Source organism: Zosterops lateralis (assembly GCF_965231275.1).
Source record: "Zosterops lateralis genome assembly, chromosome: 26".
In the NCBI taxonomy this organism is placed as follows: domain Eukaryota; kingdom Metazoa; phylum Chordata; class Aves; order Passeriformes; family Zosteropidae; genus Zosterops; species Zosterops lateralis.
The window spans coordinates 1,063,803-1,114,847 of record NC_139786.1 but is presented as its reverse complement, the minus strand read 5'-3'; the positions used below and the strand labels follow the sequence as shown (position 1 = coordinate 1,114,847).

Genomic DNA, 51,045 nt, shown 5'->3' with positions numbered 1-51,045 from the left:
CACTTGGGCTTGTCTGGTGCATCCCTGGATGTCTCAAAAAGAACTTTTAGAAGTGCTGTCTGGGAATATCTTCTTTTCTTCCCCTTAGAGCCAGGATTAATGCATGGGACATGCAGTTTTATCGTGTTTGGACTCAGTTTATTAATTCTCATTTACAGTACAGTCTCCCAAGTTGTGAGTTCTAGCCAACAAAGTAGAAAATGGCTTTCTCTAACTCTTTCCAAGGTCTTTTAAGCATAATTTATCCAATAACGAGATGACATTTAAATTATTTTTACTTTTAACCCAATAACCAACCACCCATGGTCTTCAACGTGGATATTTTCACCCAATTACAAAACACCACCCAAAGCCATGAAGAAGAAAACGAAAGAAGAACTTACCCAACACCCCTAAATCACCCATATTGCTCTCTCTATATCACTATATACTAAAACCTTAAATCCTAAGCTGATATCACACACTTCTATCCAAACCACACAACCCACAGTGCCATCACTCATTTTTGGGAAGCTTTTTCCAAGGTCAAATGGAGTGTTTGCTTGAGGGTCAGTGTCTTTTAGCACAGAAAGGCTGAAATCCTCAGGGTTCCTGCTGAATTTTCCCTGCTGCCCCAGTCCTTGGGGGAAAACTGAGCCTGGTGATTTTTGCTGGGTGCAGGGGACAATTATCAGCAACAGGAAACGAGCTGGGCAGGAGGAGCAGGAGACAAGAAGAGCCAGAAAAGAAAGGAAGTGGTTAGAAAGTCGTCACTTCCATTTCTGCTGCAGCAAAACCTGCGCCCACGCGTTGCTGGGAGTGGGGGAACAGAATTGCCCTGACACAGGTTCGGTTGTTCTGGGATCACCAGGGAGTGTTTAGTGATAAAAGCACAAATTCTCTTCTAGCATTTGATAACAGCAATGGGAAAAATGAGGTTCAATTTTTTGGTAAATTTTTAAGAAATAATAAAAAAAATAAAATAAAAAATAAAAATAATTAATAAAAAATAAAAATTTTTAATTAAAAAATTAAGATTATTAGGAGATAAAAAAAAGTAAAGTATGGCCATTTGGGTGACTTGGCATTTAGTTAAGTTTATATTTTGATATATTAAATATATTTGTTAAATACTTTTTTTATTGCATCACTTTAGGAATATTTATATATTTTTAGGAATATTTATATTTTTTAGGAATATTTATAATTTTTAGGAATATTTATATTTTTAGGAATGTTTATATATTTTTAGGAATATTTATATTTTTTAGGAATATTTATATTTTTTAGGAATATTTATATTTTTTATAAATTAGTTTCTATATTTTAGGAACTGTTTTGTATGGATTTTTGTTTTCTTTTTTTGGGTTTGCTTTTTTAGAGCGAGCATGTTTTGTGGTTGTGTTTTTACTTATTTATAATATTTTTATTATTATTTACTTATTTATAATATTTACTTATTTTTATTACATCTAGCTTGGGCTTTGGTCTATACTTTCTTTAGATGGGAGATGCTGATATAGTTGGTATATCAGTAATAGAGTTTTTAAAATATGTTTATTGGATGTTATTTTGACCAAACAAACAGTTTAAGTAGACTTATTATTATTTATTATTATTTAAATATTTATTTATAATATTATTTATTATATATTATTTATATATTTACATATATATTTATATATTTATTATTATTTCTATATTATTAAGCAGACTTATTAATTACTACCACTATGCCTAATTTTCTTTTATTAATAGCAGAAATAAAAAACTTATATCCCATATCCTTACCACAACATTATTAATCACACAGCACACATTTTGCCAAAAGCCAATTTTATAATATACATTTATAACAGCCAGAAAGGTGGTTAAAATAGCCAATATCTGGTGCAGGAATAAGTTTGGTGAAAAGTGAGTCACTGATCACTTAGGGGGTTAAATTTCTGCTAAAAACAGACTAAAAGTGATGCTGCTGCATTTTACCCTGCACAGGATGGAGCTGTGGGGCCAAAGGGCCAGGGAGGATGTGCCAGCAGCTTATATTTTAGGAAAAAATAATATTTTAAAATATATTTTAGGAAAAATATCTTGACTAAAAGGGTGATCAGACACTGGAACAGGCTGGAGACAAAATATGTCAATGTGGCACTTGGGGATGTGGCTTAGTGATGAACACGGCAGTGATTGAACTTGATAATTTTAGAAGGTTTTTCTAACTTGAACAATTCTGTGATGGTTTTTGCATGGCAAGAGGCAGAGCCCTGACAGCCACATCTCTCCAGCTGGAGGAGAAGGGCTGTGGGTGAGCAGAGGCAGCCAGAGGGCAGCAGTGCAGAGATGATGGATCTGCCTGTGCTGCTCCTCCAGCTCCTGCCCAGAACAGAATGTGGGCCTGGCTGCTTTTTAAAGCTGTTTTGGATTGTGTTTTCTGGCCTCAGAAATTCAGGAAGCTGCCTTGTTGGGCCATTCATCCTCCTCCTCCTGGGATTCCTCTGACTCCTCTTGGTCCTCCTGCAGCTGTAGGTGTGAGCCACAGGAGCTTGCAGCACTGGGGTCTGCTTTGTCCCAGTTTCAGGCATCAGAAATATTCCTGTCTGCTCACCGTGGTGCTTGGAGACACAGATGCCCCAGATCTGGAAAAAAAAAAAAAAAAAAAAAAAAAAAAAAAAAAAAAAAAAAGAAACTACTGTGTGAGCTTTTTAATTTCTTTTCTTCTCTTGTTGGGGTAGAGAGGGGTTCCTAACTGCATGCCCTGGTGGACTCTCTCCCTTTATTCGAATAAAGTTGCAGGACTCCTCTGTCTCCTTTTTGGACATAAACCTCTGCGTTTGTGGATTTTCCTGACAAAGCAGTATTGGGGTTGACTGTGGTGGCAGTGAATTCTCCTCACAGGAGCAGCAACTCCACCATTCCCCTCGGATCCAAGAATAAGGACAAGTAATTGAGGTCAGCCCTTCACCCCCAGCCAAAATCTTGGGATATCAACCCCTCAGCTAAGAGAGTAGCCAGCTGCACCCTTTCCTCCACCTTGGCCACTTCTTTTGTCTCTGTGAAGTGCTGGTTGTTATCATCTCTTAGGCAAAGAGATGGGACAAAATTTAAAAAATAAAAATAAATAAATTTAAAAAAAAAAAGAAAAAAAAAAAGAAAAGAAAAAAAAAGGGAAAATCCTAACCTCCAGCACTCCTGCTCCAGGTCTCTGGCAAAGGTCACAGCTGATCTTTTGCAACCTCTTCCTCTGCCAGATGTCAAGGACTTGCCTCCCGGACAGGGATCTGCTCTGGGACCAGGCTCTGTGCAGGCAAGTCCTCTGCCCCAGAGGTGCTGGAAGAGCTCCTTAAAAAACAGGAAACCACTCAAGCAGAAGGAGCAGTGAAACATTCCCTTATTCTGCGATGTTTGTTGTTTTAGGCTCTCCCAGCCGAGTGGCTGAAGCTGAAGTGCAGCACAGTGATCCCTCTGAGCCTTGGGGCTGTTCCTGCAGCCTGACCCAGCCCAGCCACCACCCAGGAGAGATGCAGGACAGCGTGGCTTTGCAGCCCAGATGCCAAACCCGCTGCTAATGAGAGCCCAGGAGGGGATGAGGAGGCTCAGGAAGGCTCGATGCATCACTGTTACCACTCTGCTCTCCCTCCCCTGCAGCAGCAGGGCGTCTCTGCTTTCTGGTGTGTGGATGGAAAACTGAGGCAAGGCAGGTGTGTTCCAGCTCAGATGTGAAAACAGCTTTTGTCAGTGTTTGGGACAGGGATCAGCACTCCAAGTCTGGCATCTGGGCAAGTCTCCAAGCCTTATAGATACCCCATGCCCCCCAAACCCTCAAATCAGGGTGTCCAATTCACTGGACACTTCACTGGGGAGGTCTCAGGAGAAGTGGGGACACTTCTGGAGAGACAAAGCCGAGCTCTGTGTCACTCTGGAACACCCAGTGAATGGTCCCACTGACCCCAATCAAGCAGCAGAGGCTGTGGTGGCTGAAAGGACAGACAAAACTGTCAGCAGGCCAAGAGTGGAGAGTGCTGACCCTGCATCCCTGTGGGACGCCTCACCCCTGCTCCAGAACTGCTGCAGCCTCCAGGGGAGGCTGAGCTTGTGCCAGCAGAGCCTTTGGCAATCACTGGCTGTGGGATCTGTGCCTGTGGCCAGGATTTGTCCCAAGAAGCAGCTACCACTGGGGTGTGTGGCTGCCCACAGCAGCACCCTGGGGAGCAGCCAGGCTGTGCCAGCCCCAAATGTGCCCCAGCCTGAGGATGGTGGTGTCGGGACTCCCTGCAGCTGGGCTGGGGGAGTAAAACCCAAAAGGGATCCCCCCCAGCAGCTCCTGTGAAGAAGCAGAGCTGCTTGTGCTGGATGCAAAAAGCAGCAGGCACTGCTGGCAGTGTTGTGTTTGGCTTCAGGAGCTGCAGGAGATGCCAGGGGGAAGCTGAGAACTGCAAAAGCAGGCAGTGCCAAGGCTGCAGCCACAGTGCAGGGACAGGAGCACCCCTGGGTGCCACACTGCAGCTTTCCAGGCCTGTCTCCATGCCCTGGGACACCCAAAGGTGTCACAGCTACAGGAATGGGTGTGAAAAGCTTCATTCCAGGGCTTGCTGCAGGATACAGGGCACAGAGGAGAGGGACAGGAGTAAAAGGGGACAATTCCCTGCTTGTGATTTGAGCTGCCAGGCAGATCTCCTTCCCACCCTGCGACATGAAAGATGGGCAGGCTTTGTGTTTACTCCTCTGAAAAAGAAACCTTCCTCCTGAAAACAAAACCTTTTGTGTGCAAATGCAGCCGTCTGCAGGTTTGTTTTTATACAGGAAGCTTTGAACCAGAGGCTGGGGTTGGTTTCGTTTTGACTTTCAGCTCAGGGATTTTTCAGTTCATGGTGGTATTTGGAAACTGAGCTACTTTCCAAATTTGGAGGCTGGGTTTTCACATCGCTGCACAGTGTGGCAGCAGTGTCCAGGGCTTCCTGGTGCTGTCCCTCTCCCTGTCTGCAGAAAGCTTAGCCCAGGCGAGGTGGGGATGGAGGAAAGCTGAATACCTGGAGTGGAAGCTGAAATTTGTGGGACTGCAAGGGTTGGGTGCAGAACTCCCCCAGTGTGTGCTGCACAGGGTGCAGGATCCCACTGCTCCTGTACAAGGCTAAGCTGGGCTCATCCTGCAGCCTCTGGCAAAGAGATGGGACCTGTGGAGTCCAGACCTTGCCCACAGCTGGGCCTGGTGGAGACAGGAGTCCCCACACTCAGTGCCATGGCTATTGCACCTCCTCCTGCCCCATCCACCAAGAGCCTTGGGATCTGCTCCCAGCTCTCCTCCAAACCCACTGGTGAGAGTCTTCTCCTTGTCCCCAGGGAGGAGCTGGCCCTGTTCACCAGGGTGAGGGTAGGTGTGATTCTGGACAAACTCTGCACCTCCTGAGCCAATGCCCCAGCTCCTCTCCATCCCTCCTGGTGATGGACTGAGGGGTCAGGATGCCTTTACTCCGGGATGGTGCCTGGTCTGATGTGGCTCCAGGCAGCAAAGCCTTTGGCAATCACAACCCACACACACCTTCAGGGCTGGTGCCTGTGCTGATTTCATCACTGTCCTGAGTTCCTCTTTTTATCAGCAGCACGAGGGGATGCTCAGCACCACCACGGGTCCCCAGTGTGAGAAAAACACCAGCACCCAGCTGAAAACCACAGCACACGGGCCAAACTCTGGCAAGGTGCAGGAGGAGTGAGTTATGTCCAACCTGCGCTGCTGGCACACAGCTCCTGCCCCCAGAGTGCAGACCCTCAGGGGCCACAGGAGACATCCTTGTCCAGCTGATCCCTCCTCCCCAGCATCCTGCAGCTGAGATCTGGGCGAGCCCAGGCGGGCCTTGCTGCCGGTCCAGCCCAGACTTGAACGTCAGGGCCGTGCTGTAGCAGAGTAAACGGGTGAGTGTGAACGTGCCAAGTTGACACTGAACGCGCCAGGAGTGCAGGAACGGGCTGTGGACCACGCCAGGGACACCCACCAGCCCAGGTACGGGTCCCATCCCTTATCCCCCTCCTTTTTCCCTGCTCAAAGGTGGGATGTGTGCAGTGGGGAGAGGAGCACAGAGCCTCCTGCAGCCCGGCACGGTGCCAGGCAAACCTGGTGCCACAGCCCCGGGGGCCGGCAGGGGATGGGCAATCTCTGAGCACTGAGTGCCAGGAGCAGAGCCTGGCACACTCAATAGCTGTGCCTGTGCAGGGGGAGCCTGGTGCCTGGACCCCCGGGCCATGGTGTGGCACAAGCAGGCACTGGGAGCTGCTTTATGGCTAATTCTTGGCTCTGTGTGCATTGGCATCCTCTCAGCATCGGGCACCCAGGTGGGAGCAGCATCCCACAGCACTCCCCAGGCTGTTGGCAAAGGGGTGGGTGATTTTAGAGCTGCTCCTGCACCACTCTGGCCGTGGTGTGGCACAAATGGGCACTGGGAGCTGCTTTATGGCTAATTCTTGGCTCTGTGTGCATTGGCATCCTCTCAGCATTGGGCAGGTCTCCAAGCCTTACAGATGCCCCCATGCCCCCAAACCCTCAAATCAGGATGTCCAATTCAATGGACACTTCACTGGGGAAGTCTCAGGAGAAGTGGGGACCCTTCTCCTTGCTGCCAGCCTGTGCTGGCACTGCATCACATGGGAGCAGCATCCCACAGCACTCCCCAGGCTGTTGGCAATGGGGATGGGTGATTTTGGAGCTGCCCCTGCACTACTCTGGCCGTGGTGTGGCACAAGCGGGCACTGGGAGCTGCTTCATGGCTAATTTTTGGCTCTGTGTGCATTGGCATCCTCTCAGCATTGGGCTCTCTTGCTGCCAGCCTGTGCTGGCACTGCATCACAGGTGGGAGCAGCGTCCCACAGCACTCCCCAGGCTGTTGGCAAAGGGGTGGGTGATTTTGGAGCTGCCCCTGCACTACTCGCAGCAGGTCTGGGGCCGGCACTCTCCAGGCTGCTCTCAGTGAGTGCCTGGCCAGGGGAAGCGGAGCCTGCTCACCCCAGGGGCGGCACCCACGCCCAGGGGATGCAGAGCAGGTCTGCCCGGCTCTGCCGGCTTTGGGCGGGCTGTGAGTCACCGCAGAGCTGCTCTCCCAGCTCCCAAGGCGCCTGCCTGGAAGCCGCAGGCATCCCGGGCTCTGCTGCCAGCAGCGGGTGGGGGGAGCGAAGAGCATCACCCAGGTGATGGTGACAGAGTCATTCCTGCCACTCCTCACTGTCCCCCAGCCTGGACAGCGTGGCTGAGCCCTGCCCTGCCCTGCAAAGGGCTGACATTCCCCAGTGACTGCCTCTGCAAAATGGGAAGAGCTCCAAGGTATCCGAGTGTGGGTCAGGAGGCGGCAGCAGAGCTGGCAAAGCTCCATGTGGGAATGATTAAACACTTGCCAGGGGTTGGAGAAGGAGCATCACAGTGCTCTGGGGTTTAGGGTTGGGGAACTGTGGCGTGTGAACCTTGCAAAGAGAGAGGTCCCATTGGCACCTGCAGCCTGTGCAGGCTCTGCCCCCAGAGCAGCCTGTTCCTCTTGTTCTTTCCTCGCAGCCCTGGGCAGCGCTCAGCACCTCAGGGTGCTAACGGGGAGAAATTGTGGCCTGGGGCAGGTCACAGTGCTGGGAGGGACTGAGGGACAAGGTTGGTGTTGGCCTGAGGCAGGAGAGGAGCCCCAGAGCTGTCCCCAGCCCTGTCCCAGTGACATTAGTGCCCCATATCATGGGTTCTCTGGGTATATGTTGTTGTAGGGTGCCAGGTTGGATGCACAGAACCCTGCCCAGGGAGGGATGGCAGAGCTCCCACAGAGACATCAGGGCTGCATGTCCAGACAGCAGCAGAGGCTCCTCTGTGCAGCACCAGGTCATGGCTGTGCCCTCTGAAGGACATGTTGAGTCCCTGTGGGAGTGTCCTCAGCTGTCTCCTCTGCTGTCCTCCCTGCCCAGGGAGGCCTTGACTCCCACCAGGTGTGCAGGACCATGCTCGAGTCTAGGAGATGCCTTAGCAGGGAAAACCACAGCAGTGCTTTGGGCTGTTTCCACTGCTGCCAACTCCATGTCCAGGCACCTGGAGAGGAGGCCAGTGCATGGAGCACAAAGTGCATCACCCTGCTCTGCTTGGGACAACAGCCCAGAGCCTTTTCCAGGCAGGGCCTGGAGACCTCAGAGCTGACACCACAGTGACAGGAATGCTGTGGGGGGTCCTCATTCCCATCTCTGCTCCTGGGGGATCCCCTGGCAGCACAGGGCATGAGCAGTCCCACTCTGAGGCTTTTCCCCTTGCCAGAGGCAGTGATTTGGCTGCAGAGCCCCTGTCCCCTCCCAGCTCTGCAGCCACCCCTGGCTCCCCCATCCCCCTGTGCCTTGCGGTGGCGTTTCTCTGCTTCGCGGAAAATGTGATGACTCGGCAGCCCCTGAATTTCCAGGCCTGCTTCCAGCTGCTGGGTGGAGAAACTTCTGCAGTTGTCTTTAGGTTTGGCACAGCTGAGGGGAGACAGGAGGGGAGATGTGGTTTCTCCAGCTGAAGGGGAAATCTCTCTCTCTCTCTCTGTGTCCCTACCTGAGGTGACACGGGGAGGGCAGGGCTGGCACAGGATGAGCACCTTCTGTCCTCTGTGGAGGCTGCTGAGCCCTGAGGCACCAGAGATGGGGCCTGGCCTTGGCTCCCAGCAGTGCTTTGGGCTGTTTCCACCGCAGCCACAGCCCAAACTCCCTGAGCTGAGGGAGCACAGCCACTGGGAACTGAGGTTAAATAAGCTGGGCTGGTGCACACATGTCCCCAAGGCAGGGGGTGACAGCTCAGTGTGCCACCAGGACATGCACAGGCTGCAGGGATGTCTCCTGGTCCATGCTCAGAGGTCAATCCCATCCTGGTGGGCAGCAAGGCATCCCCCGAGCCCATCCTCATGCTGAGTGAGGTTATCTCTCCTCCTGGTTGGGGAAGTGTGGGACAGTGGCACAGCATGGCAGCAAGATCTGTGTTGCAGAAATCCCTTCTTGGCTGCCCAGCCCAGAGACCAGAGCAGGTAGAGCAGATCCTTTGCTCCTTGGGTGAGCCAGTGACCAGAGGAACAGCCTCAGTGGGGAATTGTGCAGGGCTGCAGCAGCAAAGGTTGTGGCTGGAGGTAGAGAAGGCTTTGCAGAGGCTGGTGCAGGGGTAGGTGTATTAATTATACACAGACTCAGGTTCTCTCCAGGCACAACCCAGCTGGAGTGTCCCAGGCCTCCAGGGGCTGGGTTTGTCCTCTTGCTGACCCAGAGCTGCTCTTTGATATGCTTTGAAGCTGCAGGAGCCCCACCTTGACTCTAGCCTGGGAAAACTTCCTGTCCATGCCACCACTGCCCTTGACCCTGGGCCATGCAACATCTTTTTCCAGGGTTTTCCTTCAAAAACAAAAGTCCCTCCTGTCCCATGTCTGTGGATCACAATTTTCAGCCCAGCAAGGCCCTCCATCTTTACCTCCAGCTTCTGTTTCATCAGCCAGGGGCTCCTCAAATTCAGCTTTTCCATCACCTGCCACACTCCAGGGACACCACAGTCCCCAGCACTGTCTCTGTCCCTCCAGCTGACCCTCCAGGCTGCTCATGGCAGCAAACAACCCCCTGCTCCCCATCCACAGTGGACCTGCATGGAGAAATCCACTGAAAACCCCTTTGCAAATGTGTTTTGGGGACCAGCCAGCCTTAATCCTGCCCTGGGCCCCAGGGTAAACCTGGCAAACCCTCACTGCAGCAAGGAGCTCCAGCCTCCTCCCAACCAGCTGCAGCTGCCCAGCTCTGGAAAGGGGCCTTTAAAAACAGTCCCCAGCCCACTGGAGACGGCAGAAATCAGGTCCAAATCTCCCCCTGTCTCATTTCTAGGGAGGTGCTCCATCTCAGGGGCTGGAGAACATCACCCCCAGTACCTGTGAGCACTCACCTTGCACTCAGGTCACTGGGGGGTGTCCAGCAGCAGGGATGGGTGTCCCCAGAGCTGCCTGTGGCACTGGTTGGTGGGTCAGCCTCATCACCCCAGGTGCTGGAGGATCTCAGTCCCAAATATTTATCAGGGGGATCTCTAAGAGATGTTACCCTGTTACCCTGGGCATCCATCACTGGAGCAGATGCACCCACGGCGTTTTTGGCATTCAGCCCTTGGAGCTGTGGGCATTAAAGGTTAAAACTCCTGCCTGTGCTGGAGCCAAGGCTTTGCCTCCTGCTCCCAGCCTGATCTCTGTGTTCAGGGTGCAGGGGAAGGGCAGGTCTGCTGGCAGAGCTGTACCTTTCTGCTGGGGGAACATCTGAGTCCCAGACAGAAGTGACAAACTTCACTGCTGGGCTGAGCTGCAGGGCCAGGGCTCCTTTATCCTCAGCCCACTCCAGGCTGGGACCTCCAGGCAGAGACGTGACTGAGACCACGGGCCCAGACTGCTGGCACCAGTCCCATTTGGCCAGGACCTGGGAAATTCACTGTTGCCCATGCAAAAAAAAAGGGGATTCATGTTCACTGTTCCCTTTCCCAGCTGGCTCCATCAGCCTGGGGGTTGTCAGAAGGGTTGGGGTGTGGACCTGGGGTTGGGGATGGGTCCTAAACCAGGCCCCCTGTGTCCTTCTCTATTAATTTCATGCAAGAGCTGCAGCTTCCCCCTGTCTTTGTGCAGATACTGGGGTTGTTCTGTCTCCCCCACCTGACAAAGTTCTGAGTCTTTTGTCAAGGGATTCTGGTGTTGTAGCAGACAGGTGGGGATGTGTCCTGCCCTGACAGCTCAGTGGCTCACAGCAATGAACAGTCCCCATGGGTGGCCGTGCTGGCCACTGGGACAGACTCCCACGGCCACAAAGGCTGTTCTGCCTTCCGGGCTGATGCATCACTGAACCCCATCCAGCACCGTCCCAGATCTCCAGCGCTGATGTGAAGGCAATGGCATCTCTGCTGTGAATGGGGCTGGCACTGTGCCCTGCATTGCAGCCACGGCCCTGCACACAGCCCTGGGCACAGCCCTGCACACAGCCCTGGGCACAGCCCTGGGCACAGCCCTGGGCACAGCCCTGCACACAGCCCTGGGCACAGCCCTGGGCACAGCCCTGGGCACAGCCCTGCACACAGCCCGGGGCACAGCCCGGGGCACAGCCCTGGGCACAGCCCTGCACACAGCCCTGGGCACAGCCCTGGGCACAGCCCGGGGCACAGCCCTGGGCACAGCCCTGGGCACAGCCCTGCACACAGCCCTGGGCACAGCCCTGGGCACAGCCCTGCACACAGCCCTGGGCACAGCCCGGGGCACAGCCCTGCACACAGCCCTGGGCACAGCCCTGGGCACAGCCCTGCACACAGCCCTGCACACACAGCCCTGCACACAGCCCTGGGCACAGCCCGGGGCACAGCCCTGCACACACAGCCCTGCACACAGCCCTGCACACAGCCCGGGGCACAGCCTCATCCCAAAAACCCCCTGCACACAGCCCAGGGCACAGCCTCATCCCAAAAAACCCCCCAAAGCCTTCCCAGCCGGGCACAGCCAGCTTCAGCCACCCCCTGAGATGGGTAAAGTGGCGTTTGGGCATCCTGTGGCACTCCTGCCACGCCCTGGAGCCTCTCAGAGTGTGAACTTCCCCTGCTGCAGCCTGTGGGAACATCCCAAACACAGGAACATCCTAAGCACAGAAACACCCCAAGCATAGAAACACCCCAAACACAGAAACACCCCAAACACAGAAACAAACACCTCAAGCACAGAAACACCCCCAGCACAGGAACACCCCTATCACAGAAACACCCCAAACACAGAAACAAACACCCCAATCCCTGCCCAAACCCCGCTCTGCAGCCGCACCTGTACAGGAATTAAAACACAACAGAGCTGAAAGGTGCAGCACAGAGAAAACCGAGAGCGCACAGCACTCCACGGCCACACTCATGCCTTGGCAACCTCCAGCATCCCAAACCAGCGCTGGGCTCTCCTCCCCTCCCTCCCCGCTCTGGGCTGGTCCAGGCGCGCCCTCCCATCCCGGAGCCGCCATCAGTCGGGTCCTGTCTCCTCCCCTCCCTCTCCTCCTCCCTCCCGGAGCTGCGGGGGCTCCTGCAGCCCTGCAGAGTCCCCACACCAGGGGGGAGATCCCCAGGAGCCCAGCGAGCCCCCAGCCCCGGCTGTGCCCGCACAGGACAGCAGTAAATGCGCTCAGAGAGAGGCAGCCAGCCCCGCTGGGTTTTTCCCGAGCTGGAGGAAAGCTCTGTCCCCGCCCAGGGACAGCGGGCACGGCTGCTGTGCCACACTCTGCCCGGTCCCCACTGATGTCACCGTGTCACCCGCGCTGGGAGAGGATGTGGGGACACGGCTCCTGAGCGCTGTGCGACAAGGGGCTGCCTGGGGACAGCCAGAGCTAAAACCTGCCCCTTTATCCTCCCCACACACCCCAAGGTGTCATCGCTGTGATCTGCTGCCACCAGGTCCCCCATGAGGTCACCGCTGCTGCCGCTGCTGCTGCTGTGGGTGCCGGGGACCCTGGCGGAGGTAAGGGCTTGTTTTGGCTCCCTGGATCCTGTTTTGCCTCCCCAGTCCCTTCTTTGGCTCCCCGGTCCTTACTTTGCCTCCCCAGCTCCTGTTCTGTCTCCCCAGCCCTGTTTTGGCTCCCCATCCTTGTTTTGGCTCCCCAGTTCCCTCTTTGTCTCCCCAGTCCCTGTTTTGTCTCCCCAGTCCCTGTTTTGTCTCCCCAGTTCCCTCTTTGTCTCCCCAGTCCCTGTTTTGTCTCCCCAGTCCCTGCTTTAGCTCCTCAGCCCCTGTTTTGCCTCCCTGGTCCTTACTTTGCCTCCCCAGTCCCCTCTTTGGCTCCCTAACCCCTCTTTGTCTCCCCAGCCCTGCTTTAGCTCCCCAGTCCCTGTTTTGTCTCCCCAGTCCCTGTTTTGTCTCCCCAGCCCCTCTTTGGCTCCCCAGTCCTTACTTTGTCTCCCCAGCCCCGTTTTGTCTCCCCAGCCCCTGTTTTGTCTCCCCAGCCCCTACACTGACTCCCCAGTCCCTATTTTGGCTCCCCAGCCCCTGTTTTGCCTCCCCAGTCCTACCTTGACTCCCCAGTCCCCTCTTTGCCTCCTCAGCCCCCGCTTTGGCTCCCCAGCCCCGTTTTGTCTCCCCAGCTCTGGGCTCCGGGCTGGGCTGCGGGCTCCTCTGCCTGGCCGTGTTTGCTGTGCCACATCAGCGCCGTTCCCCATCCCCAGCGGTGTTTTCCCCTGTCCCCCTCGCCCCTGGGACAGCACAGTGTCCCTGTTGCCGTAGCCCTGTGGCTCCTGGCCCCGGCAGTGGCTCTGCTGCTGTTCCCGAGTGTTCCCAGCCGCTTTTCTCTCTGCTCTGCCAAAATCCCCGCCTGGGATCGGTGGGGGGTCAGAACGGGTTTGCTCGCAGAGCCAAAGGAAAAGAACGCCAGGAAGATGATGGTGGCTCTGCTGTGGCTTGTTGCAGGACAGGGAGTGGGCAGCAGACATTTCCTTTAACTGGGGGGAACCGAGGGCAGTGCAAAGGCGGGCACACCCTGCAGGGACAGGCTGGGACAGTCCCCAATGCCGGGAGGGGACCAGGGGACTCTGTTCCTGCCCTGGGGGGGGCAGCTGGATTGAGGTCTGTGGTCCCTCCATCCTCTCTCTCTCCATGGTGGTGGGAAGATGTGTCTGTAGAGATTGCCAGGCTCTGTCCAGACCTCAATCCCTCCCTCTCTCTGCAGATCTTGTGTCCCCTGGCTGGTTTTGTTCCTGTTCCCCTGTGGGCATGGCCCTGTGCTGATCTGCACCCCCAGGATGCAAAAGGGCCGGGGCAGCCCTCAAACTGCATCTGCCAAGTCTGTCTCTGCCCTGGCCAAGGGAGGTCTGTCTGAGAAGTGACCCAGGGGTCCCAGGCCAGATTTGCCATGTCAGGGTGGGACCTGTGCCTGACCCCTGGGGTGGCACAGGGCGCCTCTGCCAGGTGTTGGTGTCAGCTCAGCCCCTCGTCCTGCCCCTCCTCACTTTACACTTTCCATCCCCAGGTGGAGGGATGTAACCACACGGCAGGGGCAGCTCTGGAGGGCCGGGATGGACCTGGTGGAAGAGGTGAGACACAGCAGTGACATCCCTGGGCTGGGGAGGGCGGGATGGAATCAACACCTGGAGGGGTGAGAGGAGCAGATGTGCTGGGCAGGACTCCTGGAGTTAAGAGTAGCTTTGTAAATATTCTGCTTTAGGTTAACTACAGGCTACAGATCATGGCCAGGGAAGGGATGGAGTCCCATCCTTCTCCAGCTACCAATTTTTGTGAGAGATGGACAAGGCTCCAGAGCTCTCTGCTCCACTCAGCACCAGCACAGCCATAGGTGCAGTGCTCAGAGCCTTGGAGTTGCCTGGGTAGGAGCAGAATCTGTAACCCCACAGCAGCACAGTGCCCACATGGCATCAGCCTGTGCCACTGAGAAACCACCTGGATGATCCACAGGCACCTGGCAGGGCATGGGGTGTGTGTGGCTGTGCTGTCTGTGATGTGGCTACTGGGAATATCAGCAGTGCTGGGGTCACAGGCCTCCTCTGGCCCATTTTAGGGACATTTGTGCTGCAGATGTGAGGAGGGTGGCAGAGGGAGGTGATGAAGCTGCTGGAAACTCAAGAGATATAGAGAAACATGGGCTGAGAACTCATCCTTCAGGAGATGAGGAAGAGCTTGCAGTAACAAACCATCCCTGCCTGAACTCCAGGCAGGACAATGACCTGTGGGTTCTTTCAGGTCAGCTGTGCCTGCTGCTCTGGGTGTCTGCTGGCAGTGAGGGTAGCCCAGGGCAGCTGGCCCAGGTATAGACACCTCACTCATGGGCACCCAGCTGCATTTAGCCAGCCCTTCCTGAGCTGTCTGATCCTAAATATGCTTGAATTTCTCATGGATGGCACTGAGAAGGCCTTTCCCAGGGACATAACATGCTCCTATTCATGTCCATCTGATGTCCTCTGGTCCCTTTGCCCTCCCCAGCAGGCTCCAAACCACAGCATTGCATGGAACAGAAATTACACATAGATCTGGAAGGGTTCAGCTCTGGGAAAAACACACACAGCTCCTGAGCAGTGTCCCTGCCCCGGGCTCACCCCACACTGCTCCTCCCTGGCTGTGCCCCATGGCAGCCTCTGGGGCAGTCATTGTGCTATCTCACTGTGCCAGACCCTGTCATAACACATTTTATGCCATAAATTTTAAGTGCTAATTATTACACAAATGTCTTATTAGCACTAGAGGTGTTCTGGCACTTTCCAAAGGCTGAGAGCAATAGAAAGCTCATGGATGTGGGACCTGGGGACTTGGGTTAATGCTGGATTTGGTAGTGCTGGAGCAACAGTTGGACTCAAATGATCTTGAAGGGCTTTTCCAACCTAAATGGTTCCAAGGCTGAGGCTGGGGGTGTGTAACAACCTGCTGGAGACATTGTGAGGCAGAGATGGACCCTGCCCTGGCCACACCACCAGCCTGGGCCTGACAGACAGGCTCTGCCTGGCTCCTCTTGTGTAGGTGACTCCCGAGCAGCTCAAAGGGCAGGAATTCATCAGCAGTTTCAGCCACTGACCCACCAATTAGGCCAAGCCCTGTGTGCCACTTCCCTGTCCCCAGACACTCTATTGGGATGTCACAGCCCCAGCACACTGACCTCACTGCTGCAGCACAGCCAAGGCAGGGATGTGCCTCAGCAGGGGCTGGGGCAGTCTGGTCCCACATTTCCTCCATGTGTGCAGTGTCCCACCCTTCCCATGTCACCTCTGAACTGGCCACTCATTATCTGGATTCCCCCAGAGCAGCCTTTGTCCCCTCCTCTGTCAGAGCCCACACAGAGGAGGCAGAGAATATTGCAGGGAGCATCATGTCTCCTTGCCATATCCATCCTTCCCCCTGACTGGTCACTCTCTTGCTTCTCCATGGTGGACCCAGAGCCTTCAACATCTTTTTTTTGGGAGGGCTCGGGCCAACCAAGGTGATGAGCAATGGATTATTCCCAGCCAGGAAACTTCTCTGCCTTGAATGAGGACTCTCTGGACAAAGCACATAAAATGACAGGAGCCTTCTGGTCTTTCTCCAGTGGAGCAGATGCTCCATGCTCAGGAGCATCTCTGTGACAGCTTCTTTTGAGCTGAGTCTGTGTAGGTTTCTGAACATTCTTGTGTTTCCCAAAGGATGTTCAGAGCCCTCGGGGTCAGGGTGGTGGCCAGCAAGGGTGGGTGGCTGGAGCTGGGCCTGCAGGTTGGCACCCAGCACCACCAATCCCTGCTGAGAGTTTTGGATTTATCTCTGCAGGCTCCATCCTGAATGTCACTGTGAGTGACCACGACCGCTCAGACTCCCTCCTCCTGTCCTGGGCTGAGCCAGAGGGAGGTGCCAGGGGATATTTGCTCGCCCTCTCCTCCCTGGGGTCAGGCACGCTGCTGCAGAATGTGTCTGCTGGCCCCAACACCACCAGCTTCTGGTTCCATGGGCTGACTCCTGGCACACGTTATGAGATCGAGGTGACAGCCACGCTGGCCTGCAGGGACACCACCAGCCACACCATCACTGCACAGACAAGTAAGGGCTCCCCAGTGCTCCTGCCAGTGATTATTGTGCTGTTTGGAGTTCTATTAGTTCATGGCAGGGTTGGGCTTTTCCTCACTTTCACAAGAAGTGTCCTAGCTGGGTCCCCAGAGTCTTAGGGGTCATTCCCATTGTGGAGGGAAGGTCCTGCCCCTGCACCTTGGGTGGCCTGGGTATGCCCATACTTTATCTTCTCCTGGAATAACTGAGGTAATGATGGACCAGCCATAATGTGGCTTGCAGGGAGCTGAGGGGTGGAAAATGGCATGCCTGGAGGTCTAGAAATAGTTACAAGGAAGGCTCCAGGGTGACCTTAAAATGCCTTTTAGTACCTAAAGGGGATTTGAAAATAAATAGGGGTTTTTTACATGGGCAGATGGGGGCAGGACAAGAGAGTAAAGTTTTAAACTGGCAGAGGAGAAGTTTAGGTTGGATCTAAGGGAGAAATTCTTCCCTGTGAGGGTGGTGAAGCCCCAGCACAGGGTGCCCAGAGAAACTGTGGCTGCCCCATCCCTGGGAGTGTCCAAGACCAGGCTGGACAGGGCTTGGAACAACCTGGGACAGTGGAAGGTGCCCCTGCCCATGGCAGGAGGTCAGGGGGGGATGGGACTGGATGAGCTTTAAGCTCCCTTCCGACCCAAACCATTCCAGAATTCTATGACTGGGTTCTGGAGCTGCCTGGCAGCACCTCACCAGGCAAAGGCAAGTTCCACCAGCCTGTGAGGAACTTGCCAGGTGAGGCACTCACAGGTGGGCAGCCAGCAGTGCCTGTCCCATGTCCCCTGTCCCATGTCCCCTGTCCCCTGTCCCATTTCCCATGTCCCATGTCCCCTGTCCCCTGCAGGGCCATCACCTGTGCACAACCTGACCCTGAGCAGCGATGGGAGCCGTGTGTCCCTGCGGGCAGCCTGGGCTCACGGGCAGGGCAGGAGGGACGGCTACAGCCTGGCCCTGTGGCACAGCCACTCCCAGACCCTGCTGAGGAACGTGTCCCTCCTGCCTTCTGCCACCACCTTCCTCTTCGAGGGGCTCCTGGCTGGCAGCGAGTACGCCCTGAAGGTCACCACATTGGCTGGCTCCAGCCAGGCCAGCACCAGTGTCCACCAGTGGACAGGTAGGGGAGTGATGGGTGTGCCTGCCCAAGGAGGGAGGGGTGCTGGAAAGGGTTTGTGCCAGGCTGGCAAGGGGAGGAGGTCTCCAGGTTGGTGTATGGTGGGGAACAGCTGGAGTGTTTCACATCCTCACTGACTGCCTGGCCAAGGGGAAAAGTTTGCACCTTGCAGCACCCACAGCTTGGATTTGTCTGTTCCCAAGGGAGAGGGGCAGTGTGGGGAGCCTGGATCTCTTGCTGGGAGCTGCAGGAGTGCTGCAGTGCCCAGCCTGCCACCCCTCTGCCCTGCAACCTGGAAGGACATGGCAGTGTGGAGGGACCTCAAAGGCCCTCCAATCTGTGTGAGACGAGGCACAGGAGGGACATCCCTCAGTAGATCCCTACCAGGCTTTCAGACCCTGTAAAATAGAGAGCAGCTGTGAGCACAGGGGACCCCGGGGAGAGAGGAGGGTCCAGGGACCACCATCCCCAGTGCTGAACTTGCTGTGTCCTGCTCTTCCCCTCAGCTCCCTCCATCCCCACCCAGCTGAGGCTCAGCCCAGCTTCCAGCACCAGCCTCGTTGCCTCCTGGGCAGACGCTGCAGGGGCTGCCTGGATCCACCTTGAGCTCCGTAACCTCCTCACCCAAAAGGTCAGCACGAGCCTGTCAGCCAGGAGGGGCCTCACCAGCTACACCTTCCAGCACCTCCACCCTGGCACTCGGTACTGGCTGGGGCTCAGTGCCATAGCTGGACCCCACACTGTGGTGGGACCCAATGCCACTGCCTGGACGTGTGAGTATGGACTTGGTGGCCCCAGATTTCTCCCTGCTTCTGCTCTAGCCTCTGGATCCAAAGGTTTCCTGCCAAAGCCTTGGGTGCACAGGGTGATTTTGCTTGGATTTGGCTGAAAGCTGCTCCAGGATCCATCTCTGGGACGCTGTTATAGTGGGGCCAGTGAAGCCTTTCAGCAGGTGGATCCCCTGTGCTGCTCCCTGGGATACAGTGGGAGCAGCCTGTGGTCTCTTCCCTGGTGTTCAGTGCCTCAGGGCTGTACAAGGGCAGCAGAAAAAAATGGGGCAAGAGGGCAGCAGTTGAGCTGGTTTGAACTGGAGGCCTCTGGGAGGGGCTTGTGGAAGAATGAGAAAGACTTTATTTTTACATGGGTGTCATTTTACAGTGATAGGGAAAAGGGTGAATGGTTTTAAACTAAAATAGGAGAGATTTAGATTAGGTTTTAGGAAGAAATTCTTCCCTGTGAGGGTGGTGAGGCTCTGGCAGAGGGTGCCCAGAGCAGCTGTGGCTGCCCCATCCCTGGGAATGTCCAAGGCCAGGCTGGACAGGGCTGGAGGACTGGGATAGTGAAAGGTGCCTCTGCTTATGGCAGGGGGGTGGAATGAATGAGCTTTAAGGTTCTTTCCAATCCAAACCATTCCACAATTCTGTGATTCTATGAAATGGATTTTTGGTGCTCTTTAATTGCTGTCAAGGATATGCTGTGGTGGCACCTGATAACCTCATCCTGGTGGATGTTCCCAGCATGGTGGGTGTTGTGCAAATACAGCCAAGGAATCCAGGAGCCTCTGACAGGTCAAAACAGTGAGGACAGAACCCACTATTGCACCATTCCCCCAGCCCTCTCTCTGCTCTGGTCTCAGGCTGAAAGAGGGTGACTTTGCTGGTGACACCATGCCCATAGCCCAGTAAAAAGGTCCAATCCTGAATTTTCTCTCCCTGATATTTCCAGAAAAAAAAACCTGGAGAGAAATGGAAAGGGCAGAGCAGATTCACACCAAGGTAGCATTGGCCCTCAAATGATGGAGGGGCCAAGCTGCAGACTCAGAGCTGCTGTGGCCAGTGACTTGTCCTGGCAGTGGCCAAACACTGTCCTGTGTGTGCTGGGAGGACCTGGGTGCCACCAGGTGTCAAATCTCCAGCTCCTTCCTGCTCCACCTGCCAGCTCAGGAAGCTGGAGCCTGCTGGCTGCTGACTCTGCAGATGGGATTTTGGAAGGCCTCCAGAGCTCCAGCTGGTTTGTTTCTGCTCTGGAGTGAGGCTGATTCCTGCTATTGCCGTCTGCAGCTCTGACCTGCTCCACTGAACAAAATTCCCCCATATGCCTTGTGCATGAGCCAGGAATGTCTGGCCAGGAGTTTGGTCCAGGCCAGTTCCTGGGAATATCAGCAAGCCCATGGTGGGATGTGAATGGAGTAGAGGGAGACTTTCAGGAATTTCTCAGCAAGGCTGCCAGATTGTCTGGGCTCTCTTAGTCCAAGAATGTTTGTGCTGGGGAGTGCAGATGGCTCACTCCAAAAGGATGTCTAAGGCTGTCTAACCCTGCCTGCAATGAGGCTCAGGAGAGTGAGGGGTACAGAATATCCCATAACCCTGACTCACACAATCCTATTCCCTTCCAGACCCCTTGAGCCCTGGCAATGTGACCCTGAGCAGTGCAGAGGAGCAGAACTCCTTGGAGGCTCGCTGGAGCATCCCAGGGGGACAGAGGGACTTCTACCTGGTGACCCTGCGAGAGGGAGAGGACGGAATTCCAACCAGGAACGTCTCAGTTAGTGGGGACAACGATCACATCACCTTCCACGGGCTGAGCCCTGGCCAGCAGTACTCTGTGCAGGTGGTGGTGGTGGCAGGGCCCTACAGGGCATCAGCACACAGCACAGCAGCCTGGACAGGTGAGCAGAAAAACCCACGGGTGACCCTTGAGGCTGTTCCTGCTGCCTGGAGGGGGCTGGGGATGAGGCAGGGACAGGGCACTTAGGGGACACCTGGTCTCAAGAGGAGGTTGTGGATCAGAGCAGCAAAAACTGCCTCCTCACAGTTCCTGGTGAGGGTGGGCTCAGAGGTCCTGGGCAGGTTTGTGCCAGTATCAGGCACAGATGGAGACCAGATCCTGCTTTGTGCCTTTTGGACTGTTTGGCAGGTTGCAGGCAGGTCCCTCCCTTTCCCCTCAGCACAGCTGGATGGGTGGGCAGGGAAGCACCACCAGCTCCTCCTCCCTGTGCTCAGTCTCTCCTGGGTGACTTGTGGAGCCACAGTTGGTGCTGAAAGGACAATTGGGGCTGTACAGAGTGTGGGGAGGTACCCACCCAACCTGTGGTGCTGGGGCACCAAGAGCTCTCCCTGCAGAACCTTCTGCCCCTGTGTGGGATGGAGACAATTTCAGTGTCACAGAATCACTATTAGGATTGGATGGAACCTCTGGAGATTACCTAGTCCAACCCCCCTGCTCTAGGGTCACCTAGATCAATTTGAAAAGCAGAAAAGATCTCATGAAAGCAATTTTCCTGCCTGATGCACTGTCCTTGTCCCTTGCAGAACCACAAGCACCATCTGGAGTGAGCCTGTCCAGCCAGGGCAGCCCCCACAGGCTGCTGGCCAGCTGGGAGGAGGCGACAGGGGAGGGTTATCTGCTGCTCCTCAGCCTTGCAGAGCACCCTGTGAAGAACAGCTCCTTGCTCAGGGGTGTCACGAGCTTCACCTACGAGGGCCTCCACCCTGGGACCCTGTACAGCTTTGAGGTCAGCACTGTGGCTGGTCCCTACACATCCTCACCCCGCTGCATCTCCAACTGGACATGTGAGTGCCACAGCCCCGGGTTCCCACTGGGTCCTGCCCTTCCCCTGATGCCACACCTCAGGGCACTGACAGCACACATCTTCATCCAATAGCTGGGCAAAAGGCTCAGGAGGAGGCAGAGGTGCTGCTGGATGTGTCTGACCCTGCTCTGTTTCCCCATCACCAGGCACAGGGGGAGCTGAGCCCAGTGTCCTCCTCCTCCTCCTCCTCCTCCTCATCCCACTCTCCTGTGGCACTGCTGAGGCTGCCACTGCCTTGAGCCACCCCCTGCACCACCCACCACCTCCTCCAGCACCAGAACAATTATTTTTTCTATGCCAGTTTGAGCTGTGCTGGCCCAGTCCCTGCCAGGCTGTGTGTGGGTGTCAGCAGGGGTGACAATGGTCAAAGCAGCTGGATGCAGGTTTTTTCCCCAGGGAAGGGACTCCTGCCCCAGCACATTTGGAGTTGCACTTCTGCCAGGTGATTCTAGACCTTTTCCTTTTCTAGACCCTTTGCCCCTAGAGCAGCTGAGCCTCAGCAATGGGGGCCACAGCACCTCTCTGCAAGCCTCCTGGAGAGCAGCTTCCTCTGGCAGCACCTCTGGCTACACAGGGACCCTCAGGGAAACCAAATCCCAGGAGCAGGTCAGGAATGTGACAGTGGGCAGTGACTGGACGAATGTCACCTTGGAGAACCTGGTCCCTGGGAGACAGTACACACTGGAGATGGCTGCTATGGCTGGGCCTTACAGATCCCCTGTGAGATCAGCCACCGACTGGACGTGTGAGTGTGACAATCCTACCTCACCCTGCTGCAGAGCACAACCCCAACCTGCCTGTGAGAGCAGAACACTCAGGGCAGGAGAGTGGCCCATGTGTGGGGAGTGGGGAATTGGAGACAGGGGCACACAGACAGACAGACAGTGGGCTGTCATCTGGAGCCACGTCCAGCCATGTTGGAAGTAAAAGGGTCTGAAGACAGAACAGAAAACATTTCCAAATGTCACCCAGGGGGAGGTGGGGACCCACTCCCATGGCTGCTCTGGGTTTGCTGTGCTGACTCCTGGCCTAACCCCTGCAGGTGCAGGCAGTGGAGGGTGCCCAGGACTGGTGTGTGCAGCCCCCACAGCCTCCTCTCACTGCCCGGGTGTCTCTTCTCTCTCAGACCCCCTGGCTCCAGCTGGAGTGACTCTGACCAACACCCGGCGCCCCATGGGGCTCTCGGCCTTCTGGGACAAGGCTGCTGGGGATGTGGAGCAGTTCCACCTCCAGCTCTACAGCAAGAGCCACGCAGCACACAGGAACACCACAGTGGGGCCCAACACCCACAACTTTACGTTCCTGGGGCTGTCCCCTGGCACTCAGTACTTCCTGAAGGTGACTGTCCTCGCTGGTCCCTACAGATCCTCGTCACACTTTGCCACTGAGTGGACATGTGAGTCAGAAATATTCCCAGTCTCTTGTAGGGATGGGACGTCCTGGCACTGCCTGAAAGAGTAGCAGTGACACAAACTTCTCTGGGTGGAGGGTGGGCTCTGGTAGGACCTGCATGCTCCCTGTACTAGAAGACAGAGGACATGTCATAAGTTATGTGCTGTGTGCTCAGCCCAAAGACCCTTTTCCCCAGATTAAGTTTTCCCCAGTCAAGCTGAACCTTCTGCTTAGACCACTGGTGATCTCAAGGCCAGCCAGGGACTGATGGGAGAGGGATGTGAGAGAGGAAGCACAGAGACCTGTGTGGGCTTGCTGCTCCCTGTCTGTGGAGCCCACTGGGAGCTGAGTGCTCTCAGCACCCCCTGCCAGCAGCACCCTGGGGACACGCACAGGCAGCTTGCATGTCCCCCAGGAGAACAGAAAATCTGATGGTCAAGTGGTCCCCACTTCTCTTTCAGCCCTGTGCAAAGGTGCAGGTTGTGTGGCTCCTCCACCAGCTCATGGCTCTCCATCCTCTGCTTTCCTCCAGATCCACTGTCCCTGGCTAATGTCAGTGTGCAGCCTGGCCGGAGACCCCAGGAGCTGCACGTCAGCTGGGTGGAGTCCGGAGGTGGCAGAGACCACCTGGTACAGCTCTCAGTGGCCGAGTCCCTGTCCATCATCAGGAATGTGTCTGTCCCCCGTGGAGTCAGCCAGCTCGACCTGGAGGGGCTGGTGCCGGGGTCCCGCTACCGCGTGGAGATCATTTCCCAGGCTGGGCCTCACCGCATCTCCTCCCAGACTGCCATCGGCTACACCGGTACAGTGTTGGGAAAGATGGGACAGGAAGGGCTTGTGGATGTGATTGCCTAGTAAGAAATCCTGGAGATGTAAAAGCTGTCAGTGAAATAGAAATGAAGGGCAGCTCTGAGATGTGATCATGGCAGGCAGGAAGACGGGGATGAGCTGGAGATGGGTTGAAAGACAGAAAACAAAAGGACCCCAAGGGTAGAGCCTCTCTCCACCTTGTGAAGGCATCAGGGAAAAGGTGGATAAGAAAAGTCTCTTTAGAGTTTAGAATACAGGATGATATAGTAATATAATAGTTCTCATAGGCTGCATGCAAAGTCTGTAGGTTTTGTATCTTGCGCTGGTTGGTCACTGTAAATTAGAATATTCAACACAAAAGGAGATGGAATGGATTGTAACGAGGTCCTCTTACTCTCTTACCACTCCCTCTCTCTTACTCTGGCCTCTCTCTTGTTCTTAACCTCTCTTATCCCTCTCAGCTCTTTTACCTCCCTCACCTCACCCCCTCTCTCTCTCTCCCTCTCTCTTTGGGGTTCCCTCCAGCCCAGGCTGGTGGCTGAAGGCAAAGCCCTTTTTACCCACAGCCCTTGCAATAAACCCACGTATTTCTAGAATATCTCAGCTCTGCAGAGTTCCCTCTCCCTGCCCTCCACAGATGCTCCTACAGTAGAACACACCTCCCCTGCTCCCACCAGCCTTAGACATTTGTGTGGATGCCCACAGTCCTCCAGCTTCATTCCCAAACTAGAGTCACTTCTGAGCCCCCCAGGTTTGTCCCCAGTGACTCTGTTTCTCTCCCACAGTCCCGCTGCCTCCTCGTTCCCTGTCTGCCACCCCCAGCAGCATGGCCCGGGCTCTGGCTGTGCACTGGGAGGCTGCCCCTGGGCAGAGGGATGGATACCAGCTCAGCCTGCTCCAGGAGGGCTCTTCTGCACCCCCAAGGAACCTGGAAGCAGGGAAGGACAGCGTCAATGTCACTGTGCCACAGCTGGAACCAGGGACGTGTTATCTTGTCAGGATCTGGGCAGTGGCTGGACCCTACCGCTCCCTCCCCGGAAACATCACGGGCTGCACAGGTCAGCAGCTGTGACACCCACGGGTAATGGGATCAGTGTGGGCACCTGGGGAGAGGGAATGAGAGGAGGGAAAGAGGAGGGCACCCTGGCCTGGTTCCTGGTGCAGCTGGCCTGTGGTCACATCCTGCCTCTCACAGCCTCCTTGCACAAAGGTGTTCAGAGCTGGATCTTCTCTCTGACTCTTGTGTCTTGTTTTTCCTTGCAGTTCCTGCTGCACCAACAAACCTGAGCCTGACCAACCCAGGCAGCTCCTCAGAGCTTTACACATCCTGGAACGAGCCCCCTGGCAGGAGGGACCACTACCACGTTACTCTGTATAGCCTCAGCACCCAGAGCAGGATTCAGGTCCAGACCTTGAATCCAGATGCTCTGAACATCACCTGGACTCACCTGGAAGCAGGCAGCAGGTTTGCTGTGCAGGTCACTGCTGTGAAAGGCTCCTTAGAAGCCTCTTCCATCAACGTGACCCAATGGACATGTGAGTCTGAGTGGTTGATATACTCAAATTCATGTGCCCTGCCTGGCCCTTTGTGCCCAGGCTTCTCTCCAGAGGGTCCAGCCTGCCTGGAGGAGCCCTGGGCACAGCAGCCAGCTCTCAGCACTGAGCCTAAGGAGGGCTAACTGTCTCCCTGTTGCTTTCCAGATCCCTTGGCCCCCGTCAACCTCACCCTGGGCAGCCCCTCAGCCTCAGCACTGGTGGTGTCCTGGGCAGTGGTGGGTGGAGGGGCAGAAAGCTTTGTGGTGGATGTTGGTGATGCCTCATCCGGTGCTGCCATCGGGCACACGGTGCTGCCTGGTGATGCCAGGAGTCACATCCTGAGGAGCCTGAGCCCTGGCACTCGCTACAACGTGGCTGTGAGGGCCACAGCTGGGCCCTTCCACGCCAGCAGCCCCAACCTCACCCACTGCACACGTGAGTGTGATGCTCTCCTTCCACCCAGGTGTCCTTCACCACATCTCCCCTTCCCAATTCAGTCAGAAACCAGACTGAGGCATCTATCTTGCTTATCTCTGCCACCCATGCAAGTGCCCAGTGCTTATTCTCTGCTGGATGCAGCATGAGGAGTCTGTGCCTGTGCCACACCCCATCCCTGGTAGCCATCCACACAGTCTCAGACAGCAGCCAGGGAGGAAGCAGCTGCCACAGAGTCACATCCAGCCTGTAGATGTGACCCTGCTGCTGACCCAGCTCCTGCAGCACAGGCTTGGCACAGACATGTAGCATCTCTCCTTTGTGCTGAGCCCAGCTGTGGCTCCTGGCAGTGACCTGTGTTTCCTCCCCAGGCCCTCTGCCCCCGGGCGCCGTGCGCTGGCTGAGCCCGGGACACCCCGACAGGCTGAGCGTGGCCTGGGGGGCTCCAGCTGGGGACAGAGATGGATACACCCTCACCCTGTACCAAACACACCTGGGCACTGTCACAGCTAAAACCTCGCTTGGGAAACACACCCACAACTTCACCTTCACGGGACTGGCCCCAGGACACAAATACTCCCTGGAAGCTGCAGCCACAGCCGGGCAGTACCAGGCAGCAGCACCCAAAATCAGTGGCTGGACACGTGAGTACCTGAAGCAGCATCTTGTGCAGAGGGGTAGGAAATGTCCCACCACTGGGCTGTGCTGAGGAGAGTTGGGTGGTTCACAGGGGAGCTGGTGGCTTTAGAGGTGTGCACACAGCTCTGCACAGGTGTGACACACAGCAGTTAGTTGTTGTCTGCATGGCACTGGCACGTTCAGCTGAAGGCTTGTACAGGGACGTGCTGATGAAACAGGGCTGCTCCCTGTGCTGGAGCATTCCCTACCTGTGCTGACTTATCTCCCTGTGCACAGGAGCACAGAAATGTTCATGGCACTCCTGCTGTACATGTGTATGGGAGGCTCGCTGAGTCTTTTCCTGCAGGTAGAAATCACCTTATACCATAAAGGTTCATGAAATTATCAGTGTAGTACAAGAATAGTGTAGTACTTTTCCACTCCACAGTCCTCCCAGGAGAAACAGGTCTTTGCTCTGGAGATGGGCTAATCCAGCTCTTCTCACCACGCAGAAAAATGCTAGGGCTGGTCAGAGAACAGAGGCTGGGCCAGTGCTGGGTGTGGTCTGCTCATGGCAGGGGGGAAGATGTTCTCACTGGGCTGTGGGAATGAGCATGACCTGGATGAGGAGGGCTTGGCATGTGAGGGGCCAGTAAGGGTGAGCATCATTAAAGCTGAGGCGAGATGGCAGTGGAAAAGAGAAAAGTGAGGAGAGGAGGCATTTGCCAGAGGGGCTCCTCCCTCAGGGAGCACCTGTCCTGCTGCATGATGAGGTTTCTGTCTCCTGCCTGGTGTGTGGTCCCTAAAATGAGGTGTGTTTCCTCCCCAGGCCCTCTGCCCCCAGCCCCTGTTCACCTGCTGAGCACAGGACACCCCGACAGGCTGAGCGTGGCCTGGGGAGCCCCAGCTGGGGGCAGAGATGGATACACCCTCACCCTGTACCAAGCACACCTGGGCACTGTGGCAGCTAAAACCTCGCTTGGGAGAGACACCCACAACTTCACCTTCACGGGACTGGCCCCAGGCAGCAAATACCTGCTGGAGGTGGCATCTGTGGCCGGGTCCTTCAGGGCACCTGCAGGGAACGTCAGCAACTGGACGTGTGAGTAGCTTTTCTGAGGGGATGTGTGCCTTTGCTGGGCAGTCAGGAGTTGCAGAAGCTTTGAGCTGCCTCTGGGCTGGTGTGTGGAGACACACAGTTGAGGCTGAGTGTGCTGTTGTCGTGGTTTGAAAGCAAAATGAGTGTGAGGCTCCAAGTCAGAAATACAATTTAATAAGAAGAAAAAATAAAATAAAATAAATGCAATAACACAAAAGAGCACTGACAGAGTCAGAACACACCCTGAGCAGGGTGGTGGGAGCAGTCCAGGTGAGGGGCTCTTCCTGAAGCAGTGATCCCACAGAAAGGTCTGGGAGCTCTGCTCCTCTGGGAATCCAGTGGCTCAGGGCTGCTTGTCCTGTCCCAAATCCCAGATTCTCTCCAGGTGGGAATGCTTGGCTCCTCCCCCTGGGCATTGGGAGCATCTCCCAATGGGATGAGGAGTCGTGCAGTGGCTCCTTGATGGCCCATTAAACAGAGAGAGCTCCTGGAGGGAGTTCCCTGTGAGTCCTGGGCAAGGCATTGATGGGCCATGAGCAGAAGAGCCCAAAGGAGGGGCCTGGGAAAACACTGCCCCACCTGGTTCCAACAGCTCATGGGGATGGGGATGGAATAAATACTGTGTGCACATCCTACACTGCAACCCAGGACAGCTGTCCGATGTGATTCATTCCTTCTCAGGGCACTGCCAGGAGACCCAGGCAATGTCCTTGGGCTCTTTGCTGACGTGTCTCCCACCCTGTCTCTGCAGACCCCCTGGCACCCCGTAACGTGTACATGACAAACCAGGGCTACCCCAACAGACTGAGCGCGTCCTGGAGAGCCGAACCCCAAGGACAAGATGGTTACAGGCTCCTCCTGTATCATTCGGGGTCAGGCACCGTGGCAGCCAATGTCTCTGTTGGGAAAGGCACCAGCAAATTTACCTTCTCTGGCCTGGCTCCAGGACACAAATACCTGCTGGAGGTGGTGTCCATGGCAGGGCCCTATGCAGCCTCTGCAGGGAACATCAGTGACTGGACAAGTAAGTGTCAGAGCTGGAGGTTCTGCCTCTTGCATCTTCCCATCTGGGTGGGCTCAGCACCTGCAGTGGGAAGGGGCAGAGACTCAGGCAGGGCGGCTGCCTGGGAGCTGTGGGGTCAGAGGATGCTTTGGGTTGGAAGGGACCTTTTAAAGGCCATCTAGTCCAACCCCCCTGCTAGTGGCAGAACTCTTCAACTAGATCAGATTGCCCAGAGCCCTGTCTAACCTGACCTTGAATATTTCCAGGGATGGGATGAGATGGGGTGGGATGTTCCAGTGTAGCAATGAGATCATGGGCTGGGCAAGCCCTGGTGGATGGGAGAGTCGGGCAGGGCAGTCCTGCTGCCTGTGGGAGGGCCTGGCAGCCACCAGAGCTGTTTCAGGAGGCAACAGCCTCTGGCCCATGGCCCCACTGGTTGAAGCCAGGCTCCTCCAGGCACGAGGACTGAACAAGAGCACGGGATTCCTTGGCACTAGTGCTGCTCTGGTAGCTGACACCCACACCCTGGGGGACCACGAGGCCTCACAGCCAGAGTGGACATCCCACCATTCCTTTTCTTCTAGGCACTCAGAGAATTGCTGGCATGGGGTATAAGGGGGAGGATGGGCTTTTTTTTTTTTTTTTTTTTTTTTTTCCCTTTTTATGGAATGTAGAAATGCAGATAAACACAATAAGCCTTTTCATGTGCTTGTCCCCACAGTCCCTGCACTCTGCCGGGGGAATCCAGCGGTCCCTGCTCCCACGCTCAGCCATCCCCTGGCAGGGTGCAGGGAGTCATATGCAGAGCCCTTCGGGCAGGTCTCTAACGAAACTTGCTTAATTAGCAAGAGGAAGAATCCATCTCCTCACACTCCTCGCTCTGTCTTGTCCTTCAGCTGCCATTTAAAGGTCATTTCTGGCAAACAGCAGCTGCAGGAATGTTATCAGTGAACATGTGGAGTTTCCTTGTGTCACCGAACTCCTACTTGTGTCTCTGTAGAATAGAAGAGAGCTCGTGCACGCCAGTAACTCTTCCTGGTGTGTTTTTTGTTGCAGCCCCCTCAGTTCCCCAGAATCTCTCGGCGGTGGCTGAAGGGAACAACACAATCCTGATCTCCTGGGGCAGCATCTCTGGACAGCAGGACGACTGCCAGCTGTGGCTGCGGGACCCCCGGAACAGCTCCCTGCCCTGGAGGCACTCCCTGGGCAGAGGACAAGCCCAGCACCTCCTCCAGGGGCTGATCCCGGGCAGGAACTACTCTGTGTCCTTGAGCTGCGTGGCTGGGCCCTACTGGAGCAGCACCAAGCCCTTGGCAGTGCCCGTGGGTGGGTACACACTGCTGTGGGCAGGGAATGGGATGGGGAGAGACACCAAGGCTGGATTGACCCTTGAGTGTCAACAACATGGGAAGTCTTGTGGTGGGAGATGGGGAAAGCCAGCAAGGTGACCCTCTGGTAGCCATTGGCCCCAGCACAGAGATCTGCTGTCTCCTGTGAAGCAGGGCAGACTTTGCAGATCTCCACTGGTCGATGTCTCCTGTAAGATGTGAGCTCACACTGTGAATGGCTCCCAGGCTGTGAGTGTCCAGCTCTGCTCATCTCACTGACCCTCAGGAATAGATGCTGACAGAGGCAGAGGTTGGGATTTCTCTGATCCACTGAGTCCAGAGCCTGCCCCATCTCCTTTGCAGAGCCAAACCCAGTGAAGGATGTGCAGTGCCTACCAGAGTCAAGGAGCCTTTACCTGAACTGGACAAGCTCTCCTGGAGATGTGGAGGCTTATGAGGTGGTGACAGAGAGAGTTTCTGAAGGACCCCCCACCTCCAGGCACACCATGAGCATCCCTTCATATGAGGCCAGTCTGGAGGGGCTGCAGCCAAACTCCTCCTACCAAATCGCCGTGAGCACGGTGGGCATGAACACACTGAGGAGCCAGGCTGTGACTCTGCTCTGCAGCACAGCAGTGGAGCGTGAGTCCCTTTTCTTTCCCCCAGAGCCCAGGAGAAAACAGGCAGTGGTGCTGCTTAGAGCTGGGGACTCTTGGAGGAGCCTGTGGTTGAACTCTGCAGTGGGTCTGGGCTCTGGCAGTGCTGTGGGACCATCACAGGCTGAGCAAAGGGGGGTCTGGGAGCAGGGACAGGCTATGAGGCTGTGTTTGCAGTGCTGTGGGACCATCACAGGCTGAGCAAAGCGGGGTCTGGGAGCAGGGACAGGCTACGAGGCTGTGTTTGCAGTGCTGTGGGACCATCACAGGCTGAGCCAAAAGGGGGTCTGGGAGCAGGGACAGGCCACAAGGCTGTGTTTGCAGTGCTGTGGGACCATCACAGGCTGAGCAAAGCGGGGTCTGGGAGCAGGGACAGGCTATGGGGCTGTGTTTGCAGTGCTGTGGGACCATCACAGGCTGAGCAAAGGGGGGGTCTGGGAGCAGGGACAGGCTACGAGGCTGTGTTTGCAGTGCTGTGGGACCATCACAGGCTGAGCAAAGGGGGGTTTGGGAGCAGGGACAGGCTACAAGGCTGTGTTTGCAGTGCTGTGGGACCATCACAGGCTGAGCAAAGGGGGGTCTGGGAGCAGGGACAGGCTACAAGGCTGTGTTTTCTGGTTCCTCCTCCAGCCCTGCCACCCCCCCTGCGTGCAGACGTGTTCCCAGTGGAGGCCAGCTCCACAGTTATCATTCCACCCGACCTGTTCAGTGAGGAGAACGGCCAGATCGAGTACTACGGTGTCATTGCCACCACCAACGAGTCACGTAAGTGTCCCCTGCCTGTCCCAGTCTGCGGGGGCTCCCTGGATGTCACTTTGGGACTGTCACTGTCACCTTGCACGTTCCCCTCCAGTGCTGAGGCCCACCCAGGAGAGCATGTCCAGCACGTGGTACGACCACTATTATGGGACAGAGGATTCCTACCTGGCCGTGCTCCTGCCCAACCCCTTCCATCAGAGGAGCTCCCCTGAGATCTGGCGGGTGCCAGTGGGAACAGAGGAGTGTGGCCAGTCCAGGGCAACGTGCAATGGGAAGCTGAAAGACAACGAACAGTACAGGTGAGAGATGTCCCCATCCCTCCTGAGGGGAAGGGGCTGGAGGAGAAAAAGGACTGGATGTGTCCCTGCAAAAATGCCACCAGCTCCTGAATGTCACCTCACCCTCAAACCCCCAGCAGTGGATTCCCCAAGGGAATCACTGAAAGAGTGATTAAATACTGGAATGGTCTGCCCGGGGAGGTGGTGGAGTCACCATCCCTGGATGTGTTTAAAAGAAAACTGGATGTGGCACTTGATACCATGACCTAGTTGAGGTGTCAGGGCTGGGTTGGACTCGATGATCTTGAAGGTCTTTTCCAACCTGCACATTCTGTGATTCTGTGATTCTCCACCAAGCAATATTTGAGAAAGGCATGCAGAGAGTATTAGGCAGTGTAGTGGACAGGAGAGGAAAAGCTGAGGCTGCCAAGGCTGAGTGCGTTGTCTCAGGAGCTGAGCAGATGTCCAGCCCCGGGATAGGAACTCAAAGAGATGCTGTTATTTGCAGGACCTCTGTGTGTGACTCAGAACCATGTGCAGACGGTGCAAAAATGAAACTGATTTGGGAACAATTTGAGTGGTGCCTGCTCAGTGGGAGGTCCAGAGGTTGGGGCAGCAAACAGGCTGAGCTCCAACTTCCTCATGAGGCACACACATGGATAGTCATAAATTCAGAGTCTTATTTGTCAGTAAATAGAATCCAGGAACATGGAGGTACATGGTTTTGTGTAGGGTGCCTTTAAAACTGCTGATGGAAAACCAGGTTTTCCACTGCTAATAGAGAATGGTGTCTTTAGTCAGTCCTGTTAATTTAGCAGCTCACAGTTTCATCAAACAGGGGCCACATCCACAGGCATTTCTCTGATCCTCCAGAATCTGGGTGGTTATCCCATTTCACTTTAAAGAAACTTGCAGCAAGGATGGCTGATGGGGATAAAGCCATTGAGGGCATCAGGAAAAGAAAATCAAAGTCCGTGGGAGAGTGTGTGCATGAGAGAGCTTCCCTTTCCACTGGGAATAAAGGGAGAATTAAATCTGCCCATAAGTTTTGTGTTGAGTGGGTGTTGGGGCTGGACCTGCTGGCCCTTTCCCTTCCTTTCCTTTCCTTTCCCTTCCTTTCCCTTCCTTTCCTTTCCCTTCCCTTCCCTTCCCTTCCCTTCCCTTCCCTTCCCTTCCCTTCCCTTCCCTTCCCTTCCCTTCCCTTCCCTTCCCTTCCCTTCCCTTCCCTTCCCTTCCCTTCCCTTCCCTTCCCTTCCCTTCCCTTCCCTTCCCTTCCCTTCCCTTCCCTTCCCTTCCCTTCCCTTCCCTTCCCTTCCCTTCCCTTCCCTTCCCTTCCCTTCCCTTCCCTTCCCTTCCCTTCCCTTCCCTCTTCATTCTCACTGTTGTTCCTACATGCAAACATGGAAAACTTTAACTGATTCTTACTGAGTTGTTTTATATTCCCACCTCTGCCAAACAGGAGCTCTTAAACTGCTGCTTGAGACAGCACTGGCTGAGATTGGTGATAACACCCAGGGGAGTGGGAAATGGATTGTTTTTCCCAGGAAAAAAAAAATAAAAACAAAAACCCAGGGATTTTCCAGAAAGCCATTGCCTTGGAAATTCCAGGCAGAGTGGGGTAATCAAGAGCAGAGAGCAGCTCTGGTGTGCTGGGTTGTCCTGGCTGGCAGGAGAGTGGCTGACAGTGCACTCCCATCCTGTGTCCATCTCACATCCATCCCAGGTCCCTGGGCTGGCAATGGGGATCTCAGAAGGGTTCAGAAGGGTTCAGAAGGGTTCAGAAGGGTTCAGGAGATTTTAGAAGCTTGGAGAGTGATCACCCACCAAATCTGTCTGTTCTGTACTGCTCATCCATCCCTCACCCTCAGGACCTGCTGGTTCAGCCTCAGCTCTGGAGGGATAGAGAGAGCTCAGATGAGGATGAGGAGGGAATAACAGGGCAGAAGCCTCAGAACAAGGTCTTTGAGCAGCCTCAGGACTTCAACAGCAGCACAACCACCCCAGGACAGCCCCACACCCAGACACTGCTGAGCCAAGCTCAGGCTCTGTCCCTGCCCCACCCAGTGGAAGTTTTCACTCCAACAGGGACCTCCCGTGGGGGAACAGCTTATTCAGGGACACCAGGGCCTGTCATTAGTCCACCTGCCGTGATTCAGGAACATGAGTCAATAACAAGGACTGAACTGTCCAGTTATTCAGGACTAGAAGGTGTTTTTACACCACAGCTTTCTTATTTTTACACCACAGCTTTCTTTCAGTTTGGCTGCCCTGACCAAGCTAAATGTTCCCAGTACAAGCAGCACTTGGCCTAAATATCCTAAATATCTGACCTAAATATCTGAAATATCCAGCCTGAGTATCCCTCAGTGCGTGGAACACTCAGCCTAAATATCCAACCTAAATATGCACAGTAGACTCTGCTGCTGAATTAATGATTATTTGGGTGGTAAAAAGCTGACAGCTCATTCCCACTCAGAATTTCTGTTCTTGTTTCCTGTCTTTCAGTGACTTATTTATCCACAAGCCCTCGTTTTTCATGCCATGGCATCTGCAGGCTCACTATGTGGTTTGAATTTTTTTGTGTCCTATAAGAGATTAGGCACCACCTTTCTCTGCAGAGGAGACCTGCTTCCCATTTGTGCTTTCTGAACAATTTCTCATGCTTGATCCCAAGTGGACTAAACTTGTCCAAGAGGCAAAAAAGGGACAAAAGACCATTTCCACACATCCAGAAGAGAAAATCAGCTTTTTCCAGGCAGCAGGTCCTGTTCCCTTGGGTGCTGTGCTCAGCTCAGGCTGTCCCTGACACAGAACTCTGTTTTTTCCTTTAGGTTCAGCATTGCTGCCTTCACCAAATACGACCCAGTGGCCCCTGCTGTGACATTCACCATGTTCTCAGGTGAGCTGGGGAAAAGCATTTTCCCTGCCTGGCTGTGGAGCTTGGAGGGAATGAACAGCCAGAGGGAGCTCACAGGCTATAAAATAAATAGTAAATAGAATAAATAGAATAAATAGAATAAATGCAGCCATAGAATTATGAAGTAATTTGGGTTGGAAGGGACCTTAAAGCTCATCTTGTTTCTCTCCCTGCCATTCACAGGGACACCTTCCACTGTCCCAGGCTGTTCCAAGCCCTGTCCAGCCTGGCCTTGGACACTTCAGGGATGAGGCAACCACAACTTCTCTGTGCCAGGGCCTCACCACCCTCATCATAAAAACCTCTTTTACTGATTCTTCCCTCTGTACTCTCTCATTTTCATTCCAGCTGCTGGATCCAGTGCAGACACAGCTCCACTCTCAATGCCAGTAATCGCTGGAATCGTTGTGGGATTTCTTTTGACACTTGCAGCTGTTTTTGCTTTGGTTTACTGGAGACAGCTCAGAGCAAAGAGGTGAGCAGGAGCCTTATCTTACTTGAGATAACCAAACTTCAGTGCCAAGTCTGGAGGAGAGCAGGGAGAGGGGGTAAAAAGAGATTTAAACCAGCACATGGGCTGGTGGAATTGTGCCTGAAAAATTCAGAAATCACAAAACCCTACAGGTGTGCAAGGCAGTGTGCCTGCTGGTGGTGCACAGTAACTCGTGGCATTGATCTCTGCACTGCAGGCAAAAATAACAGCTCCTGTGCTTTGATTCTAGAACCAAGAAGAGCAGCCCACCCCAGGAAATGGTGACCTACAGCTTGAGGTGAGTGCTGGATTCTGCCCTCCCCACTGCAGCTCCCACTCTCCTTTACCAACTTCCTTTTTCACGCTTTGACTAAGCAAAAAAACCAACTGTCTCCTCTCCTCAGTTATTTTATAAACCTTTCCCAAGTTCATTATTTATTGCCCAGCTCCACTCCAAGCCAATGCATTGTCTGCACCTCCTCTGTGAGTTTGTGCAGCAGGAGAATATTCTCATCACCCTGAAATCCCTCCCAGTATTTAAACAGTTAGACCCACTTCCCTGTGTGCATCCAGGTGTGCATCCAGGTGTGCATCCAGGTGTGCATCCAGATGTGCATCCAGGTCTCCTGGCTGGGCTGTCTCAGTGTTTGGCTGGCCAGACCTCCCAGGAACTGAGGCAAGTTTTTCTCTGGATTTAATTTCCTGCAGAAACGTCCACAGGCCAGTCCCCCTGCAGAACTTCAAGCAGTACTATGAGATGAAGACAGCAAACTCTAACCACGCTTTTTTCCAGGAGTTTGAGGTGAGATGAGAGCCCTCCCAGAGATGGCACTTGGTTCCTCCAGCTCATGCTGTTGGGTGTCCAGTATGGGCTCCAGGGATGGTCACCCATCTCTTCAAATCCCCATCAGCAATTTCAAACCCTCCTCAGATCAGCCTTTTCTGGCTTCTTGAGTGAAGACAGGGGCAGAAGCAGATGCAGCACAAGATATTTCTGTTTGCTCAGCAGAAAATCCTCTGAGCTTTGTGGTAGATTTCCTGGGCTTTTCCCCCCAGTACTTGTTATTGGGCTTTTCTTTTAAATATGAACAGTGCTGTTGAAAAAGGGACCATGGCTCAGAGTACACAGGCCATGGGAGGGAGGAGAGGAGCAGTTCTCTGTGAGGATAATCCTCATTACCCTCCAGACACAGACACTGATGATGAGCTGACCAGGAGCTCTCCAGAGGGAATTTTTTGTGTTCATCTTTTTCCCTGTCCTACAGGAGCTGAAGGAAGTTGGGAAGGAGCAGCCGAAGGTGGAGGCTGAGCTCCCAGCAAATGTCTCCAAGAACAGATATGCCCATGTGTTGCCCTGTAAGTGCTGCCTCCTCCCCCAGCCCCCAGGGTGGGAGCTCACAGGGCAGTGTTTGAGGACAGGCTCACCTTGCACCTTTCCTGGGAGCAGGAGGACTCTTGAAATGGGCCTCAATTTCCATTTTCCTGCTGGAAACTCAATGGTTGAGCCAGGGCTGGGCCACCATCCTCCCCAGCTCCCCCAGTGGGCTGCTGCCTGAGCCCAGGTCAGGATGTGTTGTAATTCTCTAGGGAAATGGTTTCTCCCTCCTGACCCCCTGGATTCCCTGACCACTTAGAGTGACCCTTCCTTCCTTCTTTGACCCCATTGCCTGTGGTCCAGCTGTCTCTTCCTTGAGTTGGGAGGATATAAATTGTCTCCCCTTCCTTTGTACGCCCTCTTTCCCCCCTGGAAACTCGAAGAATAAACGCCTGGGACAAATGTCCTGGGGAAAGGGCCTCTTCTGAGATCTCTCACCTTGTCCTTGATATAATTCTCTCCAAATCCTCCTAATAACTGAGCTAGTTAAAGCCCCCAGGAGGAGGGCAGGAGAGGGAATATATCAAGGATGGGTCCCAACAGGAGGCCAAAGGGGGTCCTTGAGCTTCACTGATGGGCCTCATGACCCCAGTTGTGTTTTCTAGCCCAGCTGGCAGGCAGTGCTCACCTCTCTGGGGAGAAGGTGCCTGGCAGAGCACAGAGCATCCCTGCTGGAGCTGCTGGGGCTTCTCCTGCTGGGTTCCCCAGGTGGCCAGTCCTGGTGAAGGGCTGCCCTGGGGCTCAGCTGTGCGTGGCCTCTTTCAGATGATCACTCTCGGGTCAAGCTGAGCCAGCTGGGGGAGGATCCACACTCTGACTACATCAATGCCAACTTCATGCCTGTGAGTGCCCACCTGCCTTCCCCACTGAGATGTGGCTGCAGGGAACTGTCACAGGAGCTCTGCCTGGGCTGGGGCAGTGTCCCCTTCTGTCAGGGCTGGTGGGCAGGAGGTGCTGGTGAGGGCACAGCTGGCACAGTGAGGAGCTGGGGGGAAGGTGGAGATGTGTGGTTGCCCTTTAGCAGGTGTTGAGGGAGCCTGTGGGATGGAAAATGCTGTGATGCAGAGCTGTGAGTGTGGAAAGTCTCTCTGCTTTCTTCTCGTGGACTGTATCCTCTTCCATCACCTCCCAGCTTATTGCCCTGTCTCTCTGCCTGCTCTTTTTCCTTCTGCTCTGTGCAGCTGCCTTTGAACAAGCCTGGAAGCTGTGCCTTCATCCCCCCTGTGGGAGGTGTTCCCAGGTAACAGGCAGGGCTCACAGCATGCACCATCTGTGGGGCAGGGGTGTGCCCAAGGGCCAAGAAATCCCCTGAGACTCTGCATGCTCACCCTGCCCTCAGCACTGAAGGGGAAGCACAGGGATGATCCAAATCTGTCTTTCTCTGGTTGGACTGAATGAGGAACTGCTTGGAGGGAAATGGTGTGGGTCTCTTAAAGTGTACAGCTCATGCTTTCTGTGAAATCAGCTGCTTCTGAGATCAGCTGGGACCTGTCCCCATGTGGGCTGAGGGCAATGGGGATTTCTCCTACCACAAAAACACACCAGGCACTGACTGGACCCACCTGCCTTGACAACCTGCTAACTCATCTTGCTCTTTTCTGCCTCTTGCCCAGGGCTACACATCCCAGCAAGAGTTCATTGCCACCCAGGGGCCTCTAAAGAAAACCATAGAGGACTTCTGGAGGCTAGTGTGGGAGCAGAATGTCTGCAACATCATCATGTTGACAGTGTGCATGGAGAACGGGCGGGTAGGTGGTGCCAGCCCCAGCCCAGCCCAGCCCTGGGGGTGTGAGCTGAGCCCAGAGCTGGGTCTGTGCCCTCCACTAAACCCTGATATGGCTCCAGGGTGAGCACAGTCCACACGGCTTCCCTGACAGACAGTTTGGGGGAAGAGAGGCTGATCTGTGCAGCTCAGCCTTAGCTTGGGGCAGGAGCTTAGCCAGGACCATGCCCATCAGATATTTCCACAGAATCTGAAATTGCCACATCCTCTGAGTGAGCCACCTCCCATGGACTGTTCCTCCATTCTCCAGGGATGATGAGACCCACACAGACCCTTTTTTCTGGGGGAGGCTGAGATCCAAATGATGGGGCTGTGAGGGAGAGCTGTGCAAAGCTCCAAGTGGGAAGGGGAAACAGCTCCACCTGCTCCCCAAGACCTGTCCTGGCTCCCCAAGACCTGTCCTGGCTCCCCTCACAGCTGCTGCTCTCCAGATGCTCCCTGGGAGCCAGAAGATCACCCTGGCCCTTACTGGGACCCTGTCCTGCTCTAGGTGCTGTGTGATCACTACTGGCCATCAGAGTCTGCCCCAGTGTCCTATGGGCAGGTGCAGGTCCACCTGCTGATGCAGAGCAGCTCCGAGGAATGGACCATACGGGAGTTCAAGCTGTGGCATGTAAGTTCAGACTCCAGGGGACCTGGGGACCAGTCAGAGGTTTGGGGTAGGAACTGGTGGCACCTTTCCCTGCCACTTGTGGGGCTCAGAGAAGATCCAAGCCCTGAGGAGCAATCTGCCCTTTCAGATGGGTGACACAGGGGTGTCCAGCATGTGTCATGCTGCTCTCCACTCTTACTCTCTCATTTCCATGTCCCTGCTCTGGGACAGCCTGCACTTTCCAGGGCACAGTCCAAGGTTTGGGTCCTCCCTCCCACCTCCACATGTCCCATATGTCCCTATGTCGTGGTTTGAAAGCAAAATGAGAGAGAGGCTCCAAGTCAGAAATATAATTTAATAAGAAAAAAGGTAAAAAGGTAAAAATAAAATAAAATCAATGCGATAAGACAAAGGAGCACTGACAGAGTCAGAACACACCCTGAGCAGGGTGGGGGGAGCAGTCCAGGTGAGGGGCTCTTCCTGAAGCAGTGATCCCACAGAAAGGTCTGGGAGCTCTGCTCCTCTGGGAATCCAGTGGCTCAGGGCTGCTTGTCCTGTCCCAAATCCCAGATTCTCTCCAGGTGGGAATGCTTGGCTCCTCCCCCTGGGCATTGGGAGCATCTCCCAATGGGATGAGGAGTCGTGCAGTGGCTCCTTGATGGCCCATTAAACAGAGAGAGCTCCTGGAGGGAGTTCCCTGTGAGTCCTGGGCAAGGCATTGATGGGCCATGAGCAGAAGACAGCCCAACACTAGAGTAGTGCCCCAATTGGTTTCAACAGCTCATGGGGATGGGGATGGAATAAATACTTTGTGCACATCCTACACCACAACCCAGGACACCCTGTGGGGGAGATGGAGGAGCAGAAGCCACCAGGCAGCGCACACCTCACCTTGGCTGTTCCCTGCAGCTGAGCCAGGTGTCCCCAAGCCCCCAGGTGCTGTGGGGTGTGAGCCTGCCTCGGGGGGAGGCTGCACACCCATCCCCAATGCCCCTGCAGGAGGCTCTGCAGGCAGAGAGGTTCGTGTCCCACCTGCACTACACGGCCTGGCCCGACCACGGCGTCCCAGAGTCCACCAGCTCCATCCTCACCTTCCGCGAGCTGGTCCGGGAGCGCATCCAGAGCACCAAGGATGCAGGGCCCACCCTGGTGCACTGCAGGTGAGGGGTGGGGAGATAAAAACAGGGGGAAATGAGGGTTCTGCTTGTGCACAAACCATGGGGGAAAGTAGTGCCCAGGAGATTCAGATGCTCTGTGGAATTTTCTGCTGGGGTTTTGAGGAATACAGATCTGTGATCTGTTCATTTAGAGGGATAACACATTGCAATGTGGGTGTGGACCCTCACAGAGGACAGCAGGGTCAAACATGGAAGGATTCTTTATTATCTGACTCTAATATAACTTATATTAGAGTATATAACTTATATGCACTTACATCTAACTTATATACACTTTTTACAGAGAGCCAAGATTCACCCAAGGAGGTCACAACCTCCTGACCCCATTGGTCACTGTGACCATCAGTCAAATTCTCTCTCACAGAACAAATATGCAAAACACACAGATAATTTCTAAGAATACACATTGTTTATATGAAGCAGAGTGAGAATGGTGCTGCAAAGGTTCAAAGACTTGAAAGCAATAAAGTCAGGGGTGACACAGGTCTGCTGGCAGCCCCCAGGGGGTGGGGCAGGGGGAGATGGGTCAGCACCAAGGCAGGGAAAACGAGGTTTATTTTTTTGGTAAATTTTAAGAGATAGATTTAATTAAAAAATTAAGACAATTAGGAGATAAAAAAGCAAAGTACGGCTGGCTGGGTGACTTAGCACTCAGCCATCAGAGACATTTGTTAAATACTCTTTTTATTGCATCAATTTGTTGAATATTTATATTTTTCTATAAACCAGTTTCCATATTTTAGGAACTGTTTTGTATGGTCTCTTTTTGGGTCTGCCTTTTTAGATTTTGTGTGTTTTGTGGTTGTGTTTTCATTATCACCTTCAGTTTGGGCTTTGGTCTGTGCTTTTTTCAGATGGGAGATGCTGATAGTTGGTATATCAATAGCAGAGTCTTTTTTATATGTTTGCTGGATGTTATTTTGACTAAAGAGACAATTTAAGCATAATATATTAACTATTACTACTCATAATATATGAACTACTACCACTATGCCAAATTTTCTTTACTAAAAGCAGAAATAAAAAACTTATATCCTATATCCTTATCACAACATTAATAATCACATAGCACACATCTTGCCAAAAGCCAATTTTATAATATATATAATATATTATATTATATTATATTATATTATATTATATATATAATATATATATTATATTATATTATATTATATTATATTATATCATATTATGTATATTATTATATTTATTATTATATATTATAATATATAATATATATATTATATATAGAAATATATAATATATAATATATAATATATGTATAATATATTATATAATATATATATTATAATTTATAATATATATATTATATATTTTTTTATATAATTTTATATAATAATATTTGGGAGTGTTATTTAACCTCTTGTTTATTATTATTAATAATTAATAATTATTAATTATTGAGCGTTATTAAATAGTGAGCGTTATTAACCCTTGTTTAACCCTTGCTGTCTGTGCCCTCAGTGCTGGCGTGGGTCGCACTGGCACTTTCCTTGCCCTGGACCAGCTGCTGCAGCAGATGAGGCAGGAGAAGCTGGTGGATGTTTTTGGTGTCGTTTACTCCTTGCGGATGAACCGGTACCAGATGATTCAGACCCTGGTGAGATCTCTGCTCTCTCTTTTCACTTCATTTCACTGGAGTTCACAGGGCTGGCAGCTGGAGGAGCTGGCTGGCCAAGCCCAGCACCCCCAGGCTGCTCCTCAGCCTGTCACTGTGTCCTCCTGGTGCTGAAAGCAGCAGCTCAGCTGGAGTGGAAATTGCTGGAGGGGGGGGTCTTGAGCTGCTTCGTGCCCTGCTAGACCCACAACAGCAACGTGCAGAGTCTCAGAGACCTCCCAGGAGGCTCAGAAACAGCCCAGAGCACTGAGGAGCAGGATCAGGCCCTTTGCAGGCAATTCTGAACTCACACCGTGTTGGTCTGTGGTGCTCCACAGTCTGTCTCCTGTCACCAGTCCTTGGGGCTGGCACAAGGTGTCAGAGTTGCCCTTCAGGACAGAGGACATCCCCTCCCTCTCCTGCTGTCTCTGCAGTGTCACAGTCTGTGCTGCTGTCTGCCTTTGCCTTCCAGTCCCAGTACATCTTCCTGCACAGCTGCATTCTGGACAAGATCCTGGAGGAACCTCTCCTGGATTTATCAGGGACAGAGAGGTAAGGCCTTGCTGTGCTTTTGCCACTCTGTCCACCCTGATCCACAACCCCTCACAGCAAGGCTTGGCTCAGGACAGGAGGGCAGGGAAGCCCAGCCAGCCATCCCAGCTGGTTCTGTCACTGGGTTGTTCCTGCAGCACAGGGAGCCCAGCACAGGACAAAGTGCAGTCTGCCAATGCCAGAGATCTGTGCTGGGGAAGGCATTTCCCTCTTTTTCTGGCTTCCCAGCCCACAGATATGCCCTAGAAATTTTTACAAACTGGAGAGGCTTGTGGCAGCTGGGTCACCTTGGGATGTCCCTCCTAATGGAGGCCAAGAGGATGGAGCAGGGTCCAGCTGGGCATGGCTTTGCCCACCCATCTCGTTGTCTTGGGGCTACATCAGGAGGTCATGCACTTGTGTTTGTGGTCAGATTGTCTCCTCCCTAATGCAGGACAGGGTGTCCTTGTCCTTGGTGCCTGTTGGGAATGAGCCCTGGGCTGTGTCACCCTGAGACCTGCCTCTGTCTAGGGGAGGGCAGGTTGTCATGGGTCAGAGCTGGGAGTTCTGGGAGACCCCTGGAATTTGAGGAGTGAAGGTCTGCTCACAGCCCTGTCCAGACACAGCCTGGGTGCTGCTCCATGAGCTCAGCCCTTCTCTGCCCTGGCTCTCTCCCCAGGTCCTGCCCCATCCCACTGAAGAGCTTTGCCCAGCACTATGCCCAGAAGGCAGCCAAGTCCCACATGGGCTTCCTGAGGGAGTACGAGGTGAGAGCTGCCCTGGGCAGGTGCAGGGACTGCTGCCATGGCTGTATGTGCTGAGGGGAGCCTGGGGAGTGATTGAACCTGCTCGGGCTGGAGGACACCCCGTAAGTGCCTCCTGAGCGGGTCCCCTGCCCCTCTCCTGGGTGCTCTGGCACTGTCCCCTCTCCACGGCATTGCATGTCCAGGCACACAGCTCCCTCATGCATCCAGAGTCTGTCCAACACCCATTCCCTCCCAGGTCCTTTCCTGGGCAGCAGCAGCTCTGTCCTGGCAGCATGGCACTGCTCTCATGGCACTCCTGCTCAGGCTCCTGCATGTGCAGCCATGACCCCCCTCTGCCCAGCCCAGGGGTCCTCAGGAGCCCCCAGTTCCTTCCTGCTCCTCACCTTTCCTGCTCACTGCCTCCTCCACTCTGTCTCACCCTGGCAGGCCCTCCTGGAAGTTGTCAAGGAAGAAGCCAGCTCTGCATCCCCATCCTCAGGCAGCCAGCAGACACGGCCCTCCTCCAGCATCCTGCCCTGTGAGTTCTGTGACACCTTCCATCCTCTTCCTTCCTGTGCCTTTTCCTTCTGTGTGCAGCCAGCCTGGACCAGGGCCAGTGGCCCACAGCATGAGAAAGTGTTTTGAGATTTTGGTGGCTCCCCCAGGAAGTTACTGAGGTGTTTGGGATTGAGCAACATGGTGTTTGGGACTGGGGTAGGTGGGTTTGCTCAGCCTGGAGAAGGCAAAGGGGAGATCTTACTGCTGGAAATGCACAGGGAAGACTTCTCAGAAATGTGCCATGGAAGAACAAGAGACAAGGGGGGTGATTTGGGAGGGTAATCCAATTAGTAGAAGAAATAGTGAATTTCCATGAAGATGGTCAGAGCACCCATGGGCTCTCCATCCTTGGAGAGGGGCAGATCTCCATTGGCTCACACACTGAGTTTGGGATGGAGACCCTCTTGGGAGCCAACATCCCCAGGCTGGAGTTGAGCACTGCAGAAAGGAGTGCTTTTGCCAAGAAATGGTGAAGGAAGGGTTGGATTCGTGTGGCAGTCAGTCTGCAAAACCTGTCTGAGCTCCAGAGTGCTGTGAATCCCTCCAGCTCCCACTTCCTTTGCAGACGATCGCTCCAGAGTGAAGTTTTCCCTGCTGGAGCAGGGCCCTTTCTCAGGACTGCTGCAGGTCTGGCGTGTCCCGGTGAGTCTCATCCCCACCCTGTGCCTGGTGCCCCACCCTGGCTGTGCTCCTGTGCCCTGGCTCCTGCTGGTCCTCCTGCTCCTCCCTGGCACTGCTCTGCTGGGCCCTGGCACTGTGGTCTGTGTGGAGAGGAGGGGACTGCAGGACTGAGGACATCACTTCCCTTGCCTGCCCAGTTTGGGCTGTTCTCATTTGCCTCCCTCGGTGCTTTCTCCCTTCCCTTCCCTTCCCTTCCCTTCCCTTCCCTTCCCTTCCCTTCCCTTCCCTTCCCTTCCCTTCCCTTCCCTTCCCTTCCCTTCCCTTCCCTTCCCTTCCCTTCCCTTCCCTTCCCTTCCCTTCCCTTCCCTTCCCTTCCCTTCCCTTCCCTTCCCTTCCCTTCCCTTCCCTTCCCTTCCTGCAGCCACCTGGGCCACCAGACCACCCTCTCCAGCAGGAATAACATTCCCATTCCCCACCCAGGGCTGCAGCTCCAGCAGGGACTACCTGGCTGTGCACGGCCCTGACAAGCTGACCATGGAGGATTTCTGGAGCCTGGTGTGGGAGCAGGATGTTCACACAATCCTAACACTTCTCCCGTGGCAGGAGAAGGGGGAGGTAAGGCCCTGTGCCCACCTGTGCCATGGCAGAGTGGGAATTTGTTCAGTGGACTTGGAACTGGCAGAGCTCTCAAAACTCTTCACCCCCTCCTGAGTCCTGGGTGCAGATCCAGCTCAGCTAAAGCTGGACCTTTCCTGCGTCCAGGTGCTCCCACAGCTTGTCATGGGAGGTTCTGTCTGCCCCCCATGCCTGGATTCAGCTGGTGCCCTTGAACCTGCACCTGTGTGGGACCAAGGGCAGCAGCCCCTGCTCTGCCCAGCCCAGGCTGAGCAGATCCCAGCTCAGAGCTCTGAGCAGAGCTGCCAGGCAGCTCTGGGCTCCCAGATGAGCTGCTGGTGTCCCCAGAACTCACAGATTTTAGGTGGGGAATGAACTGACACAGAGAGATGCTGGGAGTGCTCTTGGTCCAGACCCTGAAGATGGTGACAGGTATGACAGACAGTGACCATCAACAGAAAACCAAATTTCTTGTTGCCCACAGGTGCCAGGTGAGGTGTGCTGGCCCCTGGAAGGAGACTCCCTCTGCACGAAGACTCTGACCATCCAGTGTGACACAGAGAAGCTTGTCTCAGGGTGGAGATGTGCCCAGCTCAGACTGAAACATGTGTGTGTCCATGGGGCTGTCCTGCCTCCCACCTCCTGGGCTGGGGATGGGTCTGTAGGGGCTGAAGGGTCTGTGGGATTTTTCCAGGCTGCAAGAGCAGAGTGCAAGCAATCCACAAATTCAGGAGTGAGTCTGGATTGCAACATCCAGAAAGTGAATACAGGAGATACCCCTTGCTGATTTGTCTGTCTGACCCCTTTGAAAAGACCCACAGAGTTCTCAGTTCCCTCTCCAGGAGCAAGTCAGGGTGCTCTGGGGAAGGAGAGCAGGTTCCCAGAGTCATCATAGCCACAGATGCCTGGAGAGCTTTAGAGAATTTGGCAGAAAGCTCAGGGAAACCTCAAAGGGTGGGAGGACTGGGGCTCCTCTTCATCCAAACTCCCCCATCCCTCCCCAATACCCACATCAGCTCTTTGTGTCTCACAGGAGAAGAAAGGCAAGGAGAGGCAGGTGCAGAGGTTCCTGTGCACACTCTGGAGCAGCAAGAAGCAGCCGGATGTGCAGAGCCTGGTGGAGCTGCTGGTGGCTGTCAGACGGGGCACGCCCCACCGCAGGAGGGTGGCTCCTGTCCTGCTGCACTGCAGGTACCCTGGGTTAGCCCTGCATCCTACCACTCTGCCTCCCACTCTGAGAGCCACCACAGTGCCCTGGCATGGCACCAAAAAGCCTTCCCTTCCATGCCCTGGGCGGGTGTTGGTGTCAGTCTATGAGAGACAGTGGAAATTCTGAGCTTGGGAGGTCACAGTGCCCTGCCAGGGGCTGGGAGAAGGCAGGGAAAACAGGGCTGGGCTGGGGGGAGCATGAGTGGAGCAGGCATTCTGAGGTGCCCAGGCCATCCCTGGGGAGCTGCAGGGATTTTGGGAGCAGCCCTGATATCCTGACTGGCACAGATGAAGAGAGAGTTCACACTGATCTCACAGTGCCCACATGGCTCTGGACTGGGGGTTCCAAAGGGGTTCAGCTCAGCCTGGCCTGGCATCAGTGACCCCTCCTTGTGTCCCCTGCAGTGGTGACATGAGCCAGATGGGGACACTGATCTCCCTGGATTGCCTGTTGTACCAGATGAAAGCTGAGAGAACCGTGGACATCTTTGGGGTGACCCTCCAGCTGGCCAGGAGCTGCTGCCTCATGACCCCAACTCTGGTAGGTGGGAGGGACAAGGGCTGGTGGGCAGGATGGAGCAGAGTTTTCGTGCTGACCTCCCTCTCCTGGGTGCTCCCTGCTAAATCCAGCCTCAGCAGGGATTTATTTCATGCTTCCTCCCCACCAAGGGCTGAGGGCACTGATTTTGCCCAGGCAAGAGTTTTCCATCTCCTCAGTTCTGAGTTAAGATCAGTCAAATTGCATGTGAATTCAGAGTAAATCAAGTCACTCTTCCCGTTGTACTGGAGGAAGAGTGGAGCTCTGGTGTCACCCTGCACACCCTGCCTGCTCACTCTTGTCTCCTGGGCATGGCTGTCAGCCTGGGGACCCACAATCTGCTGGGGATCCCCTTGGCCAGTACCTTTCCTGCTGCACCCCCCAGAGCCTGGTGTTGCAGGCCTGTCAGGGTTATAACAGGACACAATTCCTCCTTAGCAGGTGCCCTGTGGGCTGCAGCTCTGTTCTGTGCCAGCCCTGATGGGCACTCGTGGCCACCAAAACCTCTGGACACACTTCAGTTGCTGAATGAGCTGATGCACAGCCCTGAAAACACTCCCCACAGGGCACACAGCAGAGCTGGAGAAGATCTCTGCAAGGCTCCCCAGTTTCAGAGTCTCCCTCAAGGAGCTAATTACATTCTTAATTAATGTGAACCATGTGCGTGGTGTTGGCCGGAGGAGGGCAAGGCGTGCACTGCCCTCACTTTAGAGCTTTGTGCTCCTGCCCTGCAGGGACACAACTCGCCCATAAAGGCACAGAAAGTGCCCATCAAGCGTCACTGTCCTGCTGGAGGGGTCAGCAGAGGAGCTGCTTCCCCTCCAGCCTCCTCCACCCCACTGGGCCTTGCCAGGACCCCTTTATGTCTGGTGGGGTCATTGGTTGCTGTCATGCTGGAGGCATCAGATTTTTTGGGGGGAAGATGAACCTTTGCTGGATATTCATGGATAACTGTTGGGTATTAAGCACCACCAGCTCCAGTTGTGGTGCATGTCCCAGGGGTGTGCTCTTGGATGTGGCCAGTCATTGAGTGTGCTTTGGGCTGGACTCAGCCCTGGGCTCTCACTGCTGGTGTCACAATCAGACCTGACTCGCTGAAAACACGCTCTGGTGACGTGGAGCCTCAGCCATGGTGTGATTTGTGGTATTCCTGGCCCTCTGGTGAGGCTGAGCTTGTCACCACAGGGAGGAGAATCCTAAAGACTCGAGAGCTGCTCTCCTGGGGCAATGCTGCAGTCCTGGGGCAATGCTGCAGTCCTGGGGCAATGCAGCTCAGGGCCCCTCTGCCAGCCCTAATCCCAATCCCCTCTGTCCACTGCCATGCAATTCCAGCCTTGTCCTCCAGCTCTGTGCCCTGAGGACAACCCCACTTACCTTCCTCACATTTTGCCTGGTCAGTCCTGGGTTTGCAGCCTGGTGTTATTTTGGGGCAGCCTGGAATTTGGGCAGAATCTCTTATCAATTGCACAGGGGACTCAGGACCTCTGAGCCCACATTTGGGCCTGATGGATCAATTTGGTGATATGAAAAAGAGTTAAAGAATGCAGCTGGGCTAAACCCACACAGATTTTTCTGTACCTCTGCAAGCATCTGCCCTGATCTGCTGTCAGCACCTGGCTCTGGTACACTGGGACTGCACCAAGGGAAACTCCTGGTCCAGGGGTTTTCCCTCATGGCCCCAGGTCACTGCCAGACCCCCAAGCCCTGCAGCAGCACTGGAGCTGCTCTTTGCTCTTGTTTTGGGTGCAAACATCACAGCAACATCCAAAAGCCACTGGGCACTTGGAGCAAGCCCAGGGAAATTGTTCCTCTCCAGCTTGGATGGGATTTTCCTCCCAGCCCCATCACGGGGGGATGAAAAGGGGAAGCAAACATGGTATAACAGGCTTGGTTCTTCCTTTCTGGGTGACTCTGGTGACCATCATGGACCACCTGGGAGAGCAAATCCTGCTCTGCCATCAGACACTGTTCCTTAATTAGGATTTTTTAAAGCAAACTGCAAGGTTCATCTGTGAGGTCTCTATCAGAAACCTGACTCTGAGCCCCCCTTTCTCTTTCACAGGACCAGTACATCCTCCTGTACAGCTGCATCCAGGACATCATCGCTCAGAACCAGCCCTGACACCACCTGGCCCTTCTGGCACCTTTCTGCCTCCCCCTGTGCAGGTTCTGTACAGAGCTGGAGGCTGCTGAGGGCCCCGTGGGGCTCCTGGCACAGAGTGAGCCCTGCAGTGAGCAGTGAGCACTGTCCCCAAGGTGACACGAGGTGTCCTGGACAGAGGGACAATGTCCTGCCATGCTGTGCAGACACCATGAGAGATGCTTGGACAGGATCCTCTCCTCTTTTTGGACATCTCTTGAAATTCCTGGTGCCTGGAGGGTTCCCCAGCCCCCCTCACTACCCACTGAGGTGTCTCTGAGGCCCAGCACAGGCGTGGAGCAGCGTGGTCTGCAGAGGGCACGGCGTGAGGAGGTCTCAGATGTGCTGAGGACAGAGCTCTGTGGGAGCTGGCCTGTCCCAGCTGGTGAAATGCTCTTAGGTACAAACAATAAACAACCCTTGGAAAGCGTGTGCTTGTAAAAGGAGTTGGATTTTGAGAGGTCCAGCTGATGGGAAGGCTCCAGCACAGCAGCTGTTCCCAAAAGGGCAGCTGTGTCCCCAGATGTGGTGAACTCCAGATGCTGCAGTCCTTTAACAGAACAGCTTCTGGTCACCCTCATCTGCTCCTTCCCCTGGGGCAGCACTTCTGCAGTGAATGTCCAGCCCACCCAGAGCTTCGTGAGGAGGGGACACGTTTTCAGATGAAGCCTGGGCTCAAAGCTGTGAACCTGCCAACTCCTCAGCCCCAAGGAACAGGGCAGAGCCACCTGGTCCAGCTGAGTGTGGTGTTCTCACCTGGTCAGGGTCACCAATTGTGCCCCATCACCCACAGCTAGGGGCACAGAGCTGCCAGGGGCACTGACCCTGAGACAAAATGAAATTAAAGTCATGGTGGGGGAAGCCTGGTGCTGTCTGCAGAGCTCCCATGAGTCCAGGAGAGAGGGATCCCTCAGCCCTCACCTCTGGCTAACACAGCAGCACGGTGCTCCCTGCAAGGTGAACCTGAATCACAGAATCACAGAATGTGCAGGTTGGAAGAGACCTTCAAGATCATCGAGTCCAACCCAGCCCTGACACCTCAACTGGGTCATGGCATCGAGTGCCACATCCAGTTTCCTTTTAAACACATCCAGGGATGGTGACTCCACCACCTCCCCGGGCAGACTATTCCAGTATTTAATCACTCTTTCTGTGAAAAACTTCTTCCTGATATCCAACCTGTATTTCCCTTGATGCAGCTCAAGGCTGTGTCCTCTCGTTCTATCAGTTGCTGTCTGGAGAAAGAGACCAACCCCAGGTGTCCACAGCCACCTTCAGGGAGTTGTAGAGAGTGATCAGGTCACCTCTGAGTCTCCTTTTCTCCAGCCTAAACAACCCCAGGTCCCTCAGTCATTCTTCATATGGTTTGTTTTCCAATCCCTTCACCAGCTTTGTTGCCCTTCCATCTCAACGTCCATCCTGAACTGAGGGGCCAGAGCTGGACCTGCAGAAATCTGCAGCTAAACCACAGCTCCTCCAGCAGCTGCAGTGGGAGCTCCTCATCTCCAAGACAGGGATTTGTCACACAAACTGGCCAGCAGGTCCTGCCCAGTGAGTGTGGCCTGGCTGTGACAGAGCCCTCAGTGCTTCGTGTCCTGCCTGACAGGAGGCCAAGCTGGTGATGATGAGGAATTTATGACCTCCCACCCACTGCTGCACTGGAGTCTGGGGCCACAGATGCTCACAGAGGCTGTTGTGGGAGCTGTGGTTTGGATGAATAATTTTCCAGCCCTGCAGCTCAAGAGCCACAAAACCCAGAGGGGGAGAGAAAGACAACAGAGCACTAAAACAAAACAAGCCTCTGGCTTGGGCTGCCCAGTGAGTTCTGGGCCGTGCCATGCTGTTCTTCATGTTTATCCTGCTCCAGATGAGCAGCCACTGCCCTCTTCCATCAGCCCTGGGGCAGAGGTCAAAACATGGGAGATGAGCAAGAGTTTGCCTGTTTGGACCCCCACATTTCTCCTCCCTGCTCTCCTTTCCTTGGCTGCCACAGCAGGGGCAGACTGGGTGGTTATTGCAGGAAACAGGGAGCCCTCAGAGCTGGGGGTGCACAGCCAGGGGAGCCCATTTCACCCTGACACATCCCCAGGTGGACACATCCATGAAATCAGGTGTTGGCACCAGTCGTGGCATGGAATCCTCACTGCCCACCGTGTCTCCCACCTGAGCTGGACCTGACCAGGAGCAGCACCTGGTCCAGCGTCCTACATACTTGGGGATTTTTGCCTTCTTTTGGAAAGAATGCAAAAACTCTGCGCCTCAGCTGGGTCAGGGAGCCACAGCCACAGCCTTGCATGTGCAAGAGGGGTGTTGAGGAGGGACCCTCAGCCCCAGTGCTACTCACCTGTCCCTGGAGGAATAAACTAAACCACAAGAAATTCCACTTCAAGGTGAGGAAGGACTTGTTGACATTTAGGATGGCAGAGCACTGGAAGAGTTTCCCAGGGAGGTTGTGGATTCTTCCTTTGGAGACACTGAAAACCCCCCTGGGTGTGTCCCTGTGTTGCTGCTCCAGGTGATCCTGACCTGGCAGAGGGTTGGAACTGGGTGATCTCCAGGGATCTCCTGTGATGGGGGACCCCACTCTCACACATCCAGAGTCACCAACTGCACTTTGAGGTGTAACAAGTTGCTATGTGGGTGAGGACCCTCACAGAGGACAGCAGGGTCAAACATGGAAGGCTCTTCATTATCTGACTCCAATAACTTATATACATTTTGTACAGAGGGCCCAGATTGGCCCAAGGAGGTCACAACCTCCTGACCCCATTGGTCACTGTGACCATCAGTCAAATTCTCTCTCACAGAACAACTATGCAAAACACACAGATAAATTCTAGCAATACAATATTATTTACACGAAGCAGCGTGAGAATCAGGCTGCAAAGACTCAAACACTCGAAAGCAAGAAAATCCAGGAGTGACAATCTGTGAATTCCCCTGGCAGACCTCAGCCTGCCGCTAGAGGACAACACACACACACAGACAGACACACAGACACGGCTGAGCTGCAGGAGCATCCTCTGCCCTCCCTGCAGC

At 54.4% G+C, this 51,045-nt stretch overlaps 1 protein-coding gene across 1 annotated transcript; it reads left to right on the top strand.

Moving 5' to 3' along the window:
- Nucleotides 1-12,369: 12,369 nt before the first annotated feature.
- Nucleotides 12,370-48,313, top strand: LOC310919126 (receptor-type tyrosine-protein phosphatase V-like). The gene is made up of 39 exons (XM_083878305.1): nucleotides 12,370-12,446; nucleotides 13,945-14,008; nucleotides 16,221-16,487; nucleotides 17,338-17,607; nucleotides 18,111-18,377; nucleotides 20,000-20,272; nucleotides 20,916-21,176; nucleotides 21,666-21,941; nucleotides 22,323-22,592; nucleotides 23,121-23,390; nucleotides 24,184-24,456; nucleotides 24,662-24,934; nucleotides 25,100-25,369; nucleotides 25,741-26,013; nucleotides 26,817-27,089; nucleotides 27,838-28,110; nucleotides 29,146-29,415; nucleotides 29,781-30,059; nucleotides 30,704-30,838; nucleotides 30,927-31,131; nucleotides 33,942-34,009; nucleotides 34,376-34,502; nucleotides 34,750-34,797; nucleotides 35,208-35,301; nucleotides 35,765-35,855; nucleotides 36,640-36,716; nucleotides 37,488-37,622; nucleotides 38,148-38,270; nucleotides 39,249-39,409; nucleotides 40,916-41,051; nucleotides 41,521-41,600; nucleotides 42,259-42,346; nucleotides 42,773-42,863; nucleotides 43,449-43,525; nucleotides 43,985-44,119; nucleotides 44,604-44,726; nucleotides 45,153-45,310; nucleotides 45,734-45,869; nucleotides 47,929-48,313. The coding sequence occupies exons 1-39, from the start codon at nucleotides 12,390-12,392 to the stop codon at nucleotides 47,986-47,988; spliced, it is 6,807 nt and encodes a 2,268-aa protein (XP_083734431.1). The 5' UTR covers nucleotides 12,370-12,389; the 3' UTR covers nucleotides 47,989-48,313.
- The last annotated feature ends 2,732 nt before the right edge of the window (nucleotides 48,314-51,045 follow it).

Coding starts and splice junctions, on each gene's coding strand:
- LOC310919126 (XM_083878305.1), top strand. CDS start 12,390: ATGAGGTCACCGCTGCTGCCGCTGCTGCTGCTGTGGGTGCCGGGGACC. Junction 28,111..29,145: donor GAACATCAGTGACTGGACAA/GTAAGTGTCAGA, acceptor TTTTTGTTGCAG/CCCCCTCAGTTCCCCAGAAT. Junction 34,798..35,207: donor ATGGTGACCTACAGCTTGAG/GTGAGTGCTGGA, acceptor AATTTCCTGCAG/AAACGTCCACAGGCCAGTCC.